At 40.1% G+C, this 72,089-nt stretch overlaps 4 protein-coding genes and 2 long non-coding RNA genes across 6 annotated transcripts; all 6 read right to left on the bottom strand.

The window, feature by feature from the left end:
* Window positions 1-28,377: 28,377 nt before the first annotated feature.
* LOC109158602 lies at window positions 28,378-29,944 on the bottom strand. Its single transcript, XR_002050415.1, has 3 exons — window positions 29,868-29,944; window positions 29,154-29,704; window positions 28,378-28,626 (listed from the first exon to the last, which is right to left on the bottom strand). It is a non-coding gene; the product is annotated as an uncharacterized LOC109158602 (long non-coding RNA).
* Window positions 29,945-30,163: 219 nt separating this feature from the next.
* LOC109158601 lies at window positions 30,164-31,673 on the bottom strand. Its single transcript, XR_002050414.1, has 3 exons — window positions 31,410-31,673; window positions 30,272-30,429; window positions 30,164-30,181 (listed from the first exon to the last, which is right to left on the bottom strand). It is a non-coding gene; the product is annotated as an uncharacterized LOC109158601 (long non-coding RNA).
* A 490-nt stretch (window positions 31,674-32,163) lies between these two features.
* LOC109158581 lies at window positions 32,164-33,123 on the bottom strand. The gene is made up of 2 exons (XM_019306467.1): window positions 32,955-33,123; window positions 32,164-32,909 (listed from the first exon to the last, which is right to left on the bottom strand). Exons 1-2 carry the CDS (start codon window positions 33,121-33,123, stop codon window positions 32,164-32,166), a joined length of 915 nt encoding a protein of 304 aa, XP_019162012.1.
* Window positions 33,124-36,434: 3,311 nt separating this feature from the next.
* On the bottom strand, window positions 36,435-38,579 carry LOC109158582. Its single transcript, XM_019306469.1, has one exon. The coding sequence runs from the start codon at window positions 38,577-38,579 to the stop codon at window positions 36,435-36,437; it is 2,145 nt and encodes a 714-aa protein (XP_019162014.1).
* Window positions 38,580-52,364: 13,785 nt separating this feature from the next.
* LOC109158583 lies at window positions 52,365-56,457 on the bottom strand. The gene is made up of 5 exons (XM_019306470.1): window positions 56,215-56,457; window positions 55,932-56,010; window positions 54,006-55,820; window positions 53,626-53,740; window positions 52,365-53,529 (listed from the first exon to the last, which is right to left on the bottom strand). The coding sequence occupies exons 1-5, from the start codon at window positions 56,455-56,457 to the stop codon at window positions 52,365-52,367; spliced, it is 3,417 nt and encodes a 1,138-aa protein (XP_019162015.1).
* Window positions 56,458-57,273: 816 nt separating this feature from the next.
* LOC109158584 lies at window positions 57,274-58,026 on the bottom strand. The gene has a single exon (XM_019306471.1). It carries the CDS (start codon window positions 58,024-58,026, stop codon window positions 57,274-57,276), a length of 753 nt encoding a protein of 250 aa, XP_019162016.1.
* Between the last annotated feature and the right edge of the window lie 14,063 nt (window positions 58,027-72,089).

Below are 72,089 nucleotides of genomic sequence, written 5' to 3' on the forward strand. Positions count from 1 at the left end.
CGTCAGGTCTCATTGGTTACCTAATCAAACAAATGCATGCCAGACTAGTATTTTGCGTAGGGCCGCAAATTTTGGAGATTCAAAAAAAAAAAAAAAAACATCAACGTGAGTGCGTATTCTTTTTGTACGCATGTGCATGTAGACTGACATTGATGCATCCGCTAGAAAAATAAATGCAACATGAACGAACATCATTAATACGGAAAAGTTTACGTGGAAATCCAAGATAAAAACACCACACAACAGTGCAATGATGACAGGCGTCTAACCCCGCATTATTAGGAAAAGCCGAACAAATGGCAAACAAAAAACGAAAAAAAAAATGATATAACCGAACGCCCCTTCAACGGACCGCAGCAATCGAGCTCTTAACACGGTCGACATTTGCGGCTCTATGTGTGTTGCGTTGGAACAACAAAATATCGAACATGAACCTGACATGTAATTCTAATAAGGCACGCGCATCATCCCTACGTAGCCCGCAATCCCATGTAGAATACGGTTGCCCAACATAAGACTCCATGTGAGGCATGGCAAACACACCGCAATCGACTTTGTTCTTTGCGTCTCGCCACGATAAACGAACCCTACGAGGCACCAATTTTGAAGCCTTCATATATAATGCGATCACCCCCATATCCTCAAAGAAAACGGACAGCAAATCATGCTACAAAAAAAAAACCCCAAAAATTTAAAACGCAAACAACGGGAGCAAGTATAACCGCGGGGGCCCAAAAAAGAAAAAAAACTGAAGGTATACAACAAATAAAAGAACATGCACCGACTGCACCTACCAACACCGTTAGGGTGTGACCATATTTGTTGAGCGACGGATCCTCCGCGGAGGAATTATCAATGACGTCAAACCGCAGATGCCTGAAATCCACTAAAACGACATAGTAGTGGTGCGCTTGAAGTATGGGGAAAAAAAACTGCAGCACAAAGAAATGCAACAAAACCCATTTTAAAAAATGAATGATGGAAAATGCGCATTAACCAAATGGACACAAAAAGTTAACGAACCATGTCTATATCATCCCATGAATTATAAGGCGACAACTTCAACTCGTCCTGCATGCTATCTGTAAACAACTGTAAATGACTTCCACGAGGAGCCGAGACATCAACCACCGTGTATAGCTACAATGTTAAAAACCCAATCAAAAATCTAAACGACGGAACAGGAAAATGAATATATAAAAAAATGACAACAAGAGACAAACCGTAGTCATCGTGGAGACGAAAAGCCTAGACGGTTCTCCATCAACCTTTGACATTTCCCTAAAAGATAACACACAAGTCCACGCATTTAAAATGCCTACCAACACTTCATTACCTTCCACCAGGGAGACGAACTCGACCCGACGTGCTGACCGACCACGCCAAAGAAACAACTCATCTTCCCTGATTATAAAACACCGACAGAAAAAGGAAAATCAAATCACAAGTAAACTAGGAAATAAAAACTGAAGTTATCACAACTGAAATACATGTCAGCACGCCCCGATCTAGCAATCCAATTGTAAACATCTTGCGCACTAGGTCCCTGCACATTTTCCGCGTGTACAACACGTGAGCGTGTCCACCGTTCGTACGAATTCAAATCAAGAGTCCTCAACGCGCGAACATTATTTAAAGACTGGCGGGACTGCTTTGCTGGTGCACGGCACGGTTCAGAATCAGCAATGGAGCTACCAGGCCGCGTCCCTACCCGAATACGCTGCACAGCAAACCGATCCCCAAACACCGTAATGTGTAACAGAAAAATAATAGACCCACATAAAATAACATATATTGGATAAATGTACACGCCATTACACACCGTACCTCATTAGGGGTGAATGGGGTGCCGGCATCAACATTAACCCCCCCCCCCCCCCCCCCGACCAATACGTTTTGTAAAAGCTTGTCCACGAACATCATCGCACGAAGACCCGAAAACACGAGCACCAGGCGAAAGAGTGCTGGGAGCACCAACCTACCACCACAAAAATAAAAAAATAAAAATGATGCTGTGTAAACCCCACTGTTATACGCACAGACCACCTAGTAAATAAATTTGTAAAGCATCGAAACGTATCAAGGCACACTTACTGGATGACATGGGGCCGAAGAGCACCCCCGAGGCATTACATTCGTTGATTGTGCGTTATACTCACGAACAATCGCGTCCACCACATCCCAACATTGGGAAGGTAGATCCTGCGACAGACCATCACCCACACACGAAAATTGCTGAGACAACCCAAGACTGAACGATGGGCGGAATGCATCATCCTAATAAATGAGAAAACCAGTCATACAAGCTCCCCCATATATACAAAACACCATACCTAATTGCACACTGAATAAAGTAACGCAACAATAAAAATATGAAACTAGACAAAACATGTACACATAACACCAACCATTCACCACCCGCACACACACCGTGCAGTACCAAAAAATATACATAGTTACCCGCATGTCACAGATACAATCGCAAACCATCCATGTCATCAAAATACACATCAAACCACCAACCCCCTAACAGCAAAAAAAAAAGACCAACCCCAAAAACATACAATACCACCCACTCCAAACCTAATACCGCCTCCTTTTCCTACGACGGCGAACAACCTTACTTACAGCATCGGGCATACGACCTCCATCCCCCGCCACGGGCGGAGCATCACCGGCAGACTCAATGCACTGACCCGCATCTCCCGCAACATCTGCCTGCTGCCCGACGGGATCTTGCTGGTCTAACCCCGCATCAGCTTGTGAGACTTCAACGACAGTAGACTTCTGCTGAACGGCACTAACAACCGCATCGACCGTCTCAAAGTTCTCCGGGTTGTCCCAGATATCATCACCGTTCAGCGCAGTAGCCCCCCCCCCCCCCCCCCCCCCAGACCACCAGACGGTGCACCACTGTTGGACCCAAACTGATCAGCAAGCGAGATGATCCTCCGAGCACCTGCAACAACTCTAAGAAAGTCCTCCGTCGGTCCTATGTCATCACCATGGTGGTCCATAAAGAGCATCAAATCGTCCATAGCTGCAGCTACAGCATCGGCCTTTTCAGCATAAATCTCGGCCACAGTCTGCATCAATACACAAGATGGAGGTTATGCAACAATGCATCAACCACAGTACCCCCCCCCCCCCCCACACGCACATAGCATGCCAACATCCAATAATAAGAGAAGGCACACATGCTTAAACTATAACGCATCCACCCTACCACCTTGTACGCACCCACACACGCATCCAAATTATAAATCAAAAACAAACCACATTACCTGCACCGAACCAACATCATTACAACAACACAAAAAAAAAAATACGGAACAATTTCACACCCCCCCCACAACCCCCCCCCCCCCCCCCCCCTCAAAGATAGCACGTTTATAACATGACAGTGCATGTCTAACAGAATATCAAATACACAAAATTTAAATTATTTCTAACCATCAACAATATCCAATATACTATAACAATAGAATAACATGCTTATACTATACCGCATTAACCCCGCCACCCCGGTACGCACAAACAGCTCCCCCCCCCCCCCACTAATAAAACAAAAACAAGCAACATAACCTGCACCGAACCAACATCATTAAAACTAAAAAAAAAAAAAAACAAAACTAAAAAAAAAAAACAACACGGGAAAATGACCCCCTCCCCCCAACAAGGACAGCATATTTATATCATGACAGTGCATGTCTACCAGAATATCCAAAAACCAAAATTAAAATTACTTTTTAAACATCAACAACATCCAATATACTATAACAATAATATAACATGCTTATACTATAACGCATTCACCCTCCACCCCCCACACATGCTCGTCCAAATAATAAAACAAGAACAAACAACATAACCTGCGCCAACCCAAAATCATTACAACCCCCCCAAAAAAAAAAAAAAAAAAAAAAAAAAAAAACAGAACAGTGACACCACCGCCCCCCTCCGAACAAGGATATCACACTAATAGCATGACAATGCATGTCTAACAGGATATCCAATATCCAAAAATCAAACTATTTTTAAACATCAACAAAATCCAATATGCAACCAGGATGGGTAAAACTTAAAAACCAATGCACTAAATTAGTAAAAAATAGTTAAACACCACAGTGCATGACTAACATAATATCCAATATCCAAAATTTAAAATATTTTTAAACATCAACAACATAATACATGATCCAATTCAGGTTTAAATAATATGCAGAAACTGGCATAAAAGTATTATGCACTAACTGGCATCTATTTTTAAACATCAACAAAATCCAATATGCAACCAAGATGGGTAAAACTTAAAAAATAATGCACTAAATTAGTAAAAAATAGTTAAACACCACAGTGCATGACTAACAGAATATCCAATATCCAAAATTTAAAATATTTTTAACATCAACAACATAATACATGATCCAATTCAGGTTTATAATAGTATGCACAAACTGGCATAAAAGTATTATGCACTAACTGGCATCTCTGTATGCACAAGCTGGCTCGCAAAAACACAATCGGACCGCATCCACCCAACACCCAACATCAAAGTACAACCGCCAACCCCCCCCCCCCCCCCCCCACCGAACATAAACCCCTTCTCCAAAAAGATAAAACAATTACCTTTTCAGGAGCATCAACATCATCTTCATTGAGATCAACCTCCTCATCGCGATCCTACCCCCAACACAATGATAAAACACACATAAAAGGATAATCTTTAATTAAAAAAGATACGTAAACAGCATAAAAATTACTGCACTAATAATACCTGCGAGATGAACGGTCCAACCACCTCACCCAGTCCAAAACCCCCCCGCCTAAACTCATCTAGTTCCCAGGCCTTTAACAGCCTAGTGGACCACCCCCGACATACTGGCATCGCACGAGGCACAACCCTCTCTCCGTACACAAGTCTATCCACATACAACAGCTGCAAGACCGAAAAAGAGTCATTCATATGCATCAAAAACAAATAAAACAGAAACAATAATTATAACATACCAACAAGAAAACAATAAGGCCCGAGAACGACTGTTTGGTATCCTTGAACCAATTCCTCCGCCGATGAACCAAACACTCGATAACGAACTTGCACCAATTAAGGTTCTTAACCCCATTCACGTCCACCAAGTGGTGATACACCCGCTGATTTGCATATCCATTCATCATGGGAAAAGCCAACGTACTTATTGCCAGCATCGCAAAGTTCCTCTTGAACCACACATCGCCCCCACGTTGTGTCTTGATCTTTTTTGCAATCATAGGCAGTGTAACAATATTATTGACCCTCTCGAACTTCCAACGCCATTCCATAAGTTCGTCGCTGATATCGTCTTTATCCCTTTTGAAGATAACAGTCTCACCGGCGGGCAGACTTAACACCAGATGCACATCTACCTCCGTCACCCGAATAACAGCCTCATTTTCCACACGCAAACACATATCGTCAGGATCAAAGTTTTCCAGCAGCCACCTTGCTAGCGGTTTCGGAATGTCATGCACATCAAGATTGAACAGCGACCCCAACCCCAGTTCATACACGGCTTTCCGCTGGTGGGCACTGAATCGCTTCATTGGTTTCACGAGATGCGCGGGCGAAGCTCGAATCTTCAATGGCGGAAACAAAACACAGTCGACTTCGTCAGGCTGGTCATCTGAATCATCCGAATCCGGGGGTTGACGTGCCGCCTCAATTGGAATTTCACCCCCATCAGCCTCGAGCAAATCTGACACCACTTCTGCCGCAACGCCGGGCGCGGCAGTCTCGTGCAAAACTGTCCCCCCATCTGCTGCAACACCGGGTGCGTCAGACACAGGCAAATCTGTCATCCCATCTGCCGCACGCGCGGGCACAGCAGCGACGTCAAACGGCACTGCATAAAATACCACACACAATCCAAAAAAAAAAAAAACAAACAAACCATATTACAACCAAAAATTGACACAAAAATTAAACACAAAACCGAAAGCCACACAACTATAAACACCCACAACCCCCCCCCCCCCCCCCCCCCCCCCCCACCAGAATTCTTCGGATCCCACCCCATGCACCCACTATTGCTGCAAATGCACATACAAACACGACATAACCCACACCCACATACACACCCAATAGACCCCTAAAACCTGTTAGTACCCAACAAGAAACACCCACAAACCCAACCAAAACTCAACGAATACCACACATGCACCCCCTAAACTGTAACGCACACACCGCCGGGAAAAAAAAAAAAACAATGCACCACCACAACACGCAACATCCATACACATAAACACAAACAGTAGTCCACCCCACCACCACCACACAAACACAAAAAGACCACCTCAACACTAAAGTCAAAAATCCATAAAAGAATAATATGCACAAGGCGACACACTAAAACGCACACACCATATTAATAAAAAATACTGTGAACACTTCATTATCATTAAAGCCATGCGATACCAACATACCATTACTGTACTAACCCTTTAAAAAACCATGGGTATTAGAATCTGTTTTCAATTTCCGATAAAAATGAAAAAATTCCACACCCTTGACAGAATTAGATTACAATAAACAGAAAAATACCCTCACAATTTTACTTTTTTTTTTCCCCTGTGGACTGAACCTAATATACCAACAACGTCAGCAAAATATATGGGTGGAGCTATATCTACGCAAGCTGGAAGTGAACAAATAGAAATACAGATGCTTTCAACAGATATGCATTCACCAGTAATTCCAAAATCCAACAACAAATAAAACGCACAAAGTCGCAACCCCAACTTTGTGCGTATTAAAGATACATTCAACAGAATAATAACCTAACAAATTCATTATTTTTTTATTTTTTTTTGGGACTGAACGTAATATACAACCAATGTCGAAAAAATATATGGATATATCTATACCTACGAATGCTGGAAGTGACCAAATAAAATTAAAGATACATTCACCAGAGATGCACTCAACATTAATCCCAAGTTCCAACACAACAAAACAATACGCACATAGTTGCAACCCCAACCCGCACAAACCATGACCCCACAACCCCCCCCCCCCCACCCCTACACCCATCCCCATACGCGACACTCGCAAAGACAACAGAACACACAGACAAAAAAAAAAAACTTTCCACCGCCCCCCCCCCCCCCCCCTCAGCAAATTAGAAAAACAATAATACCAAACCCCAAAATACCCACCGTAACTCCGCCCAAAAACACCATTACCACCGCAATCCCACCCCCCATCCATTGGCATCACCAGTCCGGCCACAACCCCCCCCCCCCCCCCCCCCCAAACCCTCCACAAATAACAAAATAGACTGACCACCCCCCCCCCCCCCCCCGACACATGCAAACACCCATACTACCCCACAATCCCCCCCCCCCCCCCAATATCGCGGTGAACTGAACCACCCACAACCCCCCCCCCCCACACACACACCCCCACCCTGCTATGGAACCTACGACCCGTACCGGTCGACACCCCTTACACCCGGACCACCACACAAACCCCATACGAGAAACCCACAAAGACCCACCTAAGAAATTACAGAAAAAAAAAAAAACCCCGAACACCCAGCCCGGTACCCAGCAAACTCCATAGCCAAGAACACAAGAATATAAGAACAGAAACGAAAACAAGCCAATACGATCGATCGAAAAAACAAAAATAAAGGGTTAATACCTCGAATTGGAGCGGATGCAACCCCCCTACGCCACTTCGCACTCCTTGACCTCGTCCCTGCCATGACCAATGCCGGTACAAGCAAAACACACCCCCCTCGACTGAAAAATAACCTGCAACAAACCCCCTCGTCAGCTCGTCTACGCGAATGATGAAGACCCTTCGCCTTGAAGCTACTCCTCCGAAACGGCTGCAAGGTGAGAGAAACGGACAAAAACCCCTAATTTAATGTGCGATAAGACACCACCCACGCGCGAATCAAGGTCTTAACATAAATGGACCCATTGCAAAAGACAACAATACCCCTCGGCTTATTTACATAGAGACCACACGCCACTTTTGAACACTCCATCCGTACCGTTAAAATAATCTAACGAATGGCCAAATTACAACTCACAAACACACCTAAATAGGGGGGGTGCATCAGATCCAATATATATATATATATATGGGAAAATGACTAGTTTGGTCCCTGACTGTTAAAACTGACGGAAAAATTAAAAAATATTTAAAATTTTAGGGGTAAAGTAAGAAATTCACATTTTATACACTTTCTTATATTGAAACTTCTTTTGCAACATTATTTTCAACTTCCTAGCATTCAATTTCATAAACAATTCAATAATCTTCGTATGACTTGTTAGTAACTTAATTTTCATAAAAGAAACATGTGACTCAGTACAAACAAGAGAACACTTGATCATTGTTTTCAGGCATGTAAAACACACCATCCTAAAAGTTTCTGATTTCCCTTACTAGCCATAATGGTAATCAAACCATAACTTTTGAAATACAAGAAGATATCAAATTTCTCAGTTATTTTTATGACAAATTCACCAAGGGAGTAACTTGAGATTTTTAGTACGTAAAATTCTTTTGTAAGCTCTATAGTAACTTAATCAAAAATCGTATATCTGATTTGGCAAGAAGTCAAGACATTGCAAGATTTTAAAGAGATCACAAAAGGAATTCCGTGAGCAAACAAACACTGAAGCCCAAACACAACCAAAAGCCTTCTAAACCACACTAACTCAAACATCTATATTCTAGCAAAGCAACCCAACTACACTAACTACTTCAACAACAACTAACGAACAAGATAAACAAAAACAAACAACTAAGCACAGCCAACAAGCGGCAACCACAAAACGACAACAACAACGCGGAAAGAAAACGAACTTACCCAAACTCTGAACTAGAAGGATTCGCTCTCAGACTCCTCGGCCTCTTCGTCTGAGTCTTCCTCGGTCCTACCTCGGCTGGTACAGGCCTCTAACTGATCCAACCTCTGGTTGACGGCGACGAACTGCATGCGTCTTCATGAAAGCAAAGCCTTCTTCTATCATCCGGTTCTGCGGACGAAGAAGGGTGACCTAACACTCCTCGTGTATTCGCTCCCAGATTCCACCACTAAAGCCAAAGGCCTCCACTCTAATCCATTTTGGGAATCCCAACTTGGAGCAGATGGTATTCGCTTGATTGCCAGAAATTTTGGGTTCAAAAAGCCCCAAGATACAAGGTTTGTGAACCTTTATCAAATTTTTAAAGGCACGGTGTGTAACACCCCAGATTTTTGAAACTTTTAAAACTTATATAATAAAGGTAATTTCTCATTAAATCCCAAAACAGAGCATTACTAATCATAAATGTGCGGGGTGCTATGCCACATCTGAGCTGGAGAACTCAGATGCACAGGCTGTACTAACTAAATATCCTTAAAGCAATGTCAATACATCATCATGGCACGTAGGCCGAAAGTAAAACTAACTAATCTACGCTTCATATCTCTAGCGCGCTCCGGGGTCTACTCATCTGTGCCTGAAAGCCAAATATATCTGTTCAGCGAACGATGCTGGTAACCCACTCCAACGCGTTGAAATACAATATAGGTATATATATATATATATATATATATATATATATATATATATATATATATATATATATATATATATATATATATATGAAAACCATTTTGAAGCAGGATGATATATACTTAGGAGATTCTAGCTTTTAAAACAGGGATTAGACTCGACAGATAGGGATAAACACATTCAATAACGATAATCAATTATATAGAGACAATATCATAAATACGCATAGGTAAGGTCACAGTTCACTTTCATATCATTCACATCATCATTCAATCATCATCCTTGTCACACAAGCACACTTTGGTGGCGCCACGGGACCAATCGCAAGCCCCAAACATGAGGGTTAGTGCATATAGCATTAACACGACCCCGCAGCACCCTAACTCATACCGCAGCATGAAGGAATTGACCGCAGCCAATTCTATAGACCGTCGATAGTTTCAACGGCGGATCACAGCCCTACACACCGCTGACGCGCTCAGTCGGTGGACTGTGATCCTCTTTTGGGGACTGCGACCCTACACACCGCTTGACGAGCTCAGTCGGTGGGTCGTAGCTGATTAAAGCCCTACACACCGCCTGAGGGACTCATTCGGTGGGCAATGATCTTTGGGGACTACGACCCTACACACCGCTGGCACATACACTCGGTGGATCGCAGCCGACCATAGTCCTACACACCGTCTGATAACCGATTCGGTGGACTATGGCCTTCCTCGGGCTAGTGGCCCTACACACCGCCTGACGCGTCCAGTCGGTGGACCATAGCACACGAGGCCTATGTGGACCGCAGCCCTAGAAGTGAGTCACTGACCGCAGCCAGGAGAATGAACCGCAGCTCATGAGTAACCAGTTTGACCGCAGCCAAGATTACGAACCGCAGCTCATGTATAACCAATTTGATCGCAACCAAATTGGGGTATCATGCACACATAACACATAGTAAACACATATTAGCACATTGGGAAGGGGGAAAGCGTATAAATAAACTTATGCGTGATTATCCACATACTAAGAATAGTCCGAAGGGGTTCATACATCTTCCTCCTAGGCCAACGGGTTACCGATTCAACTAGCATGCGATGTACGAGACTCTGTTATCCTACGAACGGTACCCGAAACATCAACTAGACTCATGCACGACAAACGGAACCCGTTGGGACACCACGGGGGTTGCGGAACATCAAACGGGGAAGCCAAAGTCCTAACGTGGGCAAAATTCCAACGGGTGGCCGGCGGGTGGAGGGCCACCCGCCGGCGATAGACCTCCGGGCAGCGGGTGCCCGGCAGGCAGTCGTCTGCCTGCTGCCGGTGGCGTTACTTCGGGCAGCGGGTAGGTGGCGGGTCCCCCTACCCCCACCTACCCCCCACTGACTCTTTTCCAAAATATACATCCCGGGATCCTCCGTGGAACCCGAAACCATGCTTAGACACTATTAAACGCAATTGATGACACCACGTAGACAACTAACGGATCAAAAGCAAGAATCACATAGAACACATCCTATCATGACTTCTAAACATAATCAAGACCCGAACATGTGAATTCCCACCCAAATATACCAAGAATATCCCAATACGCGTTTCACGATTCAACCTAGGGCTCTAATCATATTTAAATCATCAAGGTCATAGTTCATCTTTAATATCAAGAAACATCAAGATTTACCAAGAATATCACACAATCATCAAGATCCTCTTATCATCATCAAGATCATCAAGATCACACATAAAATCATCTCATCATTCATCAAGATCATATCATAATTATCATAGAAGATTTCATCAAGACACAAGCATATAGAAGGAGGCCAAAGGAGAAGATTATAGCAAAGAAAATAGGTTTTGTTGAGACATGGGTTACCTCTTAGCCTTAATTAAATTCCTTGGCTATGAAGGGTTTTTCTTTAAGATCTCTTCTTTGTTGATTTCTCCTATGGGAATTCTTGGGAATCCTTGTGTGGTGAAAGTTATTGTGGTGTGGGTTCTAGGTGCCTCCTATGCCCCTATTTATATATCTAAGAGTCTCAATTAGGGTCTAAATGGTATGGGCTTGCTAATTCTATTCCTTGCAGGACTAAGGGGTTGGTTTTAGGGATAAGGGTCTATGGACTATGGTGGACCCCTTTTTAGTTGATTAATGGATTTTAACTCTCTTTTTAGGGTGAGTAATTAAATAATTAGTTTGGGTTAGAGGTCATAACACGGGGTGTTACACTCTCCCGCCCCCCCTATAAGAGGCTTCGTCCCCGAAGCCGGTGCGTGGATCCATTCTTTCACCCGTGGACGTCACGTATTTTGGCATCCTGGTTAGGAAGTGTGTCTCCACGTGTTGTCTTTGCTGGGGTAGATTGGATCATTGGTGAGGTGGTGATTGGAAAGTTCGGGTTTACCTTGGTTTCCTGCTCCCTAGCTGGATGCCCCGCGCGTGCCCAACATGGCCTCGATTGTTGCCACCCTTTGATCGAGTGCGCGTGTTGCGTGGATTAGGGATGAGAACCCCTCATCCATGATTTGGTTTTGCCGGGTAAGTTGCCCGAGGATGCGCTCATTGATGGATTCTTCATTTCGGCTCCCTGGGTTTTCCCTTTCTCGTGCGGGCGCAGGTGGGTTAGGTTTGCTGTCCTCCTCTTGTTCTTCATTTTCTTCCAGTCCCCTGCATTCTTGCATTGCCCGTTTTAGCTTTTTGTTGGAGATATCCAGCTGGTCAACCAATTCCCTTCGTTCCTCTTCGGGTTTAAGACAAACCTCCTCAAGGGTGACGTATTATCCCCCTCCGGTGTAGTAAATATCATTGCGGAGGAGGTTCTGGGAACTGAAAACCATGTCGCTCACGGGCTTAATCTCTGTGTGGCTCAGGTCCACCCCCTTTTTCTCCATGATCCAACTTAGGATCATCCCGTAAGGTAGACTAAACCGGTTGCTAGTCTTGCAAAACTCCATATGTTTCAACATAAGGGCCGGTAGGTTGAACTTGATTTTGTGCTTTAGGAAGTAGGCAAAGGTGCACTCTAGGCTTCCCACATCTTTACTTTTGTTGTTTGTGGGCAACAGGCTATCAGTTACAATCATGACCAGTATCTTTTGTTCAGCGGTTAGCCATTTCCTGTTTGGCCGAGGTGAAGCCTTCTTCCTTTCCTAGTAGGTACCCGAGGTAATCCTTATACCCTGTGTCTTGGGTACCGATCCACCCTTTCCGGTCGTAGTCTGACACACCCGTGGTGGTCAGTCTCAAGAGTTTGGCCAAGCGGCCTTCGGAGAGTATGATCTCCTTGCCTCGGACCTTAGCGGTGATTTCCAATTTATTACCCCGCTTGACGGCTACCAAATGGTGATAGAATTCCTTCACCAATTCGGGGTATGTATCCCCTTTGATGGTGAGATACGTATCCAAGAGTCCTTGAAACTTAAGCATATCGACCAACTCCGGAGAGAATTGGTTGGGTTCGAGGGCTTTACCTCCGATTACCGTGTAATCGGCGTCGTTCCATTTCGGGGTTCGGATACCAACGGGCTTTTTCGGCATTGCGAGGTCTCCCTAGGTGGCGGTGTTCCTTCCTTTGGTGATGACTTTTTCGGTGAGACTCCGGCGAAGATTTTCCGGGGAGTTTCCGGCGACGAGACTTCTCCGACGGCAAAAAGGGGTGGCGGCGTGGCTTGGCCTTGGCAACGGCTCGGGTTGATGGCGAGGTGGTGGTGGACCTGGGCGGAGCTCGGGGCTGCAGCGGCGGTGTGTGGCAGTGGGGTGCGACCGGGCGAGGGACGGGCGGTGGTGGTGTCGCGGGCGGACTCCGGGGCGGCGACGGCAGGCGTACGGTGGGGTGTCGCCCGAGTGGCCATCGGCAGTTTGGTTGGTGGCGGTGGCTGGTGGGGTGTTTGTAGTGGTGTTAGGTGGTGCTGGTCGGCGGTGAGAGGCGAGAGGGAGAGGAAGAGAGAGAGTGTGTGAGGGAGTGTGGAAGAAGAAGAAGGGTTTTTGATTTGGGGATTTTGTGGGTTTTAGGGGTTTGTAGGGGTTTAAGAAGGGAGTGTTCCCTTAAGGTCTCAAGAAACACTCATAGCTTAGTGGTTAAGGACTTGGTCTTATAAGTGGAAGGTCAAGGGTTCAATTCTCATTGGTAACATTAGTCTTCTTTGTTGTGCACTCTTTGGTTTTTTCCTTCTTTTGTTTTCTAGTGGTAGAAGATTTGGTCGGTCCTTCTTGTTGTTGATACGGGTTTTCGGGGTAGTCTAGTCCCTTTTTCTTTATGCTAAATTACTTTGATTTTGCTTCTTTATTTATAATAATTCCGAAGTAGCTAATCTAAACAAGTAATTCTACTACGAGGGTGGTTACAGGGGATTTGCTAATTATCCTAAACAGAACTCGTCTCCTTGGTTTTCTTCTGGTTGGTTTGCGGGATCTTCGTCTCCTGGGGTCATGTTCTCTTCGTCGAGGTTGCCCTCGTTCTCGAGTTCGGCTTGGGTGCGGCTCATGACGAACACCTTTCCGGGAGCACCGTAATTCCCTTGATTGTTAGTGCCTCCGCGTTGGCCCATGTTTGTAGGGCGCGAGTTCGAGGGTTGAGTGCACTGGAAGGATTTGTGTCCTTCTCCTCCGCAGTTGAAGCATCGCTAGGGGTTTCCCATGCAGTCTTTGCCTCTATGGTCTTTGTTGCATCTTTGGCAAGGGAAGCTCCTTGTATTAGCTTCGTTGTTTCCCAGGGGTGGCTTTTGGCCAGCTGGATTGCTTGGTCTTGTGTTAGCGTCATTTCTCGTTCTTTTCATAGGTGGTGCTCCACCTCCTGTGTTCCTTTTTCTGAATCTGTTCCTGAACCCCACGTTGCAGTAGTTGGATTCGATAGAGATTGGCGGCACTGGAGTAAGCTTCGTTGAGGGTCCGGGGTCCGCTTACTACTAATGCTTTCCGGGCTTCGAAGTTGAGGCCTGATATAAACTTTTCTATCTTGGTTGCCTCTGTGGGGACCAATTCTGTGCGAAGCGTGCCAGTTCGAGGAACTGTTTATGGTATTCCATGACGGTAGTCGTTCCTTGTTTCATGTGGAGGAACTCTTCGTGCATGGATGCTCTTATGTGTGCTGGGTAGAATCGTTCTCACAGTCGTGTTTTTAGGTTTTCCCAGTTGAACCCTGGTTCTTGTCTGTAGGTGGGTCCCTCGTGGATCCACCAAAGGTTTTCCTCGTGCCCGAAGTAGAATGAGGCTATCTCTACACGACGTTCTTCTGGGCATTCTACCAACCCCAGAATTTTGTCGAAGATCCGAATCCATTCCTCAAGGATTGTAGGATCTTCTTCTCCCGAGAAAGTGGGTGGTCGATGATTTGAAACTTGTCGGGCGATTTCTGAGTTTGTGTTTGGTGGAGGTGGTGGTGGTCTGTTGTTGCGGAGAGCTACGTCGCTCAGTGCTAAAACTACTTGGGTTAGTTGTTGTAGAGTTTGAGCCAGGGGGTCGTGTGTGGCGGGTTCCGGAGTTCTTGATTGTCTTCTGTTTGGTGCCATGATGCAGATCTACTGAGCCAATGTTTATAGTAATATCGAGTTAGAGTGTTGCACCCTTACCTTGATGCGATAAGCGGAGGGGGGAGTTCTTTAAATTAAATGTGATTTAGAGTGAGGGGAAGATTAGGGGCTCACAATCTCACCGCGCATCCTATGATTCCTAAATCCTATGTTCCTGAACACCTAGAGTTTAAGCCAAATGACCTAAGTTATGGTCTTAAGAGACTTGTCCTAGGGTCAAACTTAGGCTCTGATACCATCTGTAACACCCCAGATTTTCGAAACTTTTAAAACTTATATAATAAAGGTAATTTCTCATTAAATCCCAAAACAGAGCATTACTAATCATAAATGTGCGGGGTGCTATGCCACATCTGAGCTGGAGAACTCAGATGCACAGGCTGTACTAACTAAATATCCTTAAAGCAATGTCAATACATCATCTTGGCACGCAGGCCGAAAGGAAAACTAACTAATCTACGCTTCAGATCTTTAGCGCGCTTCGGGGTCTACTCATCTGTGCCTGAAAGCCAAATATATCTGTTCAGCGAACGATGCTGGTAATACACTCCAACGCGTTGAAATACAATATAGGTATATATATATATATATATATATATATATATATATATATATATATATATATATATATATATATATATATATATATATATATATATATATATAGGAAAACCATTTTGAAGCTGGAAGATATATACTTAGGAGACTCTAGCTTTTAAAACAGGGATTAGACTCGACAGATAGGGATAAACACATTCAATAACGATAATCAAGTATATAGAGAAAATATCATAAATACGCATAGCTAAGGTCACAGTTCACTTTCATATCATTCACATCATCATTCAATCATCATCCTTGTCACACAAGCACACTTTGGTGGCGCCACGGGACCAATCGCATGCCCCGAACATGAGGGTTAGTGCATATAGCATTAACACGGCCCCGCAGCACCCTACCTCATACCGCAGCATGAAGGAATTGACCGCAACCAATTGTATAGACCGTCGATAGTTTCAACGGCGGATCACAGCCCTACACACCGCTGACGCGCTCAGTCGGTGGACTGTGATTGTAACACCGCGTGTTACGGCCCTTAATCCCGAATTAATTATTTAATTAATTCCATTAATAATAATTAAAAAGAATTTAATTTGATTAGAAATCCCTTTAATTAATTAACGTGGTCCACCACGGATCATGGACCCTTGCCTAAACTAGAGTCATAAGCCTATTAGGAATAAAGAAAGTATACCTTTACTATTCAGATTATGGTTAGGATTCTCTTTAATTAATTAATATGGTCCACCATGGTCCATGGGCCCTTATCCCTAAAGCCAACCCCTTAGTCCTATAAGGAATAGAATTAGTAAACCCATGCCACTTAGACCATAATTAGGACTCTTAATTATATAAATAGGGACATAGAAGGCACCTAGAACACACACCACAAATAATCCCTCACCACACAAGAAAGTTCCAAGAACTCCCGTAGTAGAAATCAAGAAAGGAGAAATCTTAAAGAAAGACCCTTCATAGCCAAGGAAATTAATTAAGGCTAAGAGGTAACCCATGTCTCAACAAAACCTATTTTCTTCGCTATAATCTCCTTCCTTGGCCTCCCTCTATATTCTTGTGTCTTGATTGATTTCTTCTATGATAATTATGATTGATAAGATGATTTATATGCTTTCTTGGGAATCTTGATGACCTTGATGTTAAAAAGAAGTTCTTGATTATGATATGATGATTCTTGACGAATCTTGATATTTTCTTGATGTTAAGAATAAAATATATTCTTGATGATTTGGGTGGGATTAGAGCCCTAGGTTGGATTGGGAATTTGTATTGAGGATGTTCTTGATTTATATTTGGGTGGGAATTCGCATGTTCCGGTGTTGTTTATATTTAGAAGTCATAATAGGATAAGTCCTACATGATTATTGCTTTTGATCCATTAATTGCTTATGTGATGTCGTTATTTGCGTTTAAAAGTGTCTAAGCATGGTTTCGGGTTCCACAAAGGATCCCGGGACGAATTTGTGATGAATGAGTCAGTGGGGGGTAGGTGGGGGTGGGGGAACCCACCACCTACCCGCTGCCCAAAGAGGCGCTGCCCGGCAGCGGGCAGCCACCGGGCAGCCGGCTACCCGCTGCCCGAAACAGCGCCCACCGGCGGGCAGCCGGCGGGTGACCCCCACCCACCGGCTACCCGCTGGTCCACACCCCACCCCGGGTCCCCAGCTTCCCCGTTTGATGTTCCCCGTTCCTCATGGTGTCCCAACGGACCCCGTTTGTCGTGCCTGAGTCTAGTGTGGAATTTCAGGTACCATTCGTAGGTTAAACGAGTCTTAGGAATTGCATGCTAGTTGAATTGGTAACCCGTGGACCTAGGTGGAAGTTATATGAGCCCTTAGGAACTATTCTTAGAATGTGAATGATCACATGTAAGCTTAATTATATGTTCCCCCTTCCCTATGTGAACAATGTGTCATTATGTGTTATTGTGTGTTACGTGATGCATGACCCCAACTTGGTTAAGACCAATTGGGCTATACAGGCAGTTGAATGGGCTGAGAACCATCCCAACTGTTAACGAGGCCGGTTAAGATCGGTCAGGGATATTGATATGATATAGGACTGAGGTCCACTATACGAGCAGTTGAATGGGTTGAGAACCATCCCAACTGTTAACCAGGCTGGTAGAGACCGGTCAGGTATATAAAGATTATGTATAGGACTGAAGGTCCACATGGGCCTCGGTGATATGACCCACCGACCGGGATGCGCCAGGCGGTATGGGGCCAACAAGCCGAGGAAGGTTGTAGTCCACCGACCTGAGTTATCAGGCGGTGTGTAGGGCTACGACTGGCTGCGATCCACCGAGTGGTGGGACATCGATATGCAGGACCGTAGTCTCCGAGGATCTTTGCCCACCGACTGAGTTTAGCTCTGCGGTGTGTCGGGCTTGATCCGCTACGGCCCGCCGATTGTGCGCACCAACGGTGTGTAGGGTCGTAAGTCCCCCCTTGTAAAGGGGATCACGGTCCACCGACTGGGCGCGTCAGCGGTGTGTTGGATCGTGGTCCGACGTTGAATTCGTCAGCGGTTCTCCAAGGGTTGGTTGTGATCAACTCCCCTCGTACTGCGGTACTGAGGTAGGGTGCTGCGGGGCCGTGTTAATGCTATAGGCATTAACCCTCATGTTCGGGGCATGCGATTGGTCCCGTGGCGCCATCGATGATTATGTGATATGAATGATGATTGAATGATGATGTGTTTGAATTGAAAAGTGATCTGTGACCTTAGATGCGTATTCCTTATGATGTAATCTCTACTTAACCGTTTATCATTGATTAATGTGCTTGTCCCTATTTGCTGAGTCTATTCCCGGTTTTAAAGCTAGAGTCTCCTAAGTATATATCTTTCTGCTTCAAAATGGTTTTCCTATATCTATATCTATATATATACCTATATTGTATTTCAACGCGTTGGAGTGGGTTACCAGCATCTCTCGCTGAACAGATATATTTGGCTTTCAGGCACAGAGAAGTAGACACTGGAGCGCGCTAGAGATGTGGAGCGTAGAGTAGATAGTTTCCCTTTCAGCCTGCGTGTCATGCTCATGTATTTACATTATTGAGGATATTAGTTAGTTAGCCTGTGCACCTGAGTTCTCTAGCTCAGGTGTGGCATAGCACCCCGTACTCTATTATATTATGCTTTGGGATTTAATGAGAATTTACCTTTATTTTATAAGTCTTAAAAGTTTCAAAATTTCGGGGTGTTACAGTGATCCTCGTTTGGGGACTACGACCCTACACACCGCTTGACGAGCTCAGTCGGTGGGTTGTAGCTGATCAAAGCCCTACACACCGCCTGAGGGACTCATTCGGTGGGCAATGATCTTTGGGGACTACGACCTTACACACTGTTGGCACATACACTCGGTGGATCGCAGCCGACCATAGCCCTACACACTGTCTGATCACTCATTCGGTGGACTATGGCCTTCCTCGGGCTAGTGGCCCTACACACCGCCTGGCGCGTCCAGTCGGTGAACCATAGCACACGAGGCCTATGTGGACCGCAGCCCTAGAAGTGAGTCACTGACCGCAGCCAGGAGAATGAGCCGCAGCTCATGAGTAACCAGTTTGACCGCAGCCAAGATAACGAACCGCAGCTCGTGTATAACCAGTTTGATCGCAACCAAATTGGGGTATCATGCACACATATCACATAGTAAACACATATTAACACATTGGGAAGGGGGAAAACGTATAAATAAACTTATGCGTGATTATCCACATACTAAGAATAGTCCTAAGGGGTTCATATATCTTCCTCCTAGGCCAACGGGTTACCGATTCAACTAGCATGCGATGTACGAGACTCTGTTATCCTACGAACGGTACCCGAAACATCAACTAGACTCATGCGCGAAAAACGGAGTCTGTTGGGACACCACGGGGGTTGGGGAACATCAAACGGGGAAGCCGACGTCCCAACGTGGGCAAAATTCCAGCGGGTGGAGGGCCACCCGCCGGCCATAGACCTCCGGGCAGCGGGTGCCCGGCGGGCAGTCGTCTGCCCGCTGCCGGTGGCGTTACTTCGGGCAGCGGGTAGGTGGCGGGTCCCCCTACCCCCACCTACCCCCCACTGACTCTTTTCCAAAATATACGTCCCGGGATCCTCCGTGGAGCCCGAAACCATGCTTAGACACTTGTAAACGCAATTGATGACACCACGTACACAATTAACGGATCAAAAGCAAGAATCACATAGAACACATCCTATCATGACTTCTAAACATAATCAACACCCGAACATGTGAATTCCCAACCAAATATACCAAGAATATCTCAATACGAGTTTCACGATTCAACCTAGGGCTCTAATCATATTTAAATCATCAAGATCATAGTTCATCTTTAATATCAAGAAACATCAAGATTTACCAAGAATATCACACAATCATCAAGATCCTCTTATCATCATCAAGATCATCAAGATCACACATAAAATCATCTCATCATTCATCAAGATCATATCATAATTATCATAGAAGATTTCATCAAGACACAAGCATATAGAAGGAGGCCAAAGGAGAAGATTATAGCAAAGAAAATAGGTTTTGTTGAGACATGGGTTACCTCTTAGCCTTAATTAAATTCCTTGGCTATGAAGGGTCTTTCTTTAAGATCTCTTCTTTGTTGATTTCTCCTATGGGAATTCTTGGGAATCCTTGTGTGGTGAAAGTTATTGTGGTGTGGGTTCTAGGTGCCTCCTATGCCCCTATTTATATATCTAAGAGTCCCAATTAGGGTCTAAATGGTATGGGCTTGCTAATTCTATTCCTTGCAGGACTAAGGGGTTGGTTTTAGGGATAAGGGTCCATGGACTATGGTGGATCCCTTTCTAGTTGATTAATGGATTTTAATTCTCTTTTTAGGGTGAGTAATTAAATAATTAGTTTGGGTTAGAGGTCGTAACACGGGGTGTTACACGGTGGGCACTCTTGTCGCCCGCCCCTTGGCAATTCCACAGAAGACAATCCATAAAAACAAAAGAGGGGAGAAACAACACAGCAACCAAAAACGAAACGACACAACCCAAGGCAAAAACAAAAACAAAAAACCTCATTGGGCACTTGGTACCCGCACTGTGTCACTGTGCGACGGGATCCCCTCGAGATCCATTGCCACATCGCCCTCCTCATCGAGTTGTTCCGGCTGATCATTATGGTGTTCATTCGTTGTTTGCCAGACAGGCGATGGCAGGTCGGCCACCGTGTCCGGGATGAACACCCGTGAAGACTGTATAACCAGTCCACCCTGTTCGCCGTGTACCACCACATGCTCATCTTCTTCCGCCGCTCGTCTTGGGCTCATAGCACCGCCCCTTCGATTCCTGCTTGGTTGGTCACACTCCACTATCTGATTGCCGCCGATCAATGCTGGCTCATTAAAGATTTGTTTCTCCGCGGCGATCACGTTTGGGCGTCGCGTTTTGGTACCCAATGTGGAAGCAGCTTGTGTTCTCCGTTCCTTTTCCGATCCCTTCCCCGCATTCGCCGTTGCTGCCTGCGCCCCCGCCCCGGTTTCCTTTTCGATCACCACAGGAATCTCAGCATCATCTTGAGAAGACAGAGGGGCAAACCGAGATACCTGGGCAACACCTCCTTGGTTCTAGATGCTGCCCTGTCCGTGACGAGCGTCCGATGTCTGGTTCTTCTCATGAGGTCTGTATCTTAGTCGCGTTCCTCGCCCTGGTGCTATCATCCATTCCCCAAACGGGGCATCACCAATGTGAGGTCTCTGGTTTCCAGGTATGTTTCTGGGCGCGGGGGTGGTCTGGTCGTTCGCGCTCTCCTGTGGTCCTCCCTCAGAACCACCCGCTGCGTTAGGGCGCGATGGCCACATCTCCGACGATTGACCATATACACCGCATGCGAAGCAGACCATGTGGATACCCTCGTAAGCCACATAACGCACACGACCTTTGTAATTGAACTTCGAGATCAGTCTTTTCGTGATATCTACCTCAATTCATATCCTAGCGAATTTTCCCCGAGACACCAAGCTAGTGGCCTGATCAACTCGTACGGTCCTCCCTACCTTTTTGCCTAGCTTCCTCAGGAAGATCAGATTATAGTATTCGGCAGGCAGGCATGGAATGCGTACCCACACGAGCACCTTTTCAGTTGTATCAGAATAAGGATCAAAATCGGGTTGCCATGGTTTCACGATCATGTAATGATCCATCACCATCCAAGGCCCCTCGAACATGGCAAACTCCAAATCCTTGACTGATCCAAAGCGCACCAGGAAGTAGTCGTCGTCGATTGCAATGAGATCCAAACTCCCCCTCGGCTTCCACATCGATACCAGCCTGCGCAACAGATACGCGTACCAATCTTCCTCCCCATTACCTTAATGATGATCGCTTTCCTCCATGGAGCTCTTATGGCCTCCACATCCTCCTTCGTCAGGCGTATCATGGGGCAAAGAGGATGATCGTCCTCCTCATCGGATCCATCGTCTATGGAGTCCTCCACCGCAACTACATCGGCGGATAAGGGTAGCGTTGCATGGCCTGATACGCTTTCAGCGTACGTCCTCCGATGGGGCTCCGGTACATGCATGAGGCCTGGCTGCGTCGCTGGTGTCTTTGGTATCCTCTCAGGCGATCCCTCCGGGGGTTCCGCTAAGGCCACCTCCATCGAATCTGCTGTCGGTGTCTCCTTGTCGATCACGGGCTCTGTCATAGCGTCCGTCGAGAGGTCCGACGTAGATGCGCCGTTGTGTTTTGGTTTCTTCGTGCTACGTTGGAGGAGATCTCGATCTTCCTCCGATCGTTCTTCTGAGAGCGTTTCATTCATTGTTTCCTATTTGTCGTATATTACATTAATTGAATGATTCATAAAAAGTAGACTAAAAGAATATTTAATTCGTTAATTAAATGATTTATAAAAGTAGACTAAAAATATTTATCTTGAGAAGGAATGAAAGAGATAAAATAAACAAGTGAAGATAAGAAAAATGTTGTTAATGAGATTTGAACCTATGACCATACGCTTTCTTAACATAAAATAATAAAGTTTAACCAACTAAGCTACTCAAACTATTAAGAATTTAAATGTAAATATTTATTTTATATAACATCTAATGTTATATATATGTATATATATATACATACATATATATATAAAGGGGTTGGGTGGGGGGAGTGGAGGCAGCTGCCCCACTGCTCCCATACTAGCTCCGTCGCTGATTCCATGAACCAAACATGCCATTAGTATGATATAAAAGTCTTCAACCAAACGCCATCTAAATTTTCTAATCAAATAGCATTATGTCAGGATGAGAAATTAAATTAGAAAAAAAAAAAAAAGTATTTTTGAAGGGTGAATAGTATTACTCTTTTAAGTCTTAACTATTAGTATGGATGTTACTCTGATCTATTGAGAAGAAAATCCATAAATCACAAGCCACGTTGTTCACTAGTAACCACATACATGTTACCATCCAGTTCACACAAAAACGTATCTTTCGATGAATATATCTAATATGGCACTTTCATTCCTACCTCACAAATTCAGCACCTACTTTATAATGAAATAATTCATCCATTATTAATTATGATAAACACTTCATTTTTATAAATATGTAAGCTATAACATGTGAAGGTGACCTTTTGAAAATGAATATAATAATTCTAATATAATAACCTATCAAACAATGCCTTAGTCTAGTAAAACACCAGATCAGTAAGGAACTTAATTAAATATTCCTTCCCACTTTGGCCGGCCTGACTTTAGAGTAAACAAAATTACAGTTGATGATAGAGTTAAGAGGTGAATGGATTTAAGTGCATGTTGGCAGATATGCATTTGGATCTTTGATTTTTTTAATTCTGTAATATTTAATTATATTCTTTTAACTTTGTTTCATTATATTTTTTTATTTTTATTTACTTGTCACAATTAGTTGTCCATTTAAAATTGTCGTTCAACCTTTGACCCATTTTTACATTGTAGTATCTGTTCATATACTTTCTCAATCTACTGAAACACAAAGAACCAATAACGCCTCCACTGAGGCTTGAACTCATAATCTTCCAAATGGAAGGCCAACCCAGGTACCACTAGACCACATAGTCCTGGTCAGGCAACCCATTTGATTTTCTTGATGATTATCTTGTCCCATGGTTTTGATCTCGGAATGGAAGGAAAGAGATTAGGGAATACCAGTGATATGATAGTACTGTTCAATAGGTTTTGATTATGAAAAGCTAAGAAGAAAAAGAAGAAGAAGATGATGATGTGGGAATACCTGTTTTACATTCATTTTCCACGCATACTGGTTTCATTATTATAGCAATACTAAAGTATCATTTTAATTTTACTATAATTTCATTTGACAATATACATTATTATATGAGTTTTATTTTTTTAGTTTCATTTTTCACACCCTAGTTTAATTATACTCCCTTCGTCTTATTTTACCAGTCTTACTTTCCTTTTTAGTTTGTCCCAAAATAGTGTTTTCTTTTTAAATTTGAACATAACTATCATTCTATATTTTTCAATTTACGCTTTTGAATTTTTCAAATTTCTAGACAATAATGAGGTAAGTACATGCAGTTGTACTTTGTACAAATGACACCTAATTTAGAGGACAAAATTGAAAAGTTAGTAAATTTTTTTTGTTGCATTAAAAATCGTGCAAAAAACAAATGTGACAACAATTAGGAACGGAGGGAGTAGTAACATCAAAGTATAATTTTAATTACACTTCATGCTCATTTGACAATATATATTATTGTACGGGTTTTATTTTTTAGTTTCATTTTCCACGCACACTAGTTTCATTATGGTCACACTAAAATATCATTTTTATTCTATTACAGTTTAATTTAACATTATACGTTATTGCATTAGCTCTGTTTTTTAATTTCATTTTAACAACACTAAAATATCATTTTAACTCTTTTATAATTTTATTTGATAATCGTATTGAACCATGATCCACATAGCGCTGTGTGGACCATAGTTAACTGTATAACAACTGTTGCCTACCAATGGCGGGCTTAGAATTTAACATGAATAAAAAGATTTTTGCCCGTGTAATTTTGCACAATTATTCCCAGTACCTAATATTTCAATTGTTATGCCGTGGAACTGTGTCCACCTTGGGACACGGTTCTATGTTCATAATTAGTGAACTCTATGTTCATAATTATAAAAATTTATGTTCATAATTTTTGAACTTCATATTCACAATTATTAAACTCTATTTTCATAATTATAGAACTCTATGTTCATAATTATAGAACTCTATATTCACAATTATAACAATTTTGGAACCGTGTCCACTTTACAAGGTGGACACGGTTACTCAACATAATTTGCCCAATCATTATTGTGTAGACCATATTTTGTCTATTGTAAAATAATGTACATTCAATACAAAAATAATGTACATTGTATTCAGGAGATGTACATTATTTTTGTTCTGAGTGTACATTATATTGTATAATGTACATTCAGTACAGAAATAATGTACATTTGGTATAATAAAAATGTACTTTTTGTTATGGTACACATAACATTGTGTGAACCATTACCTAATTTGCCCTATTATTTAATAAAGATAAAATAGTGTGGACTGTGGACTTTGAGTTGCGTTTTAGTATTATTATTGATTATTGATGCTATTTAGTTGAGAAAATTGGGCTACTGAGATCCAGCCCAATCACTAGACATTTAAGTACAATATACTTGAAAGTAGTTGTGGCCCAGCCGATGCATTAATGCAAATTATACTGTGGACCGCGATCCATAATGCATTGTGGTCCAGGTATTAAAACGGTGTCGTTTCTTTTAATGAAAAGAAACGGCACCTATTCCGCGCCGTTCGCAAAAAGTAACTTTGATTGTATAATATATTCGGTTTCATTTTGTATACACTGCAGTTTCATTTCAATACAACTCCAATTTCATTTTGATATAACTACAATTTCACTCGATATTATACACTCAAATATGTGAAACTATTATTCATTTTCATTTTATATATACACCATAGTTTCATTAAAACGCAACTACATTATAATTTCGATATAATTACAGTTTCATTGCACAATATACACTCAAATATGTGAAATGTTATTCAGTTTCATTTTATATACACTGCAGTTTCATTTCAACACAAGTACAGTATCATTTTGATATAACTACAATTTCGTTGGGCAATATACTCTCAAATATGTGAAATTGTCATTCAGTTTCATTTTGTATACACCGCAGTTTCATTTCAACACAACTACAGTTTCATTTCAATTCAATTGCAGTTTCATTTGATAATATAAAAATAATACGTGAGGGAATGTCAGTTTAGATACACTATAGTTTTATTTGGTAATTAACACAAAAAACACACACTCTGTTAAGCTGTAACGGCTACCGTTTTTTTACTTAAAGAAACGTCGCCGATTTTGGACCATGGTACAAAAAACTATTGCACCCAAAAAAAAAAAAAAAAAAAAAAAAAAAAAAAAAAAAAAACAATGATGAAAATATGCAAATGAAAATGGTTGTTGGTATATAAAGTGATTAAGTGATGAGACCAAACAACTCGTGTAAAGTCTTCTCCTAACCCTAAAGGCACCCCACATTCCGGCTCAATATAACATTTGGAAGGATTTAAATTACATTGACTCAATAGCTCAGCAGACAGGACCAAATACAGATGCGCACAAGGAATATGCCCACTTTAGACATAAACCCAACTGCTGCTGTCGAGATTCAAACTTGAGTCTCTTCTCCCTAATACTACCTACTGAATCAATGAGTTAAGCCCATTCGGGAAACTCGCGCAAAGTCTACAATAAGGAGACATCCAACTTCGAGTAGAAGTTTGAACAACTCATGTAATTCAATCTCCAAATTCTCAACAAGCAAGCCATTTAATTAGTGTAATAGTTAGTTTCATGATGAATATTGATGGTCTCAGTAACCCAACAGGGTAGCTCAAGTGGCAAATGAGCCCTCTTTGTGGCCGAGAATTTCGGGATAACTCGGGTTCAATTTCCACAAGTGACGATTATCTCTGGGCCAGCTTCTGTGCCTCTCGGAATAGACCCGGACCACATTGTGGTTTACATAAAAAAAATTGATGGTCTCAGTTTGAAAGAATTAGTCCAACGAAAAAAGAGGAGGGGGCGAATAAACTCTATTGAATTTTTTATGTTTTGTTTGAAATTTGTAATAATAAAAAAAAAAACTAAATGTTTAATGACTATCAGAGTTATTTCTCAACAATACTACTTATGAATGTGATATCGAAATCTTCACTAAATAGTTAAGAAAAGCTTATCACAAGTTAATGCACAACGAAAAAACAATGTTTAAAGCACGCTAGCACGTTTTCGTGAGTACAAAGATGTTGATGTTGAGCCATTAGTGTGCAATCCAACTATCAGCTTAGGTTTTTAGTTGAGATAGGCCACATGCTTCAATTTGATACCAAAACCATGCCAAAGGTCATGTGAGGACAATCCAACTATCATAGGCTTTTAGTTGAGATTGAGATGGAACACATGCTTCAATTGTTAAGGCCAATGCAAAACTATTCAAGAAAATAAAATGAGTAAAATAAAGAGAAAATAAAATGAGTAAAGTAAAGAGTCAGACATTAAATTTTATATATATAAGCGCAGTACACAGTGGTGTTAAAACTGACGTTGTAACACAAACGATTTATAACGCAGTTCGGGCAAACAACCCTAATCTGTGAGGCACTTCTCAAATTGAGAATTTGCCTAAATCCACTAAAAGCTTAATATTTAAAGTACACTGTTTGGAATCGGAGATTACACAATAGAATGATCTTTCCTATCGGACTATTGTGACCTAAACACATGTACTACTTTTCAAGGGAATTTGAGTATCTCTTCTCAATGACTCTCGTACCTCACAATTAGATCTTGAAAACTTGTCTGATGTGTTGTGGAACCGCTCCTTTTATAGGGCTAAGAGTCATAAGATGGATAAGAGTAGAATTGCTATACCTATTTAAACTAGGAATATAGATCCTAATTCATGCTTGATTTAGTAATCCCTTTTTGCTTCGAATTTTGACAAATCATTTCAAGTCAACATTCTCCCCCTTTGTCAAATTTTTAGCAAAAATCTTGATTCACCTTGGTTCTTCTCAAGGCTTGACAGTGGTTGTAATTGTCTCCCCCTTAATAGGTTCTCTGTTCCTTAATTTGTAGAGCTTGCTTGATTGTTGCTTTGTTAGCTCAAGGTATTGGTTGCTCTTGTTTTCAAGGATATACAAGAGCCGGTCTGGAAATTATACTAGTGTATTTTCATAGACCCAAGGTCATCAGTATGCATATGCACTAAACAAAAAAATGCCAGAGAAAAGCATATTCGCAGAATGCTGGGTCAGGACAGTAAACATAGATAGCAGTTTACACTAGTACAGAAACAGTCATTCGCGTCCAAAGTTAAGGCTAATTCGCGTCCAAAGTAGCAGGGATGCAGATGTCGGGGACGCTAATTGTATAAACAATCCGCGTCCAAAGTAGCTTTGGACGCGCAAAATGATTATTCGCGTCCAAAGCTACAGAACTTTGGACGCGAGATAGTAATTTAAAAAAAAAAATTATTTTTTTATAAAATTACCAATATTTTCCTGTACATTCCAGCGTAACTACCAAATAATATATTTCAACATTAATTAATCAATTCAAGATGTATACTACACACCAATTCTATCAACTAAAACACACCATTTAAGAAGTACAAATTTTTCCATTGAATCTAATTCTTGATCTAAAGAACAAACGAATATTAAATCATGGGTACGGTGTTTGGTTCAAACATAGGAATTAAAATTGCAATTAGATTCAAAAATTAAGGAACTAGAATGAGTCAAGTAAAAGTAGTCTATCTTTTTGATAATAAACTACTTAGAACCTGAATAGCAACTCTTCTCTCTGTTCATTCTTCCAAGAGACAACTTGTCCATCATACAAAAGAACCTGAAGCAAAGAAGTCATAAAATTTGGTGATACAAACAAACTTGTTAGATTTTTATGACTATTTTTGTACTAATGAGAGTATATGCACTCCAACTCTGATCTAAACAAATCCAAAACAATTGATACTTATTATAAATAAACATAAAAAAATATATATATAATAGGGAGTAGTTATTAAGCAAATCAATCTTGAGGGTATACGAATTACCCAAAAGGACTCAATTGGTGAAGGTAATACCTACTGTATGTAAAACAATAAAGAACTCCTTTAAGACTAGACAATAACATAAACATCCCCTAGTGGCCTAAAACTGAACACTGTTTCTTCTTTTATCTACCATATGAATTATGAAGTGGCCAATATCACTTTCTTTATGATCATGCATCTCTAAAGCTATATACACATTTATGGCAAAAGCAGGGATATCTGACTAAAAGTAATCACATGGAAACAACTATCAAATCTATATTCCCTCTAATTAAAATGCCAGCCATCATTAAAAGAAATGGTGAGTATAGGGTGTTACCACAAGGAAAAAGCCAATAACCAAATTCCAAGCAGCAATGAGAATTGAACTGATCTATGTCAAATGCTCATCGAAACAAACCGAAATATACTTTCCACTCATCAGTTTGCAATGGATAATCTCAATGTATGATCCTCCTTGTGCCTCAAAAAACCACGACACCGAGGGATCATTATTTACAGTATTTGAATTATTTATATATAAAACCAGAAAATATGCAGCAATGAATCAAAATAAAAGCTGAGTAAATACCTTAGAATTTGTTCGAATTTATCTAGTACTTGAGGCAGCCTTAATGTCAAAATTATAGAAAGGGCTAAACTAATTGTCTTCTTCTGATGAGAAGTCACATTGTCAGCTTGTCACAGTTTCAAAAAGTAACAAGAAATAAAATATTTTAGAGCTTTGGGTATAGGCAGTAGTCTCAAATGCAAATGAAATACCTTACGAGAAGAAAGATTCACAGCCTTTGCAACTGCACCAGAAGACAGTTGTTTAGAAGGAAGTGTATACACATCTTCATACATATCTAGAATATCAGCCAACCCAACCTACAGTAATTCAACAAGACACATTAGAGAGAACCATTATGGTTCATCAGCTAATATAAAACACAAAAAGCAGGATTATTAAAACATAATATGTGGTATTAGTCCTAGATAAGTAGTTAAAGTGAAAAAACTGTAGAATGAGATATAGAGAACTACTTAATACCTTGACCCGGAGAACTCAACAAACTATTAATCAGAATAATATCATATCCAACAAGCCTGTTGATAAGAAGTTGCTGCCACCTGAATTAAGTCCATTTTAAAAGGTTATGTGTCATATTGTATAAAATTGCTAATTCTCCACTATACATCTTTAGAATCAAGAGTCTCATATCTTTTTGTCCAATCAAATTATTGTCAAGGTCTTTAAGGAGGGAGAATTGTAAGAAGAACAATAAGATCTATTGACCAATGGTAATTTTCTAACCAAAGGGTGCGATACATCAAGGTGAAATCTACTGGTGCTGCCAATTCAAACTGCAATGAATCATGGTAGCCTACTAATTAGTAAAGTTATCTGGATCCCAGAAATAACTTGAGAGTGTCTAAAATGCTCAGGAAGCAAACCTCTGATTTATTAACACCCTCAATCTTGAGGCCTCCACTGCAGGAGAGTTAAGTGCATCATGAAATGTTGGGTTTGATTCATTAGCATTCTTCAGTTTATTAGTCATATTAATCTCTCAGACTCAGGTTCTCTGTATGTCATTAAATTCTCATTCTCCCTGCAAGTATCGCATATTAGAAGTCTTTTGATTTATACTGTTATGCATTCAATAAATTAGATAATATGTCAGTTTAATATATGAATGAGTTACTAATAAATCAGTTTGTAATTTACCAGAAAATCAGTTTGCATTCAATAAATCAGATATCGTTATATCGTCACACAACATTAAAGATATGATAGATGAGTTAGTTTCTTAAATTATAACTTAACGGTTCAAATTAAAGCTAAAACTAAAACGGGTTCAAGGAGTCTAAGAGTAAAATCCTAGACCACTACACCTACTGCAGAATGGAAATAAGTTTATTTTCACTAAAGAACTACATATTAAACATAGACAGACATTCAAACTGTTAGAAACTATCAATCAAAAACAATGGAGAAAATTGTTTAATTGATCCATTCAAACTATGTTTAATGGATCAATATTGAGTAAAATTCAATATTACCTTAAACAATGGAGAAAACAGTGCAGCTGAGATCACCTGTACAGCTGAATTTAAAATTTTAAATTTAAATTATACACTACCTTGCACCTCATTAAATTCCTTGGCTAAAATTAGTAATTTAGCTAACACATTTTTTTACAATTCTCATTAACATTCATTCAACACAGATTTTCTTTAGCTCAAACTTTCAAAAACTGATGCCAGTATAGTATAATCCACACCTGAAGGACTTTTTGTTTTAAATAATCATTAATTTGGAATAATCTAATTATAGATCACTACAAATTCAAGAACATATATCTAATTGGTCTACAGGCTATAGTAACAAGCCGCAGCAATGATTTTTTGAAGGCCAATTTCCGAATAGCAATGCGAAATTTGAGAATTCCATAAAGCATTCAAGCAAGAAACACAAATGCCGTTGAGGATCAGTATTTTGAAATGCATATTGCCATCCAAATTCCAAAGACAGATAATGATTAAAAAAACAATGCACAAACAAAAAACACACGCGACGGAGAATTCTTACCTTTTTGGCGAGCGTACAGCGGCGGCGTCGGCTTCCGTACTGCGGTGGCGAGCTGAGACGTCGCGACGGCGACCTTGGGCGGCAGCGGCGGGGACGTCGATCGGCGATGGACGACGGGATGGCGATGGACGGGAAGATGGAGAGCGTGGACGGCGGGGACGATGGAGAGCGTGGACGGCATTGGACGGCGGGGACGATGGTGACTGATGGACGGCGTCGGATGGCGGTGCAAATGGATGAAGATCAGAGCTGATGGAGTGACGGAGATCTGATCTCAATCTGCTCTAGCTAGGGTTTTAGGATAAAAAAAATAAATCGCGTCCAAGGTCCACTTTGGACGCGATTTATTATTATTCGCGTCCAAAGTACTGAGCTTTGGACGCGAATAATAGAAGACTTTTAGTATTGGCGTCCAAAGTAAAGAGCTTTGGACACCAATACTGTTTTAAAATTTTAAAAAAGAAAAAAAATTATTTATATAGTGTCATTTTAATTATAAAAATGTTACCGCATTACACTTTTGGCGTCCAAAGTTCTAACTTTGGACGAGAATTAGTCGATTTTATTAATTTTTTATACTAGTGTTAACAAATAAACCCAAGGTTATTAGTATGCACATGCACTGAGCAAAAATGCACAGAATACTAGTTTAGGACAGTGATCACAATAGCAATTTATCAAAAATATTCTGTTTGTTGTCTGTCTGTTCTCCCCCTCTTTTGCTAAAAACTGCAGTGGCCCGTCTGTCCTCTGATCATGATCTGCCTTCTAATTCTGTTGAGGGTGTTGAAACAGTGGTTTCAACATTCTTATCTTGATTTTCCTCCTGAATTTCTTCTCCAATTTCTTCTTCATTTTCTTGGTTTCCCTCTTGATTCTCTTCATCATTTTCGTCTTCATCTTCTGTTTTTAGGATTGTTAGCCATTCAAGTATTTCTGCTTTTTCTTCTTTGATGTCCATGTGTTTCCTTAGGATTTGTTTCTCTGATGCTTCTAATTCTGTCAGTTTTCTCTCAAAGTAGTTTATTAGTGTTTTGGGATCAAGTGGATTGTTCTTTGGTGCTGTGGTCTTTAGGTCATTCTGATGACTTCCCTTTTTCAGCTTTATTGTGGTGTTGGTGCTCTTGACAGTGATTTTTGGCCCATGGGATTTGAGGCCTTGCTTAGTCAAGACAGCAAATATCAGGTTTGGAAAAATTAGAGAAGTTTTGGATGTAGTGTCTTCTGCCAGGTTTGTAATTTGTGAATGGATGATAGTACCAATGTTGATCTTAACTCCTTTCCCTATCTTGTACAGTAGTTCTACCAAGGTCCACTTTACAGTGGATTCATGTAGAGAGGGCATCCAGTTTGCAAGGGCTATCTTTTGGAGAATGGCATATTTACTTGTTAAGGAAGCGACTTTGATCTTGTTCTTTTCAAAACTGACATTTCCAGCTGTGATTTCCTGAGCAACTTGTTCACTGGTTACTTCCACATTTTGTTCAATCTCAGATGACCCTAGGTAACTGTTGATGATGTCTGGTCAAAAATCATAGAACTTGCCTCTCAAATACACCTTCCCGTACATGGGACTGCTAGGTGTAGTGGTGTTTTTGGTAAGATTGCAATAGAATTCCTGGATGACCTGTTCATCATAGGGTTCAATGTGAGTGACAGTTCCTAAGAGCTGGTTTTGTGTCAATGCTTCTTGAATTTGTTCAAGGTTGTCCATTCTGTCTAGAACAAGTTGTTTTTGACCAATGATTTTTTTTTCTCCACAATTTTTTCCCATAAGGTTGCTGACTCCTTTCTCAGAAATTTCGAGCTGTGTGGTTTTGGCAGTTTTGACAAGTCAGCACTTTTGCCTAATTTTTGTTTTCCTTTGTCTTTTGCAGTCAGTTTCTTTTTCCCTTTTTCTTGATGGCTGGCACATGGTATAGCACTGTTGCTTTCACCTATTTCATTAGGGATCCAATCTTGTTCTTCTTCTACCCTTCTTGTTTTGGGTTTCTTTGGCTTGGGAGGGGGTATATTAGGGCACTTACGAGGAGGCCTTGTTGAGATTGGGAAATCATTGGGTCTCTTAGCCCTAGGATCTGCCCCTTCGTAGGGGTCAGTCCTCCTTCTCTTTCTCTGTTCCTTGTCAGACAGAGGGGGTGGTGAGACAGATTCAACAGCCCCTGTTATAGGGTTTTCTTCGGATATGGGCTCAAGTAGAGTTTCCGGGTTTTGGATAACATTATCCTCTAATTCCACCGCTGTGGTTAGCCAATTTGTTAAGCCTTCATTTACTTCAACTGTAAGGTTTATAGTTGCTGGGGTGGAGTTTTGATGCTCTTGAACTTCTTCGAACGGGACTTGAGAGATGGGAACTGGGTCCATGATGATGTCAGTGAGGTTTTCTTCTTCGATGCGTACTGGATTAGAGGGTACTCCGGTGCCGGCGTACTGAGGCGAGGTTCCTTTCCGAGGTATCTTCCCTTTTCTCTGGTTTCTTGTTCTCACCATTGTTGACCGTGGTGGAGGATGAAGAGGATTGTGCGGGTGAATGGCCTAGGGTAGACGAAGACCAGAATTTTGGGGCTTTTAGTAGATGGACCGGGTTGGATTTTCTCAAGATGGGCTGACCTCCTTTTTTTTTTTTTTTTTTTTTTAAACAATTTTGGGCTTCTGATTCGTTATGGCCTTTATAGATTGCATAGACCAATTTCGTACTTTAATTTTGCATATCTGTTCCCGTCAAGTGTTTTTGACAAAATATCTGCTAGTTGGTTCTCTGTATTAATGTGTGTGAGATTGATGATTTCATCTTCTACTAGTTCTCTTATAAAATGATGCCTGATGTCGATGTGTTTTGTTCTTGAGTGTTGTACTGGATTTTTTGAAATATCTATTGCGCTTTTGTTATCGCAATGAATTGTCATAGTTGATTGATGTATTCCGTAGTCTTCTAGCATTTGTTTCATCAAAAGTAGTTGTGTGCAACAACTTCCTGCTGCAATGTATTCTGCCTCAGCTGTTGATAAGGATATAGAACTTTGTTTTTTTGCTTATCCAGGATACTAGATTTGTTTCGAGGAAAAAACATCCTCCTGAGGTGCTTTTCCTGTCATCTATGTTTCCTGCCCAATCAACATCACAATAAGCTGACAGGTGAGGGTTGGTATCGAAGGAATACCATATTCCTAAGTCGGTAGTTCCTTTGACATATTTAATGATTCTCTTTACTGCTCTTAGGTGTTTCTCAGTGGGATTGGCTTGATATCTAACACATATTCCTACTACAGAGCTTAGGTCTGGCCTACTTGCAGTTAAGTACAGTAAGCCTCCTATCATGCTTCCGTATAAGGTTTGCTCATCCTTTTTACCCTCTAAATCTTTTGAAATCCTTTCTGTTGTTGGAATAGGTGTTCTGACAACTTTGCTTTCTTCTAGTCCGAATCTCTTGACCAGGTTCTTTGCATATTTGCTTTGTGATATAAAAATCCCATTGTCTTGTTGTCTGATTTGTAGACCTAGGAAGTAATTTAGTTCTCCAACCATGCTCATCTCAAATTTGCCTTCCATGTTGGTGATGAATTGATTTTTGTAGCATTCGAGTGTTGATCCAAGGACTATATCATCGACATAGATTTGGGCAATGATAATGTTTTTACCATAGTGTTTAACGAACAGGGTTTTGTCAACACTTCCTCTTTTGTAGCCCTTTTTGATCAGAAATTCAGTGAGTCGTTCATACAAAGCTCGTGGTGCTTGTTTTAGTCCATATAGAGCTTTGTTGAGTTTAAACATGTTTTGTGGAAAATGAGGATCCTCAAACCCCTTTGGTTGAGCAACATAGACTTCTTCTTTTAAATTGCCATTCAAAAATGTTGTTTTTACGTCCATCTGATAGAGTTTTATCTTGAGTATGCAAGCTACTGCTATGAGGAGACGGATTGATTCAATTCTGGCTACTGGGGCAAATGTTTCCTCAAAATTTGTCCCTTCAACTTGTGTGTATCCTTGTGCTACTAGTCGAGCTTTGTTTCTTGTTATGTTTCCTTGATCATCTGTTTTGTTTTTATAGATCCATTTCGTTCTGATGATATTGACTTTTTTATGGTCTAGGGACTAATTCCCAGACGTTGTTTCTTTCAAACTGTTGCAATTCTTTTTGCATGGCTTCCAACCAAAATTCATCTTTCAAGGCTTCGGTAATGTTTTTGGGCTCTATTTTAGAGGTGTAGCAATAGTCGCCTTCCTCCATTTTCTGATAATCTCGTTTCTTTCCTCTAGTTTTGATCCCTTCATTGAGTCCTCCTATTATATTTTCTAATGGATGATTTTTCCGTGTCCCTGTGTCATCAGTAGTGTGGCTTTCCTCAATTTCCTCAATGGGTTGTGTTTCTTCTTTCTCTGGTGTTTCTGTTTCAGATTTCTTTTCCAGAGGTGTTGAAACTATTGTTTCAACAACACTTGGTTCTTCTTCATCGGTGGTGAAATCTTCTGATGATGTGTCATTGATGACAACATTTATGGATTCCATGATACTGTTTGTTCTGAGGTTGAATACTCGATAGGCCCTACTGTTTGAAGAGTATCCTAGGAATATCCCTTCATCTCCTTTGATGTCAAATTTTCCTAATGGTTCTCTATCTTTTAATATATAGCATTTGCTGCCAAAGACATGAGTATGTTTCAGATTTGGTGTCTTTCCCTTCCAGATTTGATAGGGTGTCATGTTGGTTTCCTTTCGTATGAATACTCGATTGATCAAGTAACATGCGGTGTTTACTGCTTCAGCCCAGAACCTTGGTGATAATCTTTTGTGATTTAAGAGAACCCTTGCCATCTCTTGGATAGTTCGATTCTTCCTTTCGACTACTCCATTCTGTTGGGGTGTCTTTGGAGCAGAGAATTCATGATGAATTCCATTTTCTGTGCAGTAATCTTTGAATTTTGAGTTTTCGAATTCTCTACCATGATCACTCCTTATCCGGATGATTTTTCCCATTTTTGTATCCTTTTCATTTTGGATTTTGATGATGAGAGTTTTGAATGTCATGAATGCTTCAGATTTTCTCTAAGGAAGTTTACCCATGTGAATCGTGAGTAATCATCAACAGTCACATAGAAGTATCTTTTTCCTCCTATGCTTTCTGTTTGAGTGGGTCCAAACAGATCCATGTGAAGTAATTCTAGAATTCTGGAGGGGTGTATTCCCAAAGTCCTTTTGTGAGCTGTGCGTGTGATTTTGTTTTCAAGGCATGCATCACACTTTTTATTTTCATCTATGTCAAGGGCTAGAACTCCTCTGTAGGCTCCTCTTTTTAATCCCTTTTTCATGTCATGAAAGTTTATGTGTCCCATCTGTTGATGCCATAATTGTGTTTGATTGACAGTTGTTTGTAGGCAGGTTAGATCGCCGTCCCATGTGTAGCATTTATTTGTACACTTTTTCCCTATCATAACGCATTCGTGATTTTGGTTGAGAACATTGCAGCTATCTTTTGAAAATTCCACTTTAAGTTCATCTTCACATAGCTGGCTTATACTATTCAAGTTTGCTTTTAGTCCTAGTACCAGGAAGACTTTTGGCAATCTAGGTAGCCAATGTACATTCAAGATCCCACTTGCAATAATCTTACCTTTTCCTCCATCTCCAAAGGTGACGTACCCTTCACTCTTATACTGAATGTTTTCTAGATTTTCTGGGTTTCCAGTCATATGCCTTGAGCATCCGCTATCAAAATACCATATATCTTGTCCTTTGCTTGTTTTAGAGGTATATGCAACATTTTGATCTTTTCTTACCCAGATTTTCTTGCTATTATTTCTGTTTTGTGATGGCCAATCTCTGTTGTTTTGCCTGTAATAGAGATCATTTTGTCTCTTGTAGCAGTATGCTTTTATGTGTCCCAATCTGTGACAATAATAGCATCTGATCCTTCTTCGATGTTGAAAGTGATGTTGCGACACTTCAGGATTTTCAGTTTGGTGACTTTCACTGGAGGCTGAGATTGGAGACCTAGGCCTTTCAGTTAGCACCTTGATTTCTTGTAGCAGTTTGGCCTCTCTGTTTTTGGAATCTAATAATTCATTTTGAGCTTCTTTGAACCGTTTTTCTCCTCTGTCTTTTTCATCTTTTAGAAACTGATTTTCTTGCATGAGTTCTAGATTTACTTTGATGATTTGTTCCCATTTGGCATGTAGTTGAGTATATGCCTCTAGTAATTCTTGTGTATCTTCTCCGTTGTCACTTTCATGATTTGCGGTAAATGTTACGAAATTGGTGTTGGTGTCTTCTTCACTGTCTGAGTCATCACTTAATGTTGTCATGTATGTCTTGTTCTTTCTTTTAAGGTATGTTGCACATTCTGATTGGATGTGTCCAAACCCTCTGCACTCATAGCACTGTATTCCCTCTGTAGATGAACTGTCTCTTCTTTTCGTACCTGGTGATTTTTGATTGACTGTGGAATTTCCTTGGCCATTCGAGGGGTTTTTATTTCTGAATTTGTTGAACTTTTTGAGAACTCGATTGAAATTCGTTGTCAGAAGCGCGATTGACTGTTCCATGGTTTCAGTATCAGTTTCTGAGCTCTCTTCTTGTTTAGATTGTAGTGCTATTCCTTTGCCATTATTTTTCTGGTTTTGTAACATCTCAAGCTCATAGGTTTGAAGGTTTCCCATTAGATCACTAAGTTTGTAGGTATTCAGATATTTGTTCTCTTGAATTGCTATAACTTTTATCAGGAATCTTCCAGGTATGGAACGTAGTACCTTTTTGACGATCTTATGTTCAGGTATAGGTTCGCCTAGATTGGATGCATCTCCAGAGATGCTTAAAACTCTGGCACTAAATTGTGTGATATTTTCTTCTTCTTCCATCTTCAAGTTTCCAAACTCTATCTGTATCATCTGTAATTTGGATTGTCTTACAGACGTGTTCCCTTCATGATGATCACATAATATACTCCACGCAGTTTTGGCTATGCGAGTGTTGGCAATCAGTTTGAAGGTATCTTCTCTCATAGCTCCATAGATTGCATTCATTGACTTCGAGTTGAAGTCATATTCTGTTCTTTCTTCTTCACTCAAGTCAATTTTAGGTTTTCTATTTCCTTTATCATCAACTGGAGTTTTCCATTCGTTTTCTATAGCATTCCAGACACCTTCTCCTTGTGCCAGGATGTATATCTGCATTCTGGCTTTACAGTAGGAAAAATGTGTGCCAATCAGGGCTGGTGGCCTGTTGTTTGATAGTCCTTCTCTTGGAAATTCCATTAAGATCCTGCTAGTAACTTAAGCAGTTTGGCTCTAATACCAATTGAAATATATATATAAGCGCAACACACAGTGATATTAAAACTGACGTTGTAACACAAACGATTTATAACGCAGTTCGAGCAAACAACCCTAATTTGCGAGGCACTTCTCAAATTGAGAATTTGCCTAAATCCACTAAAAGCTTAATATTTAAAGTACACTGTTTGGAATCGGAGATTACACAATAGAATGATCTTTCCTATCGGACTATTGCGACCTAAACACATGTATTACTTTTCAAGGGGATTTGGGTATCTCTTCTCAATGACTCTCGTACCTCACAATTAGATCTTGAAAGCTTGTCTGATGTGTTGTGGAACCGCTCCTTTTATAGGGCTAAGAGTCATAAGATGGATAAGAGTAGAATTGCTATTCCTATTTAAACTAGGAATATAGATCCTAATTCATGCTTGATTTAGTAATCCCTTTTTGCTTCGGATTTTGACAAATCATTTTAAGTCAACAAACCCAAACTTGTACCATAATCACTAAGCTAGCACAAACATTAAATTTTATAGTTAACCCAAACTTGTACCATAATCACTAAGCTAGCACAGTGTTTATTCAGGCTTTCGTATGTTAGAAATAATTATTTTCTAACATTGATTTATATAATAAAGGTTGTAATTCTATAAGGTACTCACGGTGATGATTAGTGATGTGTAAATGCGAAATTACTGGATGAAATTCCTTCCCTCTTATTCTCTTAAAATTTAAGTTTATAAGGGTTGAAAGATGTATAATGGAAAGGAAAATCGGGTATGTAGATTGAAGAAGTCGGTCTATAGATTAAAACATGCTTCTAGACAATGGTACTTGAAATTGTCATTTGGTTTTGTAGAGATCACTGTTGATCGGTGTATCCACATAAAGGTTTAATGGAAGCAAGTTTGTAATCCTAGTATTACATGTTGATGACATTCTTCTAGCTGCTAATGATAAAAGGGATGTTGCGTGATGTTAAGGAATATCTTTCTAAGAACTTTGAAATGAATGATATGGGTGAGACTTCATATGTGATTGGAATAAGAAATATTCTGTGATAGATCACATGGGATCTTAGGTTTATCCTAGAAGACTCACATTAACAAAGTTTTAGAAAGATATAAACTGGAAAACTGCAAAAGAGGATCCTGTGATACTTACAAGGCACTAAGGACCACATGTTCACCTATGGTATCCCTGTGGTATCCCTAAATTACATCTCTCTTAAAGTAGTATACTCTGTAGGGTTTCTCTAATTCTCTCTCGTCTCTAGTATCTTACATGGCCGCCGCCTCCGTGAAGCTAGCAGATCGGAGACGACGTCCGATCGTCTTACCCTGTTGTTATCTCCACCGTAGACAACGTCCGCTTTCACTGTTTTCTCCTCCATCACTACCGCTACCGATCGTTATTCCCTTATACTGTTGTTTCCCTTTGCTTTGTTTTACTGGTTTAATTTTATTTGCAGTTTATGTGTTTTTCCTCTCGTTGTTTTGACGAGTTTCTTCCTCTCGTTTACTTGGCGAACTCTTTTTCATAAAACGTGAAACGATAACACTAGCCATGGCGTATATGAATCTCATCCTAGGTGACAAAACATGACAATGAAAAAGAGACTCCTCTGAACTATGATATACAGTTCCGCTCAGTGGAGATATTGTCAATGGATAGAAGAATGGAAATAGATACTCAGGTGGTGTGAAAGACTTTTCAACCCGTGTCAGTCTTGGGTACGTTTGACCAAATCATTAAAGAAGCTTTAAGTTCCTCATTCAATTTCAAATTTGTGAAACAGTCTGCGAAGCAAGTTTTCTGTAGCATTGCTAAGGAAGTTGTTTCTTTGTCTGACTGTAAGGAATGTTTGACAATTCCATCGATTTTTATTGTAAACGTTTCAGCCTATGATTAATGAATTAGCTTCTTTATTTTCACACAAAAAAAAGACACCTGCATGAATCTAGATGTGCTTGAAATATCTTGAGGCTAGCACGTTGATGCTTTAATGATTCGAATGTCGGTAGACATGTGGGAGTATGCTGGATACTCGGAAAAGATTCACCTATGTAAGGGAGAAGTGAGGGTCGCTTCAAAGGAGAAATGATGGGCACAATTCTGTAGAAACTCTCGCAGAATCATGAACAGTGACCCACAACCAAAACGGGCACAGTCATGAGAACAGAGCATGGTTGGGAGGTTCTTGTGTGAGATATGTCATCGTCTACACAAACGACAGTCGGTTTAAAAACATCGCGTTCTACCGTATAGCCAGTAAAGTAAACATATCTTCACGAGGGAAGGTTCAAAGGGTAACACCTACCTATCCTATGCAGAGATCGACCATTGAACACAGTTGTTTCTGATTTCAAAATACCCTAAAAATCAATTTTTCATTCATGTGGGGGATTGTTGGAAAAATTTGCATTAAAATGACATTTTAAGTGGCAATTTTGTTCTACAATTATCAGTGGGGTCCACTTCTGATTTGGGTTGGGTCAAAGTGGATTCGGGTTCTTCGAAGTGAGACGAAGAGTTTGATATATTGTACGCTCAAAACGGATAATGGGTGAATGAGAAATTGAGTATCAAAGTAGACATATTGAGTTGGAAAAATGAAGGGAACAAGAATTAGCTTTTGTCCCATATTGGTTTGGGAAGTGGATTTGCACCACTATTTATACAAGAGTCTTTCTAAAGCTTATTGAACTGTATAGCTTGGATGCTCTTTCTCGGGCGTAGAGGGGTGCAAATCAAGTTCCAAATTGAGCCTGAAAAGGCTTGACTCGTGTACGTCGGCACATGTGGGCACGAATGTCGTCTGTAAAATTGGTCGCAACACCCTTTGTGGGATTAAATACGTCAGTTATAGAATTAATTCCAATTTTGAATGCTTTTTATCTTCAATATCCTATATAAGTTTGTAGGGGCATCAGGTTTTATGTGAACAACGAACACAAGAACACACACAAACAAATTATGTTTTCTTCTCCAAAACTCTGCTCTTACTCCTTCTTGCAACTGTGTTCTGCCCGTGCTCTAGTTGTAGCCTAAGTTTCCCAGGATAAAACAATATATATATATATATATATATATATATATATATATATATATATATATATATATATATATATATATCTATATATATCTATCTATATATATATATATATATATATATAGGGAAGGGATTACGTGCGGGGAGGGCTTCCCGTGCGGGTGGATGCACAATAAGCACTAAATTGACGCACTTTAAGTACACAACACACGCATATTAAGCAAACAAACAAAACAGCTTAAGAACACAAACCCACGCACCTTAAGCACAAAACTCACGCACCTTAAGCACAAAAACACGCGCACCTTAAGTTTTAACAACAACTCACTCACGCACAGTAAGCACAAGACTCACGCACCTTAAGCACAAAATTCACACACTACATTAAGCACAAAACTCATGCATCTTAAAGTTTCAACAAATCACATTAAGTACACACTTACGCACATTAAGCACAAAACTCACGCACATTAATCACCCGCACAACCTCACGGGAGACACTTACTCACACTGGATATATATATATATATATATATATATATATATATATATATATATATATATATATATATATATATATATATATATATATGTATGTATGTATATATTGTTGGTTTTCACAGCCTTGATGGCCGCTCGGCAGACCAACACCACCGAAAAGATGTGCTTGATTTCGCAAGTGTGCGAGATAATGAAAACGAGAGGTAAAGTATTAAAAAGAGAGAGAATAATGTGATATTATTTCTCTAAGGTTTTACCCTCAAAATGCCAATCCTCTACATGGTGATCCCGTGAGGATATTTATACATGAGTATGAGGTTCTTACAAGGTAAGTAGGGTTGACGTAAAGTCAAGTCTAGAGGTGGGATAGGGCTGATGTAGGGCTGATGCAGTTGCCTGCTTACTACCATAACCGTCTAAACTAATTAAGGAAGCTACTTAAATGAATGAAGATGGCCTCCGCAGAATCCGCTGATATCCGTCTCTGAAAACGCACCTGGTCGGGAACGCCTTGACCACTGTAGGGATGCCATTAGCGGCTCCCTCACCCGGGCAAGGACACTCCGCCTGCGAAGCCTGGTCGCCCGGTTGGGTTCCGGAGTAGCGCACGGTCGGGGACACACCGCCCGCGTAGCCTGGTCGCCCATCCGAATCCCACAAGGTATTCAGTCGGAGACACTTCGACCACCGAGGCTAGTCGCCCAACCCGGTCTCGCCTAGGAGTCCACCCGAGGACGCACCGGCTGCCAGGACTGGTCGCTCTACCTGTGCGGACTAAACCCACCTGCGTGAACGTCCGAGGCTATGGCTGACTGGTCGCTTGAGGATGAATAGTTTTTGTCATAGGACGCCTTACACGATGAGTGGGGGGCCTTGGAGATCCTCCACCTACTAAGTACCAGGCCGCGCCTTGACCCGACTACCTTGCCATGCCTTCTCGTCCGGCTGGCTATTTTGGGGTATCTAATATATATATATATATATATATATATATATATATATATATATATATATATATATATATATATATTCGTGGGGATATATACAAATATTATTTTGTGATTAAATCGACTTGGTTCAATTTTTCTTAAAATTATTCCATTGCAACTTAATTATTTATTTAGATAAATATTCTTCTTGGTTATCATGCAAAAGCTCATAGTTTACAATACAGATTCCTCGCATGCTGCTTGACAAAGAATATTTTTATACTTCTTGAAATAGACATTTGCAGCTCGATATTCTTCTTTGATTTATAGGTTATGCTTAGCTTCTTATTAGTTTTTTTTTTTTCTTTTTTTGTGCCTGGGAATCCTCCACTTCGCTAATGCTTTACTGCTAGAAAACCTCTTCTACTAGGAAAACATTTTCATTGACCTTGCTTAGTTTCTAGAGCGGTTTAGCATTATTAGGACTAGTATTAGGACTCTATGTATTTGAGTCTTTTTATGACTCCCTATCCTAGTCTCCCTATGATTCCTCTTGTATATATTCCCCTACTCTGTACAATTGTCAAAGACATCTCATTCAATACAATTATTACAGTTCTCATCCAGTATCAGTTAGCTAGGGTTCTCTATTTTTTTTCTCCTTCGATTTTGTCCATGTCGTTCGTCAGAAAGTTCAACACCGCTAGGAAATTCGAAGTTAGCATCCTAATCATCCATCTTCATCTAGTGTCATGCACTATAATTTGCCAAGTTAAGTTGCTCACGTGCATGTTGACCCAACAAACACTGAAGTACCCAACGACGAGAGGTACTGCCTCTATTAATAATTCAAATACCATATTTTCTCATCTAGTTTATTTTGTTACCCACCTCCATGTCGAACATTAAAAGAAGCACAGTTATAGTCGTGGCTTTAATGTTCAATGTCAAATTTGTAATGATTTCGGTCACATAGGAGCCAATTGTTTTCGGCGTTATGATGATACGTGTCAAATTTAAAAAGGTTTTGGTCACACGGGAGCCAATTGTTTTCAGGGCTATGATGATCATGTCAAATTTTTAATGGTTTCTATCACACGGGAGCCACAAATCATGCAACTCTAGACATAGCTGCCCTTTTTATATCGGAGAAGTACATTGGTAATGACACTTTACGTGTCGGTGATGGTATGGGCCTGTTGAAACTGGGCTCACTCTTATGATAATCGAGCACATTGTTGAAATTGGGCTCACTCTTATGGTTCATGCCTCTATTCCATATCGTTTTTGGGATTTTGATTTTTGAGACTGCTATTTTATTTGATTAATAAAATGTCTTCCAGTGTCTTAAACACTTCTAGTCATCATCATGTGTTGCACAAGTCTCCTGCTTCCTATTCTTTTCTTTGTGTCTTTGGTTGTCTATGTTATCCTCACTTAAGACCATACAATCGTCACAAAATGTCATACAGGTCTTCTCCTGTGTCTTCCTAGGTTATCCTGAGTCTTTTAGGGGTATAGGTGCATGGAGTTACAGATTAATAAGATTTACACATGCAGGCATGTCAGATTTGATGAAGTATTTCCTTTTGCTACTAAATCTTCCTTGCTGGCTGCACTACCTACTCAGACTGCTCCCTGGGCGGAATCTATTCTCCACCATGACGTCAACAATGCTGCATTGGATTCCGTGCATCCAGATTCACTGCTAGAGCCCGTGTAGCCGGACGAGCCCATGCAAGCTGATTCCGTGTAGCCTACGTCATCCTCGTCCAAACCTATAGAGGCTGCACGGCGTCCACGTGGTTGTCTGCGTGGCAAATCGACGAGGCCAACCGTTCGCACCCACTCCGTTGCGACTCACAGTAAGTCTCAGGCTCCTCCTACTGCTTTGGCTACTCAGATTTGTCCTATGGAACCTGCGTGTTACACTCAAGCTGTTAAATATCCTGAGTGGCGTGAAGCTATGGACCAAGAATTTAATCCTCTACTACCGAATCAGACTTGGTCCCTAGTTGCTTCCACCACAGGTATGAATATTATTGGGTGTAAATGGGTGTTTTGCACGAAAAAGAAGGCAGATGACACTATTGAGAGGCATAAAGTCAGGTTAGTAGCAAAAGGTTTCAATTAGGTTCCAGGTCAAGATTTCTTTGATACATTCAGTCCAGTGGTGAAACCCACAACTGTAAGTGTAACACCCCTAAATTTGGAGATATTTAAAACTTATAAAATAAAGGTGAATCTAACATATATATCCCAAACAGAGCATAATCTATTCATAAGTGTCAGGGTGTTATGCCACACCTAGGTTTGAGAACCTAGGTGCACAGGCTAAACTAATCCAGCATGGTCGATCCATAATTCAATACCAATTACAACCCAAAGCACACAGGCCATCCACTACACTAGAACTATCTAAACTAAGTCAACGGCTCTGACTAACGCGCTCCGTAGCTAATGCCCATCAACTGAAAAACATTCGGTGTAACAACCGTCAGCGAATAATGCTGGTAACCCACTCCAACGCGTTAAGTACAATATAGTTAGATATAATAAACTCATTTTGAAACTACATATATACTTACGAGACTCTAATTTAAATCCATGATCAAGACTCAAGACACGTTAACAGACTCAACAATATAAAATAATCATAAAGGCTAACATGCATCCTAAGAGCGCAATACAAGGCATAACAGACAGATAAGCATATAGATAAATAGAGGCACGAAGGCAATCAAGACAATCACTTAGCAAGTAGTCATCAAACCACACAATTCATCCTTCAACCTTATACCAAGTTCCTACCTTATAGCTCCCATCCGTCTTTATATCAGTTCCAACCTATACCTCCAGGCCACCCTTATATCACCACCCCTTATGCCTCCGGGCAACTACATGCCCCCACCGACAAACCGCCTATCAACCACCAACATATCAAGATGGTGTCGCAATGCCATTCAATGATCCGCACCTCTAGTGCCAATATCAAGGGGTTAGCGCATATAGCTCTAACATGACACCGCAACACTTATAACCTGACCCATGCTCAATGGCAAGCTAGTCGAAGGTGGGTGTGTGCCTTCAGCACAGTCACCGCTATGGCATGTACCTTTAGTACAATGACCGGGCACAAGTGGTGCCAATCTCCAACAATTCATTTCCACCAATCAAAATCTCATCATCATCATTATCATCATCATCATTCACACCGGCCATTGCTGTGACACCCCGAAATCCAAATTCAATTAAGGGACTAATTGAGTAATTAATCATATTCCAGTTGGTGAATTAATTCCTAAAATCCTGAAAATTCAATAGTCGGGGACTAGTAATTGACTAGTCAACCCCTAAGTCAAAGTTGTACCTTAAGCTATGTAAGGAGTTCCCTTGTTCCCTTACACTTCCTTATGTTAGTAAGGGTATTCTTGACCTTTCACTTGGTGTTAGTATTGTAACCTAACCTAGTAGACCACCTTCATTCTTTCCTTACACTTTCTAAAAATCTAGCTCCACCTTCTGTCTAAAAAGGAAGATAGTTTTCCTTCCAAGCCAAGTTGGAGCCTTGCCAAAACTTCAAGAGTTGCTTCCAAGATTCAACCTTTCATATATTTGGGCATCTAGGAGGGTAAGATCTAAGTTCATCTTGTGTTTTTGGTTTTATCTAAGGTGTCTTTTCTTAAAGATAGGATCTTTATGATCTTTTGGTATGTTCTTGAAGTGGGTTTGGAAGGTGAGCCTAGTGAGGAGCTTGTTGAGGTGTAAAGTGAAGTCTTTAGTCTACAAGAGGTAACCCATGCTCTACAAAATCTATTTTTCTTACCTATATGTGATTTCTTGGATTCTACATGTGATTTTGCTATGAAATGTGAGTGTTTATGCATTGTCTTGTGAAAATGCATATCTAGGGCTTGTGTTTAGGGTTCTTGTATGTCATTGCTTGGCTATTCCTTTGATTCAATTCATTTGCTGTATTTGGTGAGATTTGGCATGTTTTGGACTTGAATTTGAGCTTGGAGTTGAAAATCCCCGAAGGGATTATTTGTGCAGGTATACGTACCCGCGGGCGGAATGACGGGTAGAGCTCCAACCCGCCGCCCACCCGCGGGGAACATATGGCCGGTGGGTAGTGTACCCGCGGGCGGAACCACGGGTGGGAGCCTACCCGTGGGTCTACCCGCGGGGAACACTTTGGTGTTGGATCGGGATTTGTTCCCCGTGATTCTTTTGACTCGGTATTTGGTCTTTTGACTTCCCGTTGTTCTTTTGTGGAACTATTTGAGTTTCTTCTTTATGTTTCGTATGTCTAGAACTATAGGGTAGGAATCCATGTAGGTTTTGGTGTCTTGAATCGTGCTAAGTGTTCAACTTTGTGTTTTGTTGAACCGTGATGAGTCTTGTGTGTTCTTTGGAACTACGTTTGGTTTACCCGTTTGATAAGCATGCTAGTTCGATGTTTAAATGCTAGCGTGTGTGTTGTTTGTACCTTCTTATTGGTTGATGATAACTTGTGTTATTCATCGTTATTGTTGTTGGACTGTGATCCATTCCTTGATTGAGTATGGTTTCATATCTTCGTTGTGATCCGTTGATTGATTCCTGTTGAGGTGTGATGTGTGTGTGGCTCTACCTGGATTGCATGATTAGTGGTATGGGACACTAGTCACCAAGGTATTGCAGCGGTCCTCGTGGTGGCCGTGACGTGATTATGGAGCTGTGGCCTTTGTGTAAGGTTCACGTGTTTATTTCTAGGATAACATGTGTTATCCAGGGCATGTGTTGCCTTGTGTTATCGGTACCCTCGTGTACTATGAAATTGGTGGTTTTGTTGGAGGGACTGTTGGAGGGGGAACGACGGTTCCCGGAGGAATAAGGTTGGACTTGGTGTACAGGGGTCCTGGAGGTAAAGGTTGGAACTAGAAATAAGGTTGGGGGTAGCCATAAGGTTGGAACCGGGCATAAGGAAGGCATATCAACTCGTGATGGGTGATGTCACGAGGGCTTGTGTAGCCGTTGTTGTGAGTTCTCTTCTTGTGATGTGTGTAGTCACAAAGGCATGTGTTGCCGTTGGTCTTATCTTTATCCTTTTGAGTTGTTGTTGTCCTTGTGGTCTTGGGATGTGTTCCAGTGTTCTTGTTATGAGTGTTAAGTCTTGTGTTGACGATTACTCTTGGTTTTGCACTTAAATATATATGTATTCTGTTTCGAAAATGGCTTTACAAATGTATATCTTATCTATGTATGATATTTCACGTGTATTGGTGGGTTACCAGCATTATTCGCTGACCGGGCGTCGTCCCATGTTTTATTGTGTTCTTTCAGGTGATGTCTAGACGAGTGCGCGGTCTAGTGCTTGCTAGTATAGCTTCTCCCTTTCGTTTTGTGGCCTGTGTGCTAGCTTAGATATAGAACTTTGAGACAATGGGTTTAGATGTAAACATTGGAGATGTTGCCGGTGCGTTCATCCTTTTGGTGAACGTGGCATAACACCCCGTGTTCCGGATTATGTCTATCTATCTATCTTTCAGTCTTCCGCTGTGTTTGTTGTTTAGTTCAGTTATCTGCATGTTTAAGGCTTTTAAATAGCATGTTTTTAAGGGGGTGTTACAATTGCGCAATGACCACGATACTCATCATCATTCAATCAATTAACACATAATCAAATGACAATCCAGACACAACAACAACGACACGTATTACACATAAAATCCTAGAATGATACCCGAAACACCAAGCGAGACTCATACACGACAAACGGGGTACAACGGGACACGGGGAAACATCAAACGGGGAAAAACGCCACGAACCATGCCGGGTTTCCAGCGAGTAGGTGGCGGGTGGGTGACCAGCCACCCGCCGGCGGCCACTCGCTATTCCAGCGGGTGGCCCGCCGGCTGCCCGCTGGAACAGTGAACGCGGGCAGCGGGTGGTCACACCACCACCTACCCCCCACTGGTATACAGGCAACTTTTCGGTCTCGGGATCACTCGTGGAACCCGGAACCATGTCCAGACACATTCAAACACATAACGACAACACCACGGATTCAATTAGCGGATTTAAATCAAGAATCACACCGAATACGTTCTAACACGATTCCTAAACATGCCAAGACTCCACATTAATCATATAACGGTTCAGGAACATCAGGAACCACAACAACACGAGTCCTAGGCTAGACTCAGGACCCGATCATGCATAATCCCACCCAAATATACCAAGAACATCATAATACAAAATTCACGATATAAACCCGAGGGCTCTAGACATAATTAAAATACAAGATCATTCATATAATCAATCACAATATCAAGAACATCAAGATTATCAAATAAACACAATATGAATCCTATGCAAGGGCTCTATCAAGACTCAATCACAGAATTACACATACGATTATCAAAGGAGCCAATAAATAAGATATAGCAAGGAAAATAGGTTTTGTCGAGACATGGGTTACCTCTTAGCCCTAATCAATATCCTTGGCTACTAAGGTTTTTCTCTAAGATTTCCCTCTAGTGGATTCTTCTACGTTTGGTGGCAGGGGGAATTCCTCTGTGGGTTTTTCTTCGGGAATATCTTGTGTGGTAGAATTAACTGTGGTAGGGTTTCTAAATGCTTTCTAAGTCCCTATATATAGATTCAGGAGTCCCAACTAGGGTCTGAATGGTAAAGGTCCACTTATCCTATTCCTTATAGGATTAAGGACTTGGTTAAGGGTAAGGGTCCATGGCCCATTGTGGACCACGCTAATTAATTGATGGGGATTCTAGTCTAATTAAATCATTCTTAATTATATGGTAACGAAATTAATTAAATAATTAATCCGGATACGGAGGCCGTAACACGGGGTGTTAAAGTAAGGCTTCTATTATCCTTAGCTTTATCACTTCGATGGGTTATCAGGAAGCTAGATGTCCATTATGCTTTTTTTTTAATGGAAATTTGGATGAAACTGTTTATATGAAGCAACCCCCGGGTTATATTGATGCTACTTTTCCACACCATGTTTGCTTATTCAAACATTCACTGTATGGATTAAAACAAGCTCATAGAGCTTGGTTTAATCGTTTACACACGTTTTTAATATCCGTTGGTTCAAGCATCAAAGACAAATGTCTCTCTATTCTATTTCTCTCAAGATTCTGCACTGGTTTATTTGTTGGTCTATCTGGATGATATTCTTGTAATGGGAAGTGATCAGGCCCTAGTTACTCACTTACTCTCAAAATTGTCTGCCACTTTCAAGATTAGAGATCTTGGTGAACCAAATTTTTTCCTTGGCATTGAAACTGTTAAATGTGATGATGGAATCCTATTGTCTTAACAACGACATATGAATGATATTTTAAAACGTGCTAGAATTGCGGAATGCAAACCTCTTTCTACTCCTATATCTGTCTCGAAAATTGTTCCCTTTAGTGAAGACTTATATGATGATCTTACGCAGTACAGGAGTTTGGCTGGAGCACTACAATATCTCACTGTTACAGGACCTGATTTATCCTTTGCGGTTAATCAGCTTTGTCAGCACATGCGTGCTCCTACCACATCACATTGGGAGCATCTGAAACGTGTCTTGAGGTATGTTAAAGGAACAATTCGGTTTGGGTTGCGTATACGGAAATCAATGTGAAAGGAAATTCATGCTTTTTCTGATTCTGATTGGGCTGGTTGTCCTGAAGATCGTAAGTCCACTAGTGGTTTTGATGTCTTTTTGGGGACTAATCTTATATCTTGGATCTGTTAGAATCAAAGAACTGTGACTAGATCTTCTACTGGAGCTGAATATAAAGCTCTAGCAGATGTTTGTGCTGAAGTAACTTGGATCGTTTCACTACTACGTGAGATCAAAGTTCTAGATATCTCTATCCCCAAACTATGGTGTGATAATCTTGGCGTGCTACTTATCTGTGCAAATCCCATCTTCCATGCTCGTACCAAACACATTGAGATATATTATCACTTTTTTCGAGATAAAGTTGCTGCTGGAGATATTCAAGTCAATTTCATCTCAACAAAAGATCAACTTGTAGATATATTTACAAAAGTTTTGCCTAGTCCTAGATTTTCTTTTCTTAGAGACAATCTACAGGTTACTAGCATACCATGTGCTTGAGGGGGCGGGGGGGGGGGGGGGGTGTATTAGGACTAGAATTAGGACTCTATGTATTTGAGTCTTATTATGACTTCCTATCCTAGTCTCCCTATGATTCCTCTTGTATATATTCCCCTAGTCTGTACAGTTATCAAAGACATCTCATTCAATATAATTATTACAGTTCTCATCAGCATCTCCAATAGAAGGTTCTTAAATGATTTTTGCAGGATTTAAAGGACATGTGGAGGAGAGAGAAATAGGGGAGAGAAGGTCTTAGGTCTTTGTAGGAGACTCTGGTTTTTACTAATCAATGGGCTCTAAAAAAAAAAAAAAACAAATAAACTCCTTCGTGTGCATGCGCATCAAGAGCGCCCAACGCATTAACCGTTCCTTTTTTTTCTTTTTTTTTTTTTTAGAAAACTCATTTTTCTTGTTGTTTTTTCTTCTCTCATCTTTCTTACTTGTCTCCTAAAAACTTGTGCAAAAACTTAACTATTGGAGATGCTTTTAAGACTTCCGCTATGTTGCGTACCCTTTGCTGTTTAACATGTCTTGTTGGTTGATCATGAACTTTTTCTTTTGTAAACCTATGTTGTAGTCCTTCGCTTTATAGACGTACATTTTGACGTACTTTAAACATAGTCTTAATTTTACATTGCATAATCAAAATCTAAATTACACTTGTATATATATTCCTAATAAATATGAACTAGTTTGCATTGCTAATCTGTGGGTAAAAATTTTGAGTAGCTTCCAAAATGAAGTATTGATGAGAATAGTATTTAAAAAAAATTTTGAAATGATGAATAAATTTTAATCTATAAAGATAAAATATGCATTTTTGCATCCAATAAAATTAAATAATTGAAATCGGAATGCAAAAATGAAAAACTAACCCAAAAATATATCAGCACAAAAAAATAAAAAAATAAAAAAATAAAATCATACACCAACCCACGAGTCATCCCACAAAATTAACAATTGTTATTTTGTGGTCAGTGTTTATCATACGCATTATGGATCCTAATCCATTTACATTATGTACCTGCAATTAATATTTTTTTTTTGGTGAGGAAAGAGAGGCTGAGCCTCAACTATCTAACTCTGCGAGTGGAAAACCCTCCCTTGTCGCGAACTAGGAGGGGGACCAAGCCATCCATTGCTTCCGTGAAAACCCACGTTCCCCAGTCTTTCCCTTGTGCCAGATTGGCCAAGAAATCCGCGCAAGTATTGCCTTCCCTGAAGATGTGCTTGAACCGAATCCCCTCAAACTTTGGGATCATCGCCATGCAGTCGAAGAGTAACGTACACCCAGTGTCTTCCAACTGTGCATCCTTATGCAACAGGTCTATAATGGATTTAGAGTCCATTTCGACCATAACCTGACGAACCCCCCTCTTGAGGCAAAGCCGTAGACCCTCCCTTAGGCCCCACAGTTCTGCCGCGAAGCTATCCGTTATCCCAATCTTCGCAGTGAAACCCCAAACCAAGGTCCCCCTGTCATCCCGGACTAAACCGCCGGCCGAAGCAAGACCCGAGTTACCTTTAACGTCTCCGTCTGTGTTGAGCTTGTACCACCCTTGTCTCGGAGGAAACCACTGAACCCAGTCCGCGCTTGCATGTTTCACCGTTCCAGGTGTCGTCACAGTAGCCAGCTCCTTCACACGATCGTTCACCCAGAGGACCGAAGCCAAAGGAGTAACTTTCTGATTCTGGAAAGTCCAAGCGTTCCTGTTCTTCCATCTGGACCACAGAGTGAAAGCAAAGCGGGAAGGCCAAGAGTGATCCTGTTTAATAGAGCAGTTTGTTTCGATCCAGTGTTCGATCGACCAGTGCACCGGGAACCCGAAGCAGGTTGGTGTGTCGGTAAGGTGCCAAGTCGTCTGAATGGCGCTGCAATCCCAGAACAGATGCTTGAGCGACTCCTCTTCCAGGTCGCAGCACGGACATCTACCCGAGTCCGCTAGATGCCTCCTAAATCGCTCCGCGTTGGTCAGCAACCGGCCTTTAAGGATAAGCCATATGAACACTTTGATTTTTTCCCAGCACTTTAGCTTCCAGAGCCACATCCAATCCTTATTGATCTCATCGGTACCTGCAAGACAAGAGTAAGCAGATTTCGTAGAGAATTTACCTGAATCGCTTCCTGCCCATCCAATAGCGTCTTTGGTCGTGCCATCAAAAGGAATTGGAACCGCTCGAATGGTGTTGATCAGAGTCTCTGGGAGAATTTCCTGAAGTTTAGGTACATCCCAAGACCTATTATGAAGAATGAAGTCATTGACTTTGCAAGATTCGAGGCCCTCCGGGATTTCCACGCTCTACTCGAACCTGAGAGGTCTCGCCCCTACCCACCAGTCTGTCCACATGTTGATCGAGTTGCCGTTCCCAACTTTCCAAGCTGCGTTGGAGACGACAATTTTTCTCCCTTTAATGATGCTTTTCCATGCCCATGAAGCGTGCCCAGGGACTGGAGCAGAAAAGAAGTCTCCATGCTTCACATATTTCTCTCTCATAATGCTTATCCACAACTTGTCAGAATTACCACACATTTGCCAAGCAAGTTTGGCCAAAAGAGCTTCATTAAAGTGGCTAGCTTTACGAAGGCCTAGACCTCCCGTATCCCGGGGTTGGCACACTTCGTCCCAGTTGACCAAATGGACTTTTTTTTTTTTTTTCTGGAGTATCCCCCCAAAGAAAATCTCTACAAATCTTATCGATGCTGTTACACGTGCCTTTCGGGAGAGATAGGGCTTGCATCGTATAAATCGGAATGGTAGCTAGGGCCGACTGCGTCAGGATCCTGCGCCCCGCAAGGCTAAGGGAGTCACTTTTCCAGCCTGAAAGCCTCTTCCTCATTTGATCAAGGATATAATCAAAAGTGCCGTTTGTAACTCTCTTCTGGTGAATGGGAATGCCCAAGTATTTTCCCATGTTGTCGGAGATCGGGATCCCTGCAATTTCTCCGAGACGCCGTTTCAACCTGTCACTGGTGTTAGGGGAACAATAAATAATAGATTTATTCAGACTGATAGACAAACCTGATTGGCGGGTAAATTTGTCCACTACCGATAAGATGATCTTGAGTTGATGTTCAGAAGCTTCCCCAAATAGAATGAGGTCATCCGCGAAGAAAAGGTGGGAGATGTTGGTCCCCCCACGGGCCACCTTATAAGGAATCCAGTGACCTTTGTTGACTTCATTCTGAATAGCCCAAGAGAGGGTCTCCATAGCAAGAATAAACAAATAGGGAGCCAAGGGGTCACCTTGTCTGACCCCTCTCCCCACCCCAAAAGGAGGAAGCTTACCTCCGTTCCAGTTGACCGAGATGGTGCTCTCTTTGAGAGAGAACAAGATCAAAGAAACCAACCGAGCAGGAAGGTTAAGATTGGTAAGGACCGATTCCAGGAACCCCCAATCGAGGCTGTCGTAGGCCTTATGGATGTCAAGCTTGAGAACCATGAAACCTTTTTTACCCTTGGATTTATTGAGATTATGGATCACCTCTTGAGCCAAAACAATGTTATCCATCGTGGATCTTCCTGGCAAAAAGCTGTTTTGAAAGGGACCTACCAGTTTCTTCATAATAGGTCTGAATCGGTTGACGAGGACTTTAGAGACGATCTTGAAAATCACATTCAGAAGGGTGATTGGTCTAAAGTCCCCCGCATTCTCCGGGTTGTCCTTTTTGGGAATCAGGGTCATGTAAGCTTCCAGCATCCCGACTGGGATGGTACCTGAAGAGAGACAAGAATTCACGAAGTCCGTAACAGGAATACCAACGGTATCCCAATACTGTTGGTAGAAAGCTGCTTGGATTCCATCGGGTCTCGGGCTCCCAAACTGTTTCATGCCAAAAACTGCGTGGCGAACCTCATCCAGAGAGGCATAGCGGTTCAAGTATTGGGATTGTCTGTTACTCATGCTGCGCCCACACATAAGTGTGGGGGTCTCAATAGAACCGTCCAGAGCCCTGCCAAAAAGACATTTAAAGTAGTTAGCAATATGGTCCTTAATAATTTGGGGGTTGGAAATCCACTCACCGTCGATTTTAAGCATGGTGATTCTCGAACGGTTTCTTCTAATCAACGTCGCCTTGTGATAGAACGTGGTGTTCTTGTCGCCATCCTGGATCCAATCTTTCCGTGATTTTTGATACCAGAACACCTCTTCTTGTTTAAGAATATTATTGAGCTCATCCACGAGCCTAATTTCGAGGTTCATCAGGGTCCTGTTCGATCCATAATTGGGCGAGGCTTGTATCCCCGCGATCCTAGCAAGAATCATTTTCTTCCTGTGAAAGATGTTCCCGAAAGTTTTGAGATTCCAATCTTTGGACAACTTACCCACCCGGTCAATGGCTCCGGAAATGTTATCCCCTAAAGGATCCCAGGCTTGTTTCCATGTGTCCCAGTAATCATCTCTCAAAAGCCACGCCGCCTCAAACCTGAAAGGTCTCTCATTTCTGGGAGGGGGTGTGGCCGCCTCACTCAAGAACTGAATAGGATGATGGTCTGAACGTGTACAAGGCAAGATATGCCCTTTGCCCTCTGGGAAGAAAAGCTAAGCTTCCATGTTCCAAAGCACACGATCTAGCTTCCTTCTGAGAGTGACCCTGCCACCCACTTTCCTGAACCAAGAGTATTTCGACCCAGAGGTACCAAGGTCCATGAGCCTACAGTCATTCATCCCCTCCAGAAATCTGTCAACAGAACTAGGAATGATCTCCCCAACACCCCACTAGTCAGATTGACCAGAGATATCATTAAAATCACCGAGGACGACCCAAGGGTCCTGAAAGGTAGTAGAGTAATCCCTGTAGCCCTGCCAAAACAAATCTTTCGCCCTACGATTGGGCCTAACATAAGCAAAGGAAATGCGAAAATTCTTACCATTGTGTTGAGGAATCAAGGTATGAATGGATTGGGAATTGTGCCCAACTACCGACAGCGGGACACGGTCTTTGTTCCAAATTAAAAGTAAGCCACCCGCAAAACCAAGAGGGTCCACCATAAAGGATGAACCAAAACCAAGCTTGTCAGCCATTCTAAGTAAGCAGTCCGCCACTTTGGACTTTGTCTCCAAATAACAAAGAGCACTAACATCTGGCCTTTTCAGGAGCTCTCTAGCATGCCGCCTAGTACCACCACTTTTCACACCCCTGCAGTTCCAAGCAATAAAAATCATGGAGAAGAGACAGTAGTGGAAGAAACAAGATTACCGCTTTCTTCCGGTGCGCAATTCAGGTCCATAGATTGGACACTACTATGATTTTGGTGGCCAAAAATGAAAGTGCCGGTCTCATTTCCGGGAAGGCTGGCCGAAACAGTGTAGTTATCTCCATGTTTAAATCTGGGAGTAGAAGCGGTCCTCTGGTTCTTCCTCATATTGCCCTTCTTAGGTCTAGAAGCGGAGGCTTTCCCAGTAATACAAGACAAAATTCCCACGCTGGAACCTCCCTGCATGGCGAGATCACTTGAAAGATGGTTAGATACAAAAGAGGTCGTATGTAGCTTTACCTGTAGAATCGGAGGGCGGTTGTGTGTCTCCCTGCGCATCCAAGACCGCCGAAGGGCTAACCTCCACTGAACTGGGCATCTCCGGCGATTCCTGGAGGGCAGCAAACATGTTCGAAGATTGGTCCGGAGATTTCCCTTTATCTTTCTGCGCCGATCGCGTTGATTGTGCCTGCGGATTCTCTTTATCATTTTTCTTCGCCACGAAGTCTTTCTTTGACTCTTTGGGCGGTGGCTTCTTCCCCTGTTTCCCATGGTTACTACGTCTATCCTGAACTATCATCCACTGCCCATACCTCTTTGGTTCTAGAAAAGGTTGATTAGGGGTGGTGACCGGAATCTCAGTTTGTTCCATGGAAACGTCAATATGTTGGTCCTGCTGTTCCGTCTGAACTGCGGTCGCCGGAGAATTTTTAGGGCAGGAATTGGATTTGTGTCCTACCTCATCACAATCAAAACAAATGGTATGCAACCCCTCGAACTCAACCTACTGGATCCAATCCCCGACAATTATCAACGACGCAAGGGGCTTCTTGAGGTCAATCTCCACAGCGGCGCGAGCAAAGCGCCCCTTCTCCATTCCAGAAGTCGATTTATCCAGTTTGATCGGGGTTCCAACTTGCTTCAATATCTGTCGGATAGTATCATCACGAAAGAGTTCCACCGGAAGCTCCGGCAACCTAACCCATACCGTCATTTTCTCGATAGTCGCCTTCGCCGGCTTGAACCTTGGCGTCCAACGCTGTGGCACGACATAATGATTGAGAACCTTGTAAGGACCATCGACGAGGACATTCAAGCAATCCTTCGGCCGATCGAACCGGACTACGTACCAATTGAAACCCAGATCAATCAACTGGAACCTACCCTCTGTATTCCACAGTTTGGAGAGGCGATTCAGCAGAACATTGAAAGTGATGCGCTTACCCAGGAATTTTAGCGTTAGAGCATTTCTCCATGGCTGAACAATCTCTTTGCGAAGTTCCTTAGAGAACGTGACCACCGGAAGGCCCAACGGATTCGTCGGAGGAACGACTTCTTCATCCAAAGCAGCCAGTACCTCTTCACTCAGCCAATCCTCTTTGTCAGCTTCCATCATCATATCATCACCGGTTCTGGCTACCTCCGTTACCGCATCGGCAAAGGATCTCTTAGTTGCCCTAAACCTTTTGAAGTTCCTTGTTGGTTCGCCATCAGGCGGGGCGCCGGACGCCGGCGGTGGATCCGCCGAAAGCTGCATGCGAAAGGAAATCGCGGGAAAGGTGGATCGCTCCCAGACTTACCAAAATAAGGCAACGGTCGAGAGCTTTTTCAAAACCAAAGATGACTGGGCAAGTTGTGTGTACCTGCAATTAATATATTATGCATCATAAGTTTATTTACGTACAATTATTATACTATGATATGAAGTTACAATAATGTTAAACTAAGAAAATAATATATTAATTACAGATAATAATCTATATCAGGATACACAATAAATATAGTGGATCTTAGTTCACGAAATTAACTAATACGACATGGTTATGCAAGTATGCAACCTATCAGAATAATGCATTTCGAATTGGTGCAAATTCTGTTAAGGGTTTGGAAAGCAGGAAAATGTTTTATGGAAAATTAATAATTTTTCAGAAAATATTTTCATTTTCGGTGTTTGGTTGTATTCTAGAAAATTATCTTGGTGTGTTTGGTTTTTTTTTTAGAAAATCAGTAGAATTTTATAATTTAATATTTTAATTATTTTATTTAGAATATAAAATATTTATAACAATATTAAATATAATTTTATTTATTATTTTTAAAAAAAAAATTACTGGTTTTCGCCGAAAACTTTGTTGTGTGTTTGGCGGAATCGCCAAATTTTTGCGGAAGTCATTTTTCGCCAAAATGACCTTATTTTCTTCAGTCAATGAAAAATGGTTTTCGTTGACTGAATTTTCCATGTACATCCAAACACTAAAAACTCAAAAAATGAATTTCAGAAATCATTTTCCGAATTTACAAACACAACCTAAATTCAAACTTTAAACTAAATAACTTTCTAGAAAACTTGAAATGGAAAATAATAAAATAAAATTTATTCCATTATTGAATGTGGTCTCACCAACAACTTAATGATGAAGATGGACCTACCTTCTTATTTAATTTGCATTTCTATTATTTTCTTTATTTGCAATAATTGATTGTCAACCCCTGATATTCGATGCGTGAATGACCACATATTTTCTGCATTGAATATTTTTTTGGTTTAAAATATTGAAAATATTTTATCTCAGTTGTTTAAGAAACATACAGCATACAATTATGATCAATAATTTTTAGGTATGCAAATTAAGGTTATATTAATTGTTTAATACTAAAAACAATATCGTATTTTACTTCTCAATTGTATTTTCTAATTCTCTTCAAATTTGCATAGTTTTTCAAATCCATAAATTGGGAAAACTTAGGAGGGTGTATTCAATCATGACTTTTATAGAGTTTTAAAGACTTTTATGAACTTTAAAAGTTTGGAGGTATTCAATTCAAACTTTTAGGGAGTCTTTAAAAGTCAGGCGGTATTCAATCAAGATTGTTAAAGAGTCTTTAAAAGTCGGGTGGTATTCGATTAAGACTTTTAAAGAGTTTTTAAAAGTCATGTGGTATTCAAAAAGTTATGAACTTTTGTAGACTTTTTAATTTTAAGACTTTTGTAGACTTTTCCTTCTCAAATATAAATAGTTGAAATCCAACCATCAACCCCAAGATTTCAAATTTTCTTTCTAACAACTTTGAATGTTTTCTCTCTCTATTTAAACTTTATTTTTTTCTCCCTATTTAAACTCTATAAACCTATCTAAATTCAATAAAATTATTTTTTTCTTCATTATCCTATATTTTCCTCATACGTAAACTCTACCAATTTTTCTCTCTCTCATAAACTTTAGAATCTTCATCTAAAAATTCGAAATAATATTATTTTTACTTCATTATTGCTTGTTTATATTGGTTTTTTTTTCTATGAATTTTTTATCCCTAACTTTCTCTAATTCTCCTTAAATACATGAACAAAGCAAATTTTTCATCGTCAAATTTTAGTATATGTTTCATAATATTCATATAAATACTTATATATTTTGATTTTTATTATTTGAAAGTTTGTAAGGATGTATTCAATTTAGAATTTCAATGACTTTTGTAGACTTTTTAAAATAAAAAGTTGATAAAAGTCTATGAATGTTTTTTATATAGACTTTTATAGAGTCTTATAAAGTTTTAAAAAGTTTTGAACGACTCTATGAAAGTCAATCAAAGTTTATTAAAATCTATCATTTTAAAAGTCTTTAAAACTCTACAAAAGTCATGATTGAATACACCCCCCTTAGGGTGTGATTGGTTCATGGATTTAAACATTAGGAATGGGAAAAAGAATTTTAGTGCGGGCAATTTGTCGGTGATAATGGAAGTAGTTTTTGTGGGTGAGATTGTATGAGATGGTATCCTCACAACGAATATCGTTCTCAATGAATGGCAATAGGAATTGAGCAATTTACCTCTCAAGCACAAAGTAATATCTCTTCTAGTAGAAATCTAGCCCAAGCAAAATGGTTTTTGGATAATGAAATAATAAAAGCAACTAGAAAAATAGATGGTATAAAAATAAATAGAAAGGGTTGAAAGGCATAGGAGAATAGGAATTTCAACTAGGATTAGGATGTTAGGAAATAATTATATTCTTGATTCATTCAATTTAAAGATTACATCTTCAATGCAACCAAGTAAGTTCTATCTTTCCTATTTAATTAAAAGTCCATGATCATGAACATTGTTTAGTTGATTGATTTGATTTACATGCTATCATTGTTAATTGTGCTTCCGCATTTAAGTTATAGCGCATAAAGGATTATTTAACATTTGGTATCAGAACCTGCTTGTAAATTGATTAATCACTAAAATTAGGGTTCATGATATTTGGGGATTTTTAATTATAAGGTATTATCACTGCCGTGTGATTTGTGTTCGCTGATGATGGAATCAAAATTGCGTATGTATTGAATATATGTATAAATTGATTTATGTTTGTGTTTTGGAATCAATTGTATTGCAATCTGTACGCATTGTTCAAAGCCATCCAACATATATATGTTTCAAGTGTTTGTACTGTTCATACGAAACAAAATTGATTTGTATGTTGTTGAAATCAAAATCAATTGTATATGTGTACTGCTATGAATACGTAATGTTTTCTTGGAATCAACATCGCATATATGTCATACATGTATGTACTGTAATGTATATATGATTTGGAATTGAATCATTGGAATCAACACTTTCGTTGGGATTCAACGTGGTTGGCGGTGCGACCTAATTGACGGCGGTGAGGTTGGTCTGCATTCCACCTAGGTTGCTGAAGACAGTTTTTGAGTTTTGGGCTCAAATAATTAATCGAGGTAATGGATTATTTATTTGGACAAATTAAATTGAGTTTATTTGAGTTATTTAAAGTATTATGGACTCACTTTAAATTTTAGACTCATTTAATTTGTGTTTATGATTGAGCCTATTTGGGTTTATTTAAAGTATTATGGACTCACTTTAAATTTAATTTTAGGCTCATTTAATTTGTGTTTATATTTGAGTCTATTTGAGCTATTTAAAGTATTATGGATTTGCTTTAAATTCTAGGTTCATTTAATTTGAGTTTATATTTGAGCCGTTTGGTTTATTTAAGGCATTAAGGACTTGCTTTAAATTATAGGCTCATTTGGGATCAATATAATTATGGTTGGTGGTTGTATCCATTACTAATTTATATATATATGTTTATAAATGAACTATTAGCATAAGGCGAGTGTGTTAGTCGCCAAAGCGGCCCACTCATGGTAATAGCTAATTAATCATTTATGTTTATGTTTACAACATATATATAAATTAAGGTTTATTCACATAAATGATTTATTAGCATAAGGCGAGTGTGTTAGTCGCCAAAGCGGCCCACTCATGGTAATAGCTAAATGATCATTTATGTTTATGTTTGCAACATAAATTAAGGTTTATTCACATAAATAAATTATTAGCATAAGGCGAGTGCGTTAGTCACCAAAGTGGCCCACTCAAGGAAATAGCTAAATAATTATTTATGTTTACAAATGTTTATCGTACACAAGTATTTTGCATCGTTGAATGACACTAAAGGATTGATAAACATTTGTGATCATTAACACATGGTTCTAGCGGTTGCCCAAAGGTAGATCAGACATGTGATTAATGACAATTTAGGAGATTATGATTCTTGTTTTGTTAATATGTAGTGCATGTCCAAAGATGGCCTATATATTAAATTGAAACTTGATGAATAGTCTCATTCAAGTATGTGTGAATGATGCATGTCGGTAAATTGACATTGTATTTAAATTTGACCCAAAGGTGGATTTAAATGCAAACTTAAGGTCTATAAATTATAGTCTGAATAAAGGTTTGTTACTCAAATCAATTGATTTGTGAGATAAATGTTTGCAGCGAACACTATCGTATCACGCTATAACAGTGACAGTTATGATGTCAGTAATAATGGCAGCAAGTCTGAAAGGAAAAAAAGAGGTCAAGCATCCTATGAAGGTGCAAGGTAATGTTCAGAAAGTGCAGAAATGCTATTTCCGTAACAAACCTGGGCACAAGAAGGCTGAATGCCTGAAGAGGAAAGCTTGGATGGAAATAAAAGTATACATTCAGTTTCAGTATGCTTTGAATCCAGTCTTGTTAAGGTTCCTTCTAATACTTGGTGGTTGGCACTGGTGCTACAACACATGTTTATAACATTAAGCAAAATTTTTGATGTTTTAACCTCACAGGGAAAATGAAAAGTGTCTTTTCATGGGAAACATGATGAAAGCTAGAATTGAAGGTATTGGAACTTACAGAATTAAGCTGGATACAGGTTTTTGCCTTGATCTTGAGAATTGTCTGTATGTTCCAAATTGTTCTAGAAATCTTGTTTCAACAGCTAGGTTAGAAACATTGAGTTTTTACTTTAAGATTGGAAACAAATGTTTGTATCAACAAAAACCTTTATGGTTCTGGTGTTTTGTTGGATACACTTTACTGTTTCAATCTTAATGATGACTTTGTTAATTCCTTATTTAATGTGATGTTTGTGTTAAAAGGAGTGCGCCAAAAGAATCTTCAGCTGACTTGTGGCATAAAAGGCTTTGTCATATATCCAAATAAAGGATATTGAGACTTATTAAAGTTGGAATTTTGTCTCAATTGGATTTTAATGACTGGAACGATGCATGTGTCGATTGCATAAAGGTAAAGCAAGTCAGACATGTATCAGTACACTCAGCCACAAGAAGCTCATTATTACTTGATTTAATACATACAGATATCTGTGGTCCCTTTTGATGATCCGTCTTGGAGCGGTGATAAATACTTTATTACCTTTATTGATGATCATTCTGGGTACTGTTACATCTATTTACTGCGTGAAAGATCTCAGTCTGTGGATGTCCCAGAGACATTCATATTTGAAGTTGAGAGTCAGTTAAATAGAAAGGTAAAGACAACTAGATCATATAAAGGTGATGAGTATTATGGGAAAACATCAAAAGTTGGGCAAGTTCTCGGTCCATTTAAAGAAATTCCTCGAATCTAAGGGCATTTGTGCATTATACACAATGCTAGGCACACCACATCAAAATGGTGTGGAAGAAAGGTGAAATCGTACTCTAAGGGAAATGGTTAGGAGTAAGGTAAATAACTGTACATTGCCTGTTTCATTGTGGATATATGCATTAAAGACAACAGCATACTTACTCAATAGGGTTCCTAGTAAGGTTGTTTTTTAAAACACCTTATGAACTGTGGACAAGAAGGAAACCTAGTTTGAGGCATCTTCACATTTGGGGCTGTCAAGCTGGAGTGAGGATATATAATCCACATGAAAATAAATTGGAATCCAGAACCATTAGTGGTTATTTCATTGGATATCCAGAAAGGTCAACTAAAGGGTACATGTTTATTGTCCTAATCATAAGTACGAGGATTGTGGAGTCTGGTGATGCTCGCTTCATTTAAAATGGCGAAGTCAGTGGGAGTGTGGGAGCTCGTAATGTTGAGATTAAGGAGTCATTGATGGTTACAGATTCATCAAGTGATCCTTTTTCCTGTTGTTGTTCATATTGCTGCAGTGCAGTGTAGCCTTATGGAAATACTTTGGAACAACAGCAACTAGATGCTCAAATTCCACATGAGGAAGCTCTTGTAAATGAAGATGAGGTTGAAACTCAAGATGATGATCAAGTGAAATCTCAGCAGGAAGTGTCATTAAGGAGATCTACTAGATAGAAAAGATCAGCCATTCCTGATGACTATATTGTTTATGCACTCGAGCATGAAAGTGACTTGAGCATTGATAATTATCCAGTCTCATTTAACCAAGCCATACAGGATAATAATTCTCCTTGAGAATTATTTTGGTTTTGGTGGCTCATTATGTTCTTGAGCTCCACCAAATGGTTGTTAAAATTTCCTTTTTGAATGGTAAATTAAAAGAGGAAGTATACATGGATTAGCCGCAAGGCTTCATGGCCACAGGAAAGGAAAATCTGGTATGTAGATTGAAGATGTCGATCTATGGATTAAAACATGCTTCTAGACAATGGTACTTGAAATTGTCATTTGGTTTTGTAGAGATCACTGTTGATCGGTGTATCCACATAAAGGTTTAATGGAAGCAAGTTTGTAATCCTAGTATTACATGTTGACGACATTCTTCTTGCTGCTAATAATAAAAGGGATGTTGCGTGATGTTAAGGAATATCTTTCTAAGAACTTTGAAATGAAGGATATGGGTGAGACTTCATATGTGATTGGAATAAGAAATATTCTGTGATAGATCACATGGGATCTTAGGTTTATCCTAGAAGACTCACATTAACAAAGTTTTAGAAAGATATAAACTGGAAAACTGCAAAAGAGGATCCTGTGATACTTACAAGGCACTAAGGACCACATGTTCACCTATAAAAGGAACGAATAACCTGGAGGTTATAGGTTATTCGGATTCAGACTATGCCGGATGTTTGGATACCCGAAAATCCACATTGGAATATATTTTTCCACTTGATCATGGAGCAATATCTTGGATGAGTGTGAAGGAGCCTGTCATTGCTACTTCCACTATAAAGGCAGAATTTGTAGCATGCTTTGAGGCTACAATTCAATAATCATGGCTGCGTAATTTCATTTATGGTTTGGGCATTGTCGACACTATAGCCAAACCATTGAGGATTCATTATGATAATACAGCAGCTATGTTCTTCTCAAAGAACGACAGATATACTAGTGGTGCCAAGCACATGGATTTGAAATTTCTGTCTGTTAAGGAGAAGGTACAAAATCAAAAGAGTATCAATAGTGCACATTGGCACCGATCTTATGATCACGGATCCGTTGACTAAGGGATTGGCGCCCATGACCTTCATTGGCCATGTTGGGAGGATGGGCATACTGGTAAAGTCCTTGTATAATGGTTAACTCTGCCATACATGTATGGATTTATGTTTGATAGCACATCAGGTTGATGATACTCTTAGATATCTATTCAGGTTTTGATTTTGTTATGGTTGATGTTGATCACTTATTTATGCATAATTCAGAAGTGATAACAATGGTCTGTTTAAGACATAAGGAATAAGGTACTTTTGGAATTTACCTTATTATTATGGTTCGAATTCTTATTAACTGTGATACATGGAAGGGAGCGGGACGCTATGTCAGGCCTGTAACCTCCATGATTCGGTTAATAAAGTTCGATAAGGTGGTGACTTTTACATTTTCATATTAAGAGAGCTCAAATTAAGGATTGAAAATTGTAAAGTCACGCATATATGAATCAAGTGGGAGATTGTTAGAAATAATTTATTCCTAACGTTGATTCATACAATTAAGGTGTCATGCTCATATGAATCAGTGGGAGACTGTTAGAAATAATTATTTCCTGACAATGATTTATATAATAAAGGTTGTAATTCCATAAGGTACTCACGTTGATGATCAGTGATGTGTAAAGGCGGAATTACTGGGTGAAATTCCCTCCCTCTCATTCTGTTAAAATTTAAGTTTATAAGGGTTAAAAGATGTATAATGGATAAGGTTATGGGTTTCACAATCCTAAAGGGATTTCTATTCCTAAAGAAGGTCACATTCCTAAAGGGATTTCTATTCCTAAAGGAGGTTCCCCATTCCTCTTGAAAGAGGGTTTCTCATCACATCTATAAATACCCAGGAAAACTCTAGGGATCTTAACGGTTTCAAATCTCTAAGTTTTCTAGTCTCCGTATCATCAGGAGGTGAATAAGGTATACGGATCAGAGAGGTGAAGCATTATATTCTTGATTCATTCAATTTAGAGATTACATCTTCAATGGAACCAAGTAAGTTCTATCTTTCCTATTTAATTAAAAGTCCATGATCATGAACATTGTTTAGTTGATTTATTTGATTTACATGCGATCATTGTTAATTGTGCTTCCGCATTTAAGTTATAGCGCATAAAGGATTATTTAACATAGGAATCATGATCAAAATGAGAATAACAGAAAGATTCAATCGATTAGATGAAGGATGTCATACAAATTTGGAGGAAACATTTCTCAAAAGGTCATCATTCCACGCCCTTAGAGCACTTAAAGAACATTCACATGCCCCATACATGGTTAAGGGGCATTTTATCAAATACCTGGCGTCTTAGACATACCATGCTCCCCTTTTCTCAATGGTGATGCATGGTTGACCAATCCCATGAGCCTAGATTATGTTGTTACTTCCTAATAGAGACTATTCATGTTTGATCAAAATCATCACATCAAGCTAAGTCTCATCTCCCCTACTCAACCAATTCAAGATCACATTTTCAAAAATCATAGTTTACATCCCTATCACTCTCCTAAGGGATCTACACAACATAATGGAAGATGAAATAGCAAGTAATGCAATAACAAGAACACAATCCATAACTAGCACAATATAACAAAGCAAGAAATTAAAGCACAAGATAATTTTGCAAGAAATGTAAATGAAGAACTTATCTATTGAAATGAAAATCTTCAATCCATTGATTCAATAGTGCAATTGAAAGTAAAATCTTGTAGTTTGAAATGAAAATTGACAAGTGTTTAAATCTAAAAGTGCTTGAAATTGAAAATGGGAAAGAGTAGTCTAAAAGCTAATCTAAAGAAAACCTATGAAAAGTAAAAAATCCTTTTCTAAGATCTAACTTCTCCCTTTTATTGCTCCTAGATACGTTTGCATCACGGGGCTCGTTACGAGCGTAACATGCCTTGTAACAGTATGGATGGGATTCTAATGCTGCCTCTTATGCAGTCCATTATGAGCGTAACTCTACTCGTAGTTCTAGAAATGGATTTATGATGCTCTCTGCTACGAAGCCTATTACATGCATAACTTCCTTCGTAGTAGTAGAACTGGCTTTCTGATGCTCTTTGGTAGGAACCTTGTTACCAGCATAATAGCGTTGTTACATGCAGAATAACGCTCGTAAAAGCAGGGATAACCTTTCCGATCCTAGGCATTACGGGCCTAGTTACGTGCACAATTGAGATCGTAATAGCAAACTTTAGCTTCCTTCTCATTATATTTTTGCTCCATTTTGTCCATTTTACCCTTGATTTGACCCTATTTTCCTACAAAACACAAAAGCACCTCAAAATTAGTCCTTTAACACAATTTATCACATTTGAAGGCATTTAATTTTGAGTACATATAGAACAAATTCAATCCCAAATTAGCCACAAAACGCCCCCAAAAAAGAAGTGTAATTGGGCACTCATCACACGATATATAAGCCAAAAATTTATAAGTCGATAACCCAAACAAGCTAACCTGAAATTTAGTGGACAAGCACAATAGCGCGAGCCACTTAAGGCTACTCTTTGTTTCACAAATGTTGTGGAACAAAACATACAAGGAGTTATACGTAAGCTTATCTTTAGTATTTTTTATTTAATTTTTATAAAAAATTTAAATACAATTTTAATAAATTTATTATTACAAATTAAATTATTTTTATGAAAATAAATAATGTAAAATAAAAAATTTATTATAATTATTATTATATTATAAGTGTCAATATATTAATTATTTTAAGTGTCAATATATCAATAAATAATGTAAAATAAAAAATTTCTCCATTCAATGGCTGAATTGCATGCTCATAAGTCTTACTTTTCATGTTGATGTCCTTTGTGAAATATGACACAAATGCCATGACGACATGGGATACCAGTCAACTGCCAAAGCCTACCTGTGACACCCCAAAAATCCACATTCAATCCATGGATTAATTGAGTAATTAATCCTATCTCAATTGAAAAATTGATTCCTAAAATCCTGATTTTTAATACTTGAGGACTAGTATTTGACTAGTCAACTTCAAAGTCATGTTGTACTTTGAGCTTTGGAGAGAGTTCCCTTGTTTCTTACACTTTCTAAATGTTAGTAAGGGTATTCTTGACTTTTCACCAAGAGTTAGTATTGTAACCTAACCTAGAAGACTTCTTCACTTCATTCCTTACAATTCCTAGAAAATTTTTCTATCTTCTCTCTAGAAAAGAGGTGTAGCTTATTCTTCAAGCTAAGTTGAGACCCTTGTCAAGATTCCAAGATTCAACCTTTCACCTATTTGAGCATCTAGGAGGGTAAGATCTAAGTCTATCTTGTGTTTTTGGTTCCATCTTAGTTGTCTTTTTCTTAAAGGTAGGATCTTTATGATCTTTTGGTTTGATCTTGAAGTGGGTTTGGAAAGTAAGCCTTGTAAGGAGCTTGTGAGGTGTAAAGTGAAGTCTTTTGGTCTACAAGAGGTAACCCATGCTCTACTAAAACCTATTTTGCTTACCTATATGTGATTTCTTGGATTCTACTTGTGCTTTGCTATGAAATGTGAGGGTTTATGCATTTGTCTTGTGATATTGCATATCTAGAGCTTGTGTTTAGGGTTCTTTTGTGTCATTGCCTGGCATTTCCTATGATTCAAGTCATTTTGTTGTATTGGGTGAGATTTGGCATATTTTGGACTTGAATTGGAGTTTGGAGATAAAAATCCCCGAAGGGATTATTTTGCACAGGTGTATATGTACCCGCGGGCGGAACGACGGGTCGAGATCCACCCGCCGCCCACCCGCGGGGAACATGTAGCCTCGTGGGTAGTGTACCCGCGGGCGGAACCACGGGTGGGAGCCTACCCGTGGGTCCACCCGCGGGGAACATAGTGGAGTTGGAATGGGATTTGTTCCCCGTGATTCTTTTGACTCGGTATTTGGTCTTTTGATTTCCCGATGTTCTTTTGTGGAACTATTTGAGTGTCTCCTTGATGTTTCGTATGTCTAGAACTATATGGTAGGTATCCATGTAGGACGTTGGTGTCTTGAATCGTGCTAAGTGTTCAACATTGTGTTTCGTTGGACCGTGAGGTGTCTTGTGTGTTCCTCGGAACTATCTTGAGTTTCCCTGTTGATAAGCATGCTAGTTTGTTGTCTAAATGCTAGCGTGTGTGTTGTTTGTACCTTCCGTTTGGTTGATGATAACTTGCGTTATTCATCGTTGTTGTTGTTGGGCTGTGACCCGTTCCTTGATCGAGTATGTTTCATGCCTTCGTTGTGATCCGTTGTTTGACTCTTGTTGACTTGTGGTGCGTATGTGGCTTTACCTGGATTGAACGATTAGTGGTATGGGACACTAGTCACCAAGGTATTGCAGCGGTCCTCGTGGTGGCCGTGGCGTGATTATGGAGCTGTGGCCTTTGTGTTAGGTTCACATTTTTGGGGGATAACAGGTGTTATCCAGGCATGTGTGCCATGTGCGTGATAGTGCCGCGGGTACTATGAATCGGTGGTTTTTGTTAGAGGTCTGTCGGAGGGGGAATGACGATTCCCGGGGGAATAAGGTTGGACTGTATGTACAGGGGTCCTGGAGGTAAAGGTTGGAACTAGATATAACGTTGGGGGTAGCCATAAGGTTAGAACAGGGCATAAGGAAGGCATATCAACTCGTGGCGGGTGATGTCACGAGGGCTTGTGTAGCCGTGGTTGTGTATTCTTATCTTGTGACGTGTGTAGTCACAAAGGCATGTGTTGCCTAGGCATGTGTTGCCGTTTGTCGTGTCTTTATCCTTGTGGTGTCGTTATCCGTTGTGGTCTTGGGACGTGTTCCCGTGGTGTTTATTGATGAGTGTTGAGTCTTGAGTTGGTGTTTACTCTCGGTTTTACACTTATATATATGTATTCCGTTTCGAAATGATTTTTGTATATATATCCTACCTATGTATGATACTTAACAGGTACTGGTGGGTTACCAGCATTATCGCTGACCGGGCGTCGTCCCAATGTTTATCTTTGTGTCTTTCAGGTGATGTCTAGACGAGCATGATGTTAGTGGCCGGTAGTCTAGTACCTTTCACCTTTGTTTCGTGGCCTGTGTGCCGTTGTAGTGTTAGACTGTTACCTTTTTGGGATAGATGTATACACTTGCAAATTGGCTGCCGTAGCGTTTACCGGGTTTGGTAGACGTGGCATAACACCCCGTTGGATTTCTATTTATCCAGTTTCCGTTTTATCTTTCGCTGTGCTAGTTTTGTGTTTGATCTGCAGGTGTTAAGGCTTTTTTATATAGGTCGTGTTTGGGGGGTGTTACACTACCAGAACAGGTTTTCAATTGTAAATTAACCTTGAATTGAAATATGCCCTTTTTAATCTTATAGCCCTCAACTCCATTGAAGGCCACTTCCTAACTTGCACTCACAAGTATGCTTTCATTGAGTCTCTTCATCACCAATGAGCCATAATTCCCTCTCCAATTTTCAGCCCATGCTTTTTTCTTTGCAATCCTCTTCATTGTTGTTACTCATATATCCTCAAGCATTGAAATTATAAACTTTGACCTTGCATTCAACAAAGTTATCGTTGAATGTCTCATTCAAGTTGTTATCTATCATGTCACACTTCACATTTTCTTTGAAGTAAGCCTTGCACCAGAATTGCATAGGATATTTGTCAAGATCAATGTGTGTCGCAACATATATCTTCTCTAAAGCCTTCAAATTTTCTGCAAATTGTGCTTCATTTGTGGTCTTTGCAATATATATATATACCAGAAATGACTTTTTGGAACCTTCCCGCGATGGCTTTTACTCCAATTAGCATACACATGCCTCTTACAGTTTCTATGTTGAACACCAGGGATTAGATCTTGAATGACATTGGATAATCCATGCCATTGAAATAGCAATAAATACAAAGCAAGATGGATTTAATTATATACAAACATATTGACAAAATGAAATTGGATTGTTTACCTTTTGTTGATCACTCATTAATGTCCATTCACTACTGTCCGTAATGTCCAAGTCTGGCTTGAGAAGCTCCAGAAACCATATCCATGAAGAGCTATTTTCAATCTCAACTACAACCCAAGCAATTAATTAGGTACATCGGGTTATTCCATCCCTACCAACAGCTATGAGGATTTTGCCCTTCAAGAAGATTCCATCTAGTCCAATAAACTTCCTACATCCTGCTAAGAATCCCTTCTTTATGGCATTAAAACATATATAAATCCTCTTAAACACCAAGGGTGAAGTAAGACCAGTTCTTGTAGTTTTTATCTTCACAGTAGAACCTGGATTTGAATTTAGACACTCTTGAGCATAATCTCTATGCCTCTTGAACTGACTCTCATATCCTATATCCAACTTCTTTAGAATCCGCATTATTTCCCTTCTACACATAGTGATTGTGACATTAAGGTTCAACTCAGATTTAATGGCCCTGCTCAATTCTGAATAACTAATAGTAGGATTTTGCCTTACATTTTCTTCATATTTCCATTCTAACCACATTTGACTAACTATCCCTAAGGTGAATTGAGAATTGCATCTATGCACCAACATAATTGATTTCACTTGAAATCACCTACTTCTTTCTGCCCACCATGCACTAACATGAAATGCACATGTCATTCCAAGACATTCTACCCTAACATACTTTAATCCTTTTTTTTTCAGAATAAATCCCTCTTAGTGTGTGCAGCACAACTTATCATAGCAAGCTTGAATTGCACATTATCATCAAAATACATACCTAATTCAACAAATTGTGGATCATATTTAGGATTATACTTGTACTTTAATTTGATTGCACTTCATTCCCTTCCTTATTATGCAATTCTTCTTTAACTGTAGGTGGATCTGATCTTCTGAATCATAATACTTAGAATCTTGTGCATCTTCTAAAGAAATATCTGATGGAA

Source organism: Ipomoea nil, unplaced genomic scaffold (assembly GCF_001879475.1).
Source record: "Ipomoea nil cultivar Tokyo-kokei standard unplaced genomic scaffold, Asagao_1.1 scaffold2823, whole genome shotgun sequence".
NCBI classification, from domain to species: domain Eukaryota; kingdom Viridiplantae; phylum Streptophyta; class Magnoliopsida; order Solanales; family Convolvulaceae; genus Ipomoea; species Ipomoea nil.

What these genes read in the sequence shown, in the direction of transcription:
- LOC109158584 (XM_019306471.1), bottom strand. Translation starts at nt 58,026, where the DNA reads ATGCAGCTTTCGGCGGATCCACCGCCGGCGTCCGGCGCCCCGCCTGAT.
- LOC109158583 (XM_019306470.1), bottom strand. Translation starts at nt 56,457, where the DNA reads ATGATTTTTATTGCTTGGAACTGCAGGGGTGTGAAAAGTGGTGGTACT. An exon ending in AAGACCGTGTCCCGCTGTCG is followed by an intron (nt 56,011 to 56,214) that starts GTAGTTGGGCAC and finishes CAATCTGACTAG; the next exon opens with TGGGGTGTTGGGGAGATCAT. An exon ending in ATCAACATGTGGACAGACTG is followed by an intron (nt 53,530 to 53,625) that starts GTGGGTAGGGGC and finishes TCTTCATAATAG; the next exon opens with GTCTTGGGATGTACCTAAAC.
- LOC109158581 (XM_019306467.1), bottom strand. Translation starts at nt 33,123, where the DNA reads ATGGACAACCTTGAACAAATTCAAGAAGCATTGACACAAAACCAGCTC. An exon ending in CGGGAAGGTGTATTTGAGAG is followed by an intron (nt 32,910 to 32,954) that starts GCAAGTTCTATG and finishes ACAGTTACCTAG; the next exon opens with GGTCATCTGAGATTGAACAA.
- LOC109158582 (XM_019306469.1), bottom strand. Translation starts at nt 38,579, where the DNA reads ATGCAGATATACATCCTGGCACAAGGAGAAGGTGTCTGGAATGCTATA.